Below are 72,089 nucleotides of genomic sequence, written 5' to 3'. Positions count from 1 at the left end.
AAGTTAATGTTGGCTCCAAGATCACACAATGTGTGACCTACATCCACTTCTTCTATTGAACAGGGAATGGTGAAACTATTAGGATCATCCATTTTTTAGGGATATTGTTTTTAACAAATGCAGTGTATTCTTGCGTCAGCATGACAATCTCCACTTCACTGAGTCTTCTCTCCTTTCATAAAATTTATGTTCGAAATTTGGCGTAACTCGACATCTGATCAATAGACTCCATTAGTGAAATATCAATATGTAGTTGTTTAAGCACGTCGAGGAAGCATCTAAATTATTTCTCATTATTCTTTTGCTTCAGTCTATGGGGAAAATGAGAAGTTGGATGCAACTTAGGTGTTGCATCTGAAGTTGAAGCATTCGTAGATGAAACTCTACATAGATTATCATTGAGTAACTCTCGCTTATTTTCCTCCCTGTGTTGAGTTGAGTTGTTCTGCATCGATTTGTTTTCTGTTGGTTTCTTTGCAGTTTGTTGGTCATTAGTTTTGGTTTGGTCAAATGGTGATGAATTGTTTATATCTGACCTATGAGTTGTTAGTGGTTTTACATTCCTCAGTGTCACTACTTTTTTCCTAAACTTTCTTGATTTTTAGGAACTTCCATATTACTCGACAATGTTCCTCTTGGTTGGTTCAACAGCTCTCTAGCTATCTGACCCATTTAAAGCTCTAAGCTGTGTGTTGATGATGCTTGTCTTTGAAACAAGACATCATGTTTTTGTATGTATTCTTTTAATAGAGCTTCCAGTAGGGGTGAGGAACTTGATGCTTGTTGCAACGGATTTTGCAATGGTTGATGTCTTTGGTGTCCTTGGTGGAACCCAGGTGGTCCACCTCTATTTGTTTGTTGTCCACTTTGCTGTTCTGACTGATGTTGCTAATTTCCACCCCATGAGAACTTGAGATGGTTTCTCCATCCAGAATTATAAGTGTTTGTGTAAGGATTATTCCTAATGAAACACATTGATTGTGGATTAAGCGGGCATCAAATGTATGTGGTTCCCCATAACCAATGCATGTTATTCACTTGATTGTTGTTCCCTACATTGAGCTTACTTAAAGCCATAGCTGCAATAGTTAGTTGTGGCAGCCATTCGAGCTTATAATGCAGTGACTACATCATTTTCAATTGTTCTTGAATTGTTTCCTTGTTTTCTTGATCATAAGCCATAGCTATTTTCCTCTCATCCTCTTGGTTCCTTGAAATTCTATTAAAAAAAAAATGGCCTTTGCTTCAGTATAAGTCTTGTCTAATAGGCCACTTGCTGCAACAACATTAGTTGTTGTCTGTGATGCTTCAGTTAGCCCATCATAGTGTTGAATCAACACCATCACACAGCGGAAGAAATTATGATCCATAAGCATTCTAGTTCATTAATTTTGGTTGAAAAGAAACATGTTAAAAACAGAGTATAAAGGGTTTCATGAACATATCTTGGCCGAACCAATGAAATCTCCATTTCCAGCTACAAAATCCTCTGAATCCTTGTGTAGACCACCACAAGATCTTCCCTACTATCCTCTTGGTGCTCTAAATTGAGTTGTGGGAATCAAAATAAGCTGGAATCAAAGTGAATATGGAGAAAGCTCACTGAACAGAACCCATTGAAGAACACCTTCTTCATCTGAATTTTTCAGCAAAAATTCAGTCGGTTCTCATGCCTTTCTTCACTCAATTCTCTTCAATATATTGCAAACCATCATGCAAAGAGATGTGCTGCATGGGATGCAGCTCATGCTTGGAGTAAAGCAAAGGAGAAGGTGGTGGGTTCTCAGTAAGCTACTTGAAGATGTTCCTTGAAAACCCCACTTTCAAATTTTGTATAATTTTCAATTTCCAAAATCTATTTTGATTTTAAAATATTTTATTTCTAGAATCAAATTTTATTAATTTTACAAATTAACTTCATAAATTAATTTTCTAATAAAATTAATAAATAATTATTTAAACAATTTAAATAATTCTAATTAATTTAATATCCAATATTAAATTAATTTTTACACAAATTCATCTTCATATATTTAAATCATATTTAAATATATTTTCTCCAATTCTTTTTTATTCTAATTTGAACGTTTCAAATTAACTTATCACGCTACTTTAGAGCTATCCATTTCCGAGCTAGTAGGAGGACCTCATGGGACCTACAGATCATGGGCTCCAACGATCCAAGATTAATCGGCTAGACTCATTAGAACGATCTAACCCTCATTCGTTAACTAATGGGTCACTCAACTAAAGCTCTTAGTTGAACTCCCCTCACTGTAGATATATTATGTCCACTTGATATAACCATGATTAGTAAGTTAACCCTTTACAGGTTGTTCATAATAACGGCTAGGTCAAATCTCTATTTTACCCCTCGAAATTACCTCTTATTCCTTAAGTCCCCACTGATCTCCTAATGAACAATTTTTTTGTGATCCAATCACAAAACCGAGTCCCTCTCATGCCAAATGAAAGGGGGGGATCCCTTGTTCAAGCCCTAGAATCAGCACTTAAGGGAACAACCTCTCTACTATCCCTAAAGCGGGTAGGAGTGAATTCCCTCTTGCACCCTATGTCTCCAGCTATCTATCTAGTCTCACCCCTGAAATGGCAATCACATTGAGCCGGCGCTGTTGAGCCAACTCTCACCTATGCAAATCTAAGGGAAATCCCAAATAAACAGGAGTTCATAGTTAGCTCAGGATTAAGGTCAAGTTACCTAGGTCATCGCTTTGAAATAGTCAGTCTTAAACAGTAAACAACGTTATAAAGTAAGAGTGACTCATTTTGTGGTTCGATCTTATACAAACTCTTTTGCACAAGGACACCCTCACTTCTCATGTCCAACATGCATGAATTAGGATCACTTCGTTTGTAGCACTTTATAACTCCTTGTAACAACTACAGAGCAGGCCGTATCCAATAGTGTTACCAGCATAAGGTACCCAACCTTATCCATGTACTATAGATCATTTTGATTATTTACTCGAACCTAATCCACCTTTATGTCTCCACATAAAGTTCAAGTACTCATCCAATAGTCAAGGAACTTTTAGGTTTATTGGATTTCCATTCAAGTAATAGATCTATTCAATAACACCTTTATTAAATTTTCAGAATAAGCTCCATTGTTTACATACCACGAGTTTTAGGACATAAAACCCAACACATAGAAGATCTCTATTTGTATGCAATCCGATAGACCATTATGTAGGAAATTTCTTACTAACCTCTTTATCTTACCCACACATCACTCAACGTTTCCCTGTCCCTCCATTGAAAATTAACAATATCTCATCTTCTTTTTGCATTCTCAGTGGGAAGGAAGTATTTTTTTCATAAATTTCTCACCATCTGCTCTTAGGTGGTGATCTCATCTGGTTCTAACGGGTAGGCCCATTGTCTTGCTTCATCTCTTAAAAAGAAGGTGAATAAAGGCAATTGGATCTCTTTTGCGGTGATATTCGAGATTACAAAGGTATTACATATTTCAATGAAACTTTTTAAATGAGCATGAGGGCTCTTCGCCTTATGCACCTCCAAATTGTCTAGCTGTATGGATCATTTGAAGCATTACTGACTTCATCTCGAATTTGGACCCCTCAAATGTTGGCTACATAATCCCCAATGAGAAATCATATAGATTAGGTGATGTGTACTCCCTTATAGACCTGTTCTTATTGTTTACAAGGAGTATGGGTTGGCCTACACCAATGCGTTATTGGCGTTATTGGCCGCATTGCTGCCTATAATTGGTACATTCTGATTGTTTTGCTAATCGTTCAATGTCATGTTTTTGTTCCTTTGTCTTCTTTTTCGAATCGTTTTGATTCTTCTATGAAAAGTCCTCTTAATCTCAGGGTCAAATAGAAGTTCTGGCAGAGTGTCTCGACTTATATACTGTTTTACAATGCTTCTTGGTCAAGCGTGCAATACACTTACGATCAAGTACCTGCAAAAATCAAAACACAAATTCAAACACAAGTTAGTTACTCAAATCCTCGACAACGGTGCCAAAAACTTGTTGTGTTCAGTATAGTTAAAGAAATTATAGCCTTATGGCGTGCCTTAATTAACAAATAAAATGAATAATCTAATTTTAATGCAATGTTTTTCCTATTAAAACCCAAGTATAAGTCAAAATAGAGTCTTGGTGAGTCCAGGGTCGAACATAGGGACTATCAACTAAGATGTGTTTGAGTTTAATGCCCGATTTTAATGCAATGAGATCTCAATTATGCATTGAGAATGTTTTATACAGCTAAACTAATAGGACTAAGTACAAGTGTGGTGAAAGTGTATGCTAGTGAATGGTGTAAGTGATAATGCGTCTGACGTTTATGGAAATGAAGATGGTGATGACAATTACAAATACAATGAAATAGTGTGCATAAAGTATGAAGAAAATATCAATGAATAAAAGCAATATTTGGAAAGATTTACTAACATTTTCTTAAGCAATGCATAAGTCATGTGTTCATATCATTAACTCATAAAATAAAGAACTCACATCTTGGTGTTTTTAAGTCACAATACCCTATTTTTAGGACGCATGCTTGAGTTAATTTGAGACAAAAGGTTGACTTTATCTCTAAAACTACTTCTTTCATTATTTAATGAGCTCCACAATCACTTACTCTCTCAAGCAGTTGATTATTTCTACTTAAATCAATCTTTCAATCTGTTTAAGCAATATAATATGCATGCATTAAATAAGATGAATTTAACTTATGCAAGACTTAGTAAAAATGGTAGTTTAACTTCGTCAACTCATTGAAGAATTAGTTGCTCATGATAAAGGAAAGAGACGACATGGATGGATTGAATATGGAAGAAATCATATTTATATTAAAGCGTGCGAGTTTTTCAATCTCAATAACTTAATACAAATAAGAGGATGAGAAAAATGTAACAAGGGGCCGAGAATGAAAATGTCAAGCCATCGATCATAATCTCTTGCTCCCTTTGGCTTCAATGGCGGTTGCAATGGAGGTGGTAGAGTTTTTCCTATTTTAGAGAGGAGGACTGAGTTCTCACTGAGAATTCCTCAAAGAAAAGCTTGAAAGGTGGACGATAATGGTAGAATTATGGAAGAATTTGGGCAGAGCATCAATCAATCTCTCGAAAGGAAGTCCATTTTTTTAGACAAACTTGAGATGGGCTACTTATAGAACGCAAAGCTTGTTTATTTACATGAATTTCATCTCAAGTTAATGCATTTTCTTCTTAATTTCCCTGATTATTCTAAATAAAAAGCTACAATAACTTGTATTTCTACAAGTTATCACACCCCCAAATTTAGAAAAATGCTTGTCTTCAAGCATGCATTTAAAGTCTTAGTGTATATTTCAACTCAAATTAATGCATTAGCTTGACCTCTCAATGTGTTTCCTATTTTTAGATTCATTATACCAATAGTTCGCCTTAAAGTTTTATTCACTTACCTACATAATATTTTCTAAAAGTGAATGCGGCAAGCTTATTCTTCAAAATTCTCTTACTCATTTTTGGACTTTCTCATTTCCCTTTTTAGCATTGCGTCCATAGTTCATAAGCATAAAATCTCTCTTTGTTACTTTTTATTTTACTAAGTACATATTATTTATGGGGCATGGGTCGATTCGGGTTACTCACCTTCGTTTTGGCTTGCCCCCATAGGTGTCATGCGAGCATCCAACTACGAGCAAGTTCCCTTCTTAACATAACTTTTGCCTTAGATTTTTCTTTAACTTGGGCAGTGGAGTTGCACATTTATTTATCTTATCTTTTTGCGTTGATCTTGGTTACCACCTTCGTTTGGGCTTGTCCCACGGGTGTCATATGAGCATCTAACTATGAGCATGTGCCAATCACAATTAAACATTTATCATACAGAATTTTCATATATTGACAGTGGAGTTTGTTATTTTCATCGCTTTTTTTTCAATCAAGTAACTTGGCCAGATATAACAGTGTGAGTAATTTTAGAAGACAACTTATGCACTTTTCAAAAGACTACTTGTGCACCGTGAATGACTCTATATTGGGGTTAGTTGCATCTGATGGTGCTAGGACACTATGTGAGGTAGAAGAACTTCCAAAGAATATGCGTCTCTGAAGCATAGGTGAATCACGATATTTCTCATGTGTTGTTGTCATGAATAGCTGTGGAGTGACTATTGACTGCAAGTAGACAGAATAGTGTGACAATAAAAGTTTGAAGGATATAACTAGAAAATTAATCATGATGGTAAAGCATTGTACGTACATCAATAGACTGGAATACATCTCGCAACAAGACAGTGGTTGAAACTGAGTGGGAGCAAGACCACCTAAGTAAGCGAGGGATTTATGCATAATTCAATTTCTTACCCGCTCGCTTTTCGAGTGTAGACAATGTTTCGTATGTCTAAACCTGCCAACTCAATACACAATTACACGATAGTGTGATATTCAATGTAAATATCAATTTGATAGGGCTATTATAGAGTACCTGCAAAGTATGGGGAAATCTGGTTAGATTGTACTTCACTACATACTATTGATTCTTCAACACGTTCTCTCTATACATGGAAACCTTATCTACCATGGCCCTTTTTAGTCCCCTCAATGTCCTTTCCCACACTACTGTCCTTCAATCAAAACTATTGAAATAGTCCAACTCCTCCATATCAAACAATCTCTTGTCGACTATTGACTTCCCTTTTTCTTTTCCCATCGTGGCTAACTTAGTGTATGAAGAAGCTGTGACTCAAATACCTCAGCTTATTATTTGTTTATAACTAACTTTGTGATGTAACGGTCAGTTGGTATGCATTATAAATACCTCTGATCAGTAAAACAAAAACAGAGTGTGGTCATCATTTCCTAGTTTTCTATAAACAACTAAAAGTTGTACGCAATCTTCTATAGTAAAAGAACTTAAATCTTCCCATGGATGTAGGCAATCTTGCCAAACCACGTAAACCTCTGTGTTTCTTCTTCCTTTCTTTATCTTTCTTGTTCATTCGACTGTTACTTTTCTACAAATCGCACGCCAAACAATCTCGTTTCAAATCGCATTGAATACAGAGTATCAAGTTGAATCATGCATCGATCTTAGCTATCGATTAGCTTCAAGTTGTTCGTTTTCACCTTCAAGTCACACCGAGTAAAGATCAAGATTCATCGAGTAAGATCGAGTTTCATTCAGTTCTCATCGAGTTCCATCAAGGATTAAACAGAGACTCGTCAGACAAAGAAGGAAATCTGTATCGAGCATCGAGTAGGAAGACATCGAGCATCAAGTACCGATCTTCGAGGATTTGGCATAATATTTCTTAGCCTTTTCTTCATCTTTCCAGTGTTGATCTTAAGTATTTGGGCCTAGTGAAGATTGAATAACCCAACAATTTGTGATATCAAAGCGTTTGAAGATCATCAAGGTCAACATTCTTGGAGCATCAAGATACTCAAGAAGTCTAGACTCGATACTCGATCAAATCAGAGATGACTGTTGCAAGGTATGAAATAGAGAAGTTCGATGGGAAGGGAGATTTTGGTCTGTGGAAGGCCAAAATCAAAGCGATTCTTGGACAATAAAGAGCTCACAAGGCTCTTTTAGACCCATTGACTCTACCACCTATATTGACAACTCAAGAAAAGGAAGACATGGAGCTTACAACTTATGAGACTCTAGTTTTTAATCTTAATGACAACATCTTGAGACAAGTGATTGATCAAGACACGACCTACAAGATGTGGGTCAAGCTGGAAGGTCTTTTTGCAACCAAGGATCTCCCTAACAAGATGTATCTAAGGGAGAAGTTCTTCACTTTCAAGATGGATTCTGCCAAGCCACTATTATATAATTTGGATGAGTTTAAGAGAATAGTTTCTGAGTTTAAGAGCCTTGGCGAGAAGATTGGCGATGAGAATGAAGTTTTTGTGTTATTAAACTCTCTATCCGAAGCCTATAAGGAGATGAAGAATGCCTTGAAATATGGCAGAAAGTTGGTGACATGAAATTAGCCGCCAAAAACTTGATGGCTAAAATCATGTGGGATGCAATATGTAATGCATGTTCTTAGTGTATGCGTTGATTATCATGTGTCGGTGGTCATGCATTGGAATGAATTATGCATTAATGAATGTATGTGATGACCATGCGTTCCTGTTACGAGTTTTCTTGCGCCCACACCAAGTATAACGCGAACGCAAGTTTCTCGGTTATCCAAGGTCGAACTCAGGGACTTGTAACTAGACGTATGCGGTAATGTGCATGTGGTGGTTGAATAAAAGAATGATGGAGGGGTTTTTATGCTAACATTACTCCTACTCCTAACTAACAAACAACGTAATGAGAAGTATGAATGAAAGGTAGAGATACGACAACTGTTGATGTAAGATAAATGGATAGGAAAATAGATAAAATGTGAAGATGTCTTCATCGCAGCCCTTAAGAGTGACCGCAAGGGCAACCTCAGCCAACACAAGCTATGCAATCATGATACACACACTAAAAGCCTAAATCTAGGACATATGCGGTGTGTATGCAAAAGTGTCGAGATGACTGCATACAACCACCATATCCTACTTCTTGGACGCATGCAATATCCTCTCCGTAGGGTGCATACGCTGTGTAATAGCAAACGGAGCTTATTCCTAAGTTCCCCATTCTTGCTTATGCGTTCCAATCCGCTCTCTTGAGTCTTAGATTTGGATTTTAGACTACTCTTCCAAGTATGCCTAAATGATGAATAATGCACTCATAAGACAAGGTAACCGCATGAACTTGGCTAACGCAAGATTATTCCTATCTTTAGTGAACAATAGCTTACATTGCTTGATGTGTCCAACCACTTACCCTCCCGGCAGTTAGTTGTTGCTGACTTTACTCATAGACAAGCGTTGCGTCCGCCTATAGACAGGCGTTGCTACAGCTTTGCACTAAGCAAATAAGGTTTTCTCACACACTCACACAACGCACACCACTCGGTGGTTTGCTACATGCTTCATATCTCTAATCCACATGACTAAGTATGTGATACTCTAGCAATCTCACTAAGTGATGCAATGAAAGTTAATGATGCTAAGTAAAGAAAGATGGAGATGGAATCGAAGGAAACACAAAAATGCATTGTACACACAATGTATTAATTTCTTAATCCCAAAATGTAATACAATACAATATAAGAAAAGAAGAGAAAATGAAATGAACAACTAGAAGCAATGTCTTGCTTCCAGCAGATGTGTGTCAAGCTACGATGGTGCCATGGATGGGCGGTGGAGCTGACTCTTTCGAGATCTAACTCCGACGAAGGTTCTGGTCGTCACTCGAAATGGATAAAGGAGATGAAGAACTCTCAAGCTTCTTTCTCACACATTAATCTGGATCATAGGGATCCGCCCTAAGGTGAAAAGACCTGGATGAATTGAAATTCTGCTCAGTGGCTTCTATTTATAGAGCTTGATCACCAACAGCATTAATGGACTGCTTTGATTCTGACATTTGCGGCATGTTAGTCCTTTTCTGAATTCTCTACTGCTAACAGCGTGGTAGGTGAAATGTCAACATCATCTTTTGGTTTTCCCAAGATATACGTTGATGCTTCCATTCCACCAACCTTGCAGTGATTCCACCATTATGCATTATCGTGTAGCCGCAATCTTAAAATGACCGCATTCGTTTGATTACCACAACTTCTACACGATGACCGCAATCGCTTGACGATCGCAACTCCTATGTGATGGACGCATGCAGCTGATTACCGCAACACCCATGTGTTAATTGTATGCATTCACCTTTGTGATGGAGAATTTCTCCGCATGCGGTCATCTATGCGGTAGCCCGGCGTCTGCTTGCGTCCACTTCCTACGTTAGCTGCAAAAATAGAACATTGAACGCATAATAACGCATAATAATGGGTTAGCCGAGATTCTTAATGTTGAACACTGCAAACTCATTTTCTCATGAATTCCTAACATAATCGCCGCATATTATGCTTAACAACCCTCATAATTCTAAATAAAAGGCCTAAGATGTCATGCATTTCTGCATGTCATCAGACCCCAAAACTTAGGATCATGCTTGTCCTCAAGAATGCGTTATACTCAAGAAATTCTAACTCACCTTCTTGCTTTCCTTTGCGATGACTAGCTTCTCAGAATATAATTTACTCATACCTCTAACCATCGCTGCAATGCTCTCCTCCACTTTGGCTGATTCTTTAAAAAGATCTTTTCTAAGTTTAAATCCTGTAAGTCTTTACTCAAAAACCTTTTATTCATTCACCGCAACTTTGTGTTTAGCTTTTGAGAATGTGTTCGTTCAAAACACTTCAAAAATTTGCAGTGACTTATTCGAATGCGGCTTGATCCTGGTTACGCTCTTGGTTTTAGCTTACCCCCACGTGTGTCATGCGGGCATCCAACTTCGGTTGCGTTACATATTCAACTCAACTCTTGTCTTGCTTGTTTTGGATTGCACCAAACAGAGGAGTTGCACTTATGCTTTGATCCTAGCAACTCACTTTCGTTTTGGCTTGCCCCCATGTGTGTCATGATGACATCCAACTACGGGTAAGTGCCTTTCACAACTTAACTCTTATCAACATGGGTTTCCCTATTGCGTTGACAGTGGAGTTATTATTCTTAAAATATTTTTTTTCACTTTTTTTTTTGCATTGAAATGACTGCAATGTAATGAATGCAATTCTCTCGAGACCACTGCCACCTCTAAACTTAGAGGTTGGCAGCGTTCTCACCGCAAAGCTAAAAATAAACTCACAGGAATGCGGTAACAAACGTTTGAACAAAGGTTTGCACATAATAAAACTTAATACTTTCAAAATTTGAAAAAGCTATGAAAAGTAAAGTGAGACATGCGATGCGGTGAATTACACGTACCATCATAGAAACATCGCAAGGGAGCTCAATCAGGAAAAGAGAATTTCAAAAGGATAATGCATGAAAGATAACAAGTAAGGACCTTAGGCAAAATACCACATGCGATCATGTGTTGGAATCCACGCGATCGAAGCCATGCGTTGAAGGATGGAGGGACTTCTTCCGTTGTAATGCACATCGAGGAGAATTATTTTTCGCACCTACAAGGAGCAAACACACCACACCCAAGGAAGCAGCCGTATATTCAAAATAACAATGAAAATAAAAATAAACTAAACTAAGAAAGCAAGGTAAAGATAGAGTGGAAGACGTCCCTGAAGAAATTAGAGTGTTGTCACTGCAAAGAGTCTCCCATGCAGGAGATTTCTCTTAACTGCTTGGGTCAAGAAGCTCGTCTTGACCATTGGAACTTCCGGCAATTGTTAGGCGCATGCGGTCGTCATGTGCTTAGAATTACCTTCAACTCATGTGACTGATTGCCCTTCTATCTTGGGGTCAATACTGGCTTTCGGCGCATCGCCTGCACTTATATATTGTTTGCAACTTGGTCACAAAACCTACATACTCCCAAGATAAAAAGGTTGCCTGCAGAGACACAAAACTCAACAAACAATTAGCTGCTAAGTCCCCGACAATGATGCCAAAAACTTAGTGACGTTAAATTAGCCGCCAAAAACTTGATGGCTAAAATCATGTGGGATGCAATATGCGATGCATGTTCTTAGTGTATGTGTTGATTATCATGCATTGGTGGTCATGCGTTGGAATGAATTATGCATTAACGAATGTATGCGATGACTGTGCGTTCCTGTCACAAGTTTTCTTACGCTCACGCCAAGTATAACGCGAACGCAAGTTTCTTGGGTGATTGATAACTTGTAGAAATACAAGTTATTTATATTGTTTTATTTAGATATTTCAGCCAAAAGAAAGGAAAGTTGCGTCAATTGTATAGAAATTAGCTAAAAAATGCAAGAATTATAAATTGTTGTCAATACACCTACTGACACCATTGCGATGGTAGAAAAGAATATTTCAAGTCTATTTTTCAGGAAATCAAGTCACCGCATGCGTTTATGACTCAAGATAAACTGAACAATGCATCTACGTCACATTGTGCCCATCATTCAGGAATGAATAAATGATCAACGCAATGACGGCGCATGCGACAATCGATCAAGAGCTAAGTGATCAATGCAAATTCAACCGCAAGCGATAATAAAAAACAACACCGCATGCAGGCAAACGATCGAAGATTTAAAGAGCAAAGCAAATACGGAGGATTTTGACGCATGTACAGCTGACTGTTGTGTATTTCTAACGGGTATTGATTGCATAACAGAAGGAATATTCACTCCACCATTTCAGGAACTGCCTTAACAATGAAGTGGGGACTACAATGCAAAGAGTCAAAGCTTAGCCTATAAATAGCTCTAGCCATTCCACTGAAAAGATATGCTTGAATACAGAGAAAAGTGTATATACTGATCTGAGAGAGAGACTGGTTGAGTGACTAATCAGAGTAGATCCGGGAAGAATTAAGAGACAAGGCCGAGAGGTAAGTCTCCGGACAAATAGTCCTTCCGATCCCCGCCGTTGAAGCTCTGTACGAAGGTCACTTCTACCGGAAGAGCAAGCCTAAGAGGGAAGCTCTTCTCTTCATCCACTCCACACGCCGGCAAGCAAACCCACCATTCAGTTCTGTGTCAAGACGTTGACACTCTTCTGTATTTGTTTCTATCTTTTTATCATCAATTGTATTCATCTTCTTAATCTCTATCATTCACACCATGTATCAGATGCTTAATTCTATAATTAAATGTTATGGTCATTCCCATCTCCATCTCTTTGCCTATTTCCGTACATCCATATTTCACTTTCTCCACGATGTTTTCTTAATCCGTTGGATAATTAGCAATAATTGATCAAGTAAATTAATTGGGTTAAGGAAATAATTAAGGTTAGTCAAATCATGCTAGATGACATCTTCACCTGTGAGAGTAGAAGTGAAGATGCCATTCTGCCTATCGAGAGAGGGTTGGAAGAATGCGTTCACTAAAGCGAGAAGTACTTCCAGAGATGGAAGCAACCTTGCGTTCACCACGTTCATCCCTGTTTCACCATAGAGATATGGGAATGCGGCCGATCACCAAGAGGTGTACGCCAAGGGAAAGCAGAACTTTAGTTGTATCTTTAACGCAATTAACAAACTTGCGATGTTTGTACTAATTATTCTTTCTCCTTCTGATTCATCCATTAAACCTTACCATCGCATACCACGATCCTTTGTATAAACTTCACAGTCAGTCTCGAACTCAGCATCATGTATATCATGTATCTTGTATCTTGCATCACGTTAGCTTAGGTTTATTTTTAACACACTTTATTTTATTAACGCAACTTTAGTTTATCTGCACAATTTTATTTTACCGTAATTTACTTTCCTGTACAAACACAATCTTTATTAATTGTAAATACCAGTCGCTTATATCACAAATGTAACACACTAACGACAACAATCCCTATGTTCAACTTCGGATCACTCCGAGAAACTTGCGTACTTGGTTTCAGTGCAAGGAAACTTGTGACAATGCATAGCATACTACAAGCATTTCAGTAATAATGCATACATCTGGAAGTAGTATCGCATTGTCACACCCCCTCCCTAGCCTTAGCCCCCAAGACTTGAAAGGGAGCGTGAAGGTACACCAGTAGTATTCCAAGACAACATTTAAATTTAACATTTTCCCCTTATCTATTAAAGATTTCCACATGTTTACAACACTCTATCTAAATTTCATACACATAGTTCAATTTCCTATATTCTTTATTACATGATCCGAGCCATGCCCTGAGAATTAACCAAGTCCTGGTGTGTTGGTGGTTAGTAGACTCCTTTCTAAACACTCCGCTTTGCTACCTGGAGGGGAGGGAATATAAGAAAACATTTGGAAGAGTGTGAGCTACTAAGCTCAGTGAGTGGTGCTTTTAAAATAATAATCACTTTGCAAAACATATTTTTGGGAAGTCAATCACATAATCACCATTCTAGTATAATTTATGCATGATCATGTGTACATTCATTCAATCATCATCCTCCAGTTCCATGCTATACGTGGCATGTTCATATCATGGACACATTATCAATCATAACAACTTTTTATGGAAACTTTCCTATAACCCACTTTTCCCGCCAATGTGCATATCGACAATTCTTTTTCCGCTAGTCATGCTTAGGTAACTTGACTATATTTCTTGCCGACTGAGGCCGACTATATTTTCCTGCCAAGTACCTTTTGTTAAGCATGCTAACTTATGTAGTCCGGGTATAATCTCAGTTTCCATAGAAATTTCACAAACAATATCATGGCAATCAACATAACATCATAAGCATGTATTTTGCACTTATATATGCATTTATCCATATATCAATGCATAAAACTAAGTAAACACTCACCGCAAGCAAGTTTTTCCACGACCTTGAGGATACCTTACTAAGAATTCCTCCATATCAATGGAAATTCCTCAATTAATACTTGTTATATCAATAAATAATGTCAAAATAGCCAAAATATCATTATATAATGAAAATACCAGCTTACTCTACTCTAATTTAGCTAAAATCCTCAAATTAGCCTCTTTAGAGGTTATTTGGATCGTGGTAGGTAGCTGGGCGTTTGGGTAGTAGGTAGGGTGGGTGTGCTGTGCTGCACAGGTGGTTGACACGTTAGGCGTGCGTTGCGCTGGGCATAATGCATCGCACAGGGAAGGCAGCTGCGCTGGGCTAGCACGCAGGATGCTTCGAGCGAGGCGCGCGGATGGACACAGCGCTGCAAGGCGTGCGCGCAAGGTGTAGGCTGGCTGTGCGTCCGGCTAACTCAATGCCTCACCAACGCAACCTTTATTTCTTTTGATCTCCAATCAATTTGGCAACCTAATAACTCAAATGTAACTCTCTAAATATGCTCTCAACATAAGATTTAGGTGATGGTATGAATAAATTCCTCTTGCCCAACCCCTCTATTTATAGCCATTCCAAACTCACCCCATGGTGACAACTCAACTCTCATTTGTCTCACTTTGGAGCTGCCAACACTTAGTCTACCCAGCCTAGCCTTGAGTTGTTCTCATCTCAGCTTGCCAGTCAAAATCTCCTTTTTTGCATGAAATCTCCTTTGTCCACCTCCTACTAGAACTTTGTGTGATCCTCCTTTTGCCATCTAAATCACTTAAATACTTAACATATTTCTCTACTTAAATTGTGTTAAGACTTATGCTCGTATACCATTGGCATCTTCCCTTGAAGTTTCCCATCAATTAGCCTTACCTTTTATCCTTAATGCATAGCAACTCACCCTTTCTTCATCAAAATCCTACTTAGCCATCGCATGAGTTGGCCATCACCAACGCATATGGTGGCTGCTCACCCTCAACGAATGGCTTGCTAGGTATGCTTGCTCAGCCTACTAAGCATGGATGCACGGTGTTGACCATCGACACATGTGCATGCTGCCTAGGCGCTTGCGTGCTTGGCCGCATAAGCATGCTCAGCCATGTGGGCATGCTTCGCCGCATGGGCGTGTGCTTGGCATAGTGCATCAATGCATGGCTGCTCGGCAGACTCGGCAGCGCTTCAATGCATAGGATGGCTTGCCTGCTTGCCCGTTCGACGCATAGGCAGAGCGCTCGGCATACACCATCGACGCATGGACTGCGCGCTTGGCGCATGGCCTATGTGCTTGGCTTGTGCGCCTATCATGTTCACTCGACGCATGCTTCTTGCCAATGTCCGCATGGCTCATGTATGCCTTTGTGTTGGTTGTATGCAACCCTTAGCCATTTTTCAAGTCTTCTTGCTTCCATCCTCCATGCATTCTGGCGTCCCATATGTTTTAAGCCCTTCATAGGCGTTTGGACCTTTGGTCACCTTTTTGGATAATTTTAATGCTTTCCACCCTTTGTTCCAATATCCTTACTTGGTATTTTTCTTCTCTATTTAATCTCCTACTTTAGATTTAGTGTTAGGGTCTTACACGTATAAAGTGTAAATAAGCATAACACAACATCCACACTCCATCTCCATCTTTCCAAGTCAACAAGTTTATGGCAACATGAGCTTGTATGATTCACATTCATATTTGTCCACATGCTTATTTAAAGATATACAATAAATTCAATGTTACAGTGATCCGAGGTCAAACTTAGGGACTTGTAGCTAGAAGTATGCGGTAATGTGCATGCGGCGGTTGAATAAAAGAATGATGGAGGGGTTTTTATGCTAACATTACTCCTACTCCTAACTAACAGACAACGTAATGAGGAGCATGAATGAAAGGTAGAGATACGACAACTGTTGACGTGAGATAAATGGATGGGAAAATAGATAAAATGTGAAGATGTCTTCATCGCAACCCTTAAGAGTGACCGCAAGGGCAATCTCAACCAACGCAAGCTATGCAATCATGCTACACACACTAAAAGCCTAAATCTAGGATGTATGTGGTGTGTATGCAAAAGGGTCGAGATGACCGCATACAACCACCATATCCTACTTCTTGGACGCATGCAATATCCTCTCCGTAGGGTGCATATACACTTTTGATCAAATTTGATGTTTGAATTTGAAACTTATTCAAATTGGATCCTTTCGATTTCTATACCGAACCTATACTTATGAAGTAGTTTTAACTTATTGATTGACACTAACCCTAGATCTTTGCTCTTGATAAATGAATCAATACTTTCTACTCGAGCTCCAGCTGTATTTGGTAGCGGGGAGTGAATGAACGAAAGAGCACACCTTATGAGCTATATTCTAAATATATTATATATTATTAGAAATAGAATCTAATTTTCACTTTTCACTATTAAAATAATAGCAAACAGAGCTTATTCCTAAGTTCCCCATTCTTGCTTATGCATTTCAATCCGTTCTCTCGAGTCTTAGATTTGGATTTTAGACTACTCTTCTAAGTATGCCTAAATGATGAATTATGCGCTCATAAGACAAGGTAACCACATGAACTTGGCTGACGCAAGATTATTCCTATCTCTAGTGAATAATAGCTTACATTGCTTGATGCGTCCAACCACTTATCCTCCCGGGCAGTTAGTTGTTATTGACTTTACTTATAGACAAGCGTTGCGTTCGCCAATAGACAAGCGTTGTTATAGCTTCACACTAAGCAAATAAGGTTTTCTCACACACTCACGCAATGCACACCTCTCGGTGGTTTGCTACATGCTTCATATCTCTAATCCACATGACTAAGTATGCGATATCCTAGCAATCTCACTAAGTGATGCAATGAAAGTTAATGATGTTAAGTAAAGAAAGATGGAGATGGAATCGAAGGAAACACAGAAATGCTTTGAACACACAATGTATTAATTTCTTAATCCCAAAATGTAATACAATACAATATAAGAAAAGAAGAGAAAATGAAATGACCAGCTGGAAGCAATGTCTTACTTCCATCAAATGTGTGTCAAGGCTACCGGTAGTGCCATGGATGGACGGTGGAGCTGACTCTCTCGAGATCTAACTCCGGCGAAGGCTCCGGTCGTCACTCGGAATTGATAAAAGAGATGAAGAACTCTCAAGCTTCTTTCTCACACATTAATTTTGATCACAGGGATCCGTCCTAAGGCGAAAAGACCTGGATGAATTGAAATTCTACTTAGTGGCTCCTATTTATAGAGCTTGATCGCTGACAGCATTAATGGAATGCTTTGATTCTGACATTTGCGGCACGTTAGTCCTTTTCTGAATTCTCTACTGCTAACGGCGTAGTAGGTGCAATGTCAACATCATCTTTTGGTTTTCCCAAGATATGAGTTGATGCTTCCATTCCACCAACCTTGCAGTGATTCCACTATTATGCGTTATCGTGTAGCCGGAATCTTGAAATGACTACATTCGCTTGATTACCACAACTTCTACACGATGACCACAATCGCAACTCCTATGCGATGGCCGCATGCGGCTGATTACCACAACACTCATGTGTTGATCATATGCTTTCGCCTTTGCGATGGAGAATTTTTCTGCATGCGGTCGTCTATGCGGTAGCCCGGCTTCCGCGTTTGCGTCTACTTCCTGCGTTAGCTACAAAAATAGACAATTGAACGCATAATAACGTATAATAATGGGTTAGCCGAGATTCTTAATGATGAACGCTGAAAACTCATTTTCTCATGAATTCCTAACATAATTGCTGCATATTATGCTTAACAACCCTTATAATTCTAAATAAAAGGCCTAAGATGACATGCATTTCTACATGTCATCAAGAGTCAGTTACCACTGATGCCATCATTTCAGCATTGAGAATTAGAGAGTTAGATCTTCAGTCAGAAAAAAAGAAGTAGCCTAGTGCAGAGGGGTTGTTTGTCAAGGGGAAGAACAAGCATAATCAGTCTAAAGGAAATAAAAATCAGCCAGGTGAAGAGCATAAACCTAAGACCAAGCTGAGATGTAACTACTGCAAGAAGAAAGGATACTTGATTAGAGATTGTTACAGCTTGAAATGGAAAAATCAGGAAAAAAAGAAGGATTAGAAGGGAAAACAACCAGAAGCTTCAGTGGTTGAAGGTTCCTACTTTTATTATGATGTCTTAGCCTCTACAAGAAATAAAACCAACCAAATCAGTACTCTTGGGAAGCATGACTAGGTACTTGACTCCGATTGTACCTATCATATGACACCCTTCAGACCTTGGTTTAATACTTACAAGGATGTGGATGGAAAATGTGTATACATGGGGAACAATGAAGCCTGCAAGATCAAAGGGGTTGGTTCAATATTCTTGAAGCTAAAGGATGGATCAATCAAGTTTCTAAAAATGTGAGACATGTACCTTTACTCAAGAGAAACTTGATATCTCTAGGTATGCTTGACTCCATTGGGTGCGAGTGCAGAGGAAAAGGTGGAGTCCTTGAGGTGATTAAGGATTCCAAGGTTGTGTTGGTTGGTGAAAAGGTCAATGACTTTTATATTGTAAGAGGAGTAGAGATGATGACAAGTGCCTACACGGTTTCAACAACAAGCTTAATAGAGGCTGACTTGTGGCACAAAAGACTATCCCATATCAGTGAAAAAGGGATGCAAACACTGTCCAAGCAAGGTATACTACCCAAAGGTATTAGTGAGCACCTTTCCTTTTATGAACACTGCATTCTAAGTAAAGCAACCAGACAAAGTTTCACAAAATCTCAGCATACCACCAAAGGAACATTGGATTATGTCCATTCTGACCTATGGGGACCATCTCCTACACCAAGCCTTAGTGACTCAAAGTATTTTCTAATATTTATAGATGACTTTTCTAGGAAAAGCTGCATATACTTTCTTAAAACTAAGGACCAAGTTTTTGGAAAGTTTAAGGAATGGAAAGCCAAGATAGAAAATCAAACATCTAAAAGGTTAAAATACTTTAGAACCGACAATGGGCTTAAGTTTTGCAATGAGTACTTTGACAATTTTTGTAGTGAGAATGGTATAACTAGGCATAGAATTATGAGGTATACACCTCAACAAAATGGGATTGCTGAGAGGTTAAACAGAACCATAATGGAAAGAGTTAGGTGTTTTCTTTCTAATGCTATCTTAGGTGAAAATTATTGGGCAGAAGCTACAACCTACACAGTGTATACCTTAAATAGGTGCCCTCACACATCTTTAGAGTGGACTAATCATCCTCCTAACTTAGATAACCTCAAAGTCTTTGAATGTGTAGGGTTTATTCATCAAAATAAGGGAAAGTTAAAAGCCAGAGCAGTCAAGTGCATGTTTGTAGGATTTACAGAGGATGTCAAAGGGTTTAAAATGTGGCATCCAGTTGAGAGGAAGTTCATAGTGAGCAGAGACATCACCTTTAGGGAAGATGAGATGTTTATGCAAAAGGAGAAAAAGCTTGAGGATGAAGGTGAGTCATCCAACACAGGATTTGAGGTGGAGTTACCCACTGAGCAATCAATAGAATCTAACCAACCTAGTGACACGGGAGAAATTGAGGAAGATGGAGAGGAATAAGAGGAGACAGTAAGTGAACAACCTGATTTAAGTCAGTATGTCTTAACTAGGGATAGACAGAGGAGAACCATTACCCCTCCAACTAGATATACTAAAATGAACTATATGAATCTGGATTTAAATGTTGTTGTAGCTTCTACTAACCAAGAACCAATAACCTTTGAGGAAGCAATAAGTTTTATTGATCCAAGGGATTGGATAGAAGCTATGAATGAGGAGATGCATTCTCTAAAAGTGAATGACACTTGGTCTTTAGTTCCTCTACCTAAGGGTTACAAACCAATTGCCTCTAAATGGGTTTTCAAACTTAAGGAAGAAGCATCATGTGATCAAAAGCCTAAGTATAAAGCAAGGTTGGTTGCAAAGGGGTTCACTCAAAGGGAAGGAATATACTATTCAGACATTTTCTCTCTAGTTGTCAAACAAACTTCCATAAGACTTCTTCTATCCTTAGTTGCTCAAAATAATTTAGAATTGTATCAACTAGATGTCAAAACTGCCTTCCTTCATGGACATCTAGAGGAGACAATCTATATGATGCAACCCAAAGGATTTGAAGTTAAAGGAAAAGAAAACCTCTATTGCTTACTCAACAAGTCTATCTATAGGTTAAAACAATCCCTTATGTGCTGATATAAGAGATTCAATGACTATATTTCTAGCATTAGATTCAAAAAAAGTTCATTTGACATATGTGTTTATGTAAATACAGGTTCTTACAAGGACAAGGTTTACCTACTCATATATGTAGATGATATGTTACTAGTAGGGTCCAAGGAAGATCTAACCCATGTTAAAAACTTCTTAAAAAGGGAGTTTGATATGAAGGACTTGGAAGAAACAAGTAAGGTCCTAGGAATTGAAATCCAAAGGAATAAGAAAGAGTGTATCTTAAGCATCAATTAGTCCAATTACTGTGAAAAAAAAATCCAAATAAAGTAAAATACAAAAGCCAAATAGATAAAAAAAACAGGTGTATACCAGAGGAGGAAAGTAGCGGAGGGAAAGAGATGACTGTGAGAAAGAGACGATGGAGGAGATGATAATAAGAATTGTGGAGCAGCAATAATAATCCTCCAACTGCTGACCATGCAAAAATTGAAATGTCCAAATTAACGACTTAATTACAAAGATTTTTATATTGCCAATGGCCTTAATTGGGGATTTGGCCTTTGGGAGTGAGCACTGCAGCAGTATTTATAAACACACACAAAATGGAAAATTCAACATGAATGATGCTAAACCCGTGAGCTTACCTATTGCTCAACACTTCAAGCTTTCCTCAGCTAACTCTCCTAAAGATTCTGACCAAGAACATCAGAAACAGATGGTTGTCATACCCTATAGTCAAGCAGTCGGAAGCCTAATGTATTTAATGATTTCTTTCATACCTAATCTCTCATATTTAGCTAGCCTAGTTAGTAGATATATGTCTAACCCAGGAAAGAGACACTGGGAGGCTACTAAACGGATCCTAAGGTACTTAGTTTGGTCTAAAACTCAAGATTAGTCTACCAAAAGTCAGTTGAACCAAACTTAGAACTTTATGGATATGTGGATGTTGACTATACTGGTGATTTGGATAAAAGGAGGTCCTGAACAAGTGACCTTTTCCTTTATGGCCCTAATCTAATCAACTGGAAAAGCAACACTACAACCTATAGTAGCCTTATCTACAACAGAAGCGAATATATGGCTTTAACAAAAGCAATCAGAGAGGCATTGTGGCTTAAGGGATTGCTGAAAGACATTGGGATAGATCAAACAGTGGTGAAACTCTATTGTGACAACCAAAGTGCTATCCATTTGTCTCGAAATCCACAATACCACACTAGAACTAAGCACATCGATATCAAGTATCATTTCATCAGAGATAAAATTGAGACAAGGGAGATAGAAATTCTAAAGGTTCATACTTTAGACAATGTAGCTGACATGTTAACAAAACCTGTTTCAAAGCTTAAATTGGTTAAATGTCGAACAGGTTGGTTTCGATCTTCCAGACACAGGGTAGACAAAATGGTCAAAATAAGGAAGATCAGAAGATTGCAAGACATTAGAGTCAAGGTAGAGAATTTGAAGAAGTTGTGACTCAAATACCTCAGCTTATTATTTGTTTATAACTAACTTTGTGATGTAACAGTCAGTCAGTATGCATTATAAATACCTTTGATTAGTAAAACAAAAACAGAGTGTGATCATCATTTCTTAGTTTTCTGTAAACAACTAAAAGTTGTATGCAATCTTTTATTGTAAAAGAACTTGAATTTTCCCGTGGACGTAGGCAATCATGCCGAACCACGTAAACCTCGGTGGTTTTTCTTCCTGTCTTTATCTTTCTTGTTCATTCGACTGTTACTTTTCTGCAAATCGCGCGCCATACAATCTCATTTCAAATCGCATCGGATACAGAGTATCGAGTTGAATTATGCATCGATATTCGCTATCGAGTAGCTTCGAGTTGTTCGTTTTCACCTTCGAGTCGCAACGAGTAAAGATCAAGATTCATCAGTAACTCATCGAGTAAGATCGAGTTTCATTCAGTTCTCATCGAGTTCCATCGAGGATTGAACAGAGACTCGTTAGACAAAGAAGGAAATTTGTATCGAGCATCGAGTAGGAAGACATCGAGCGTCGAGTATCCATCATCGAGGATTTGGTAGAATATTTCTTAGTTTTTTCTTCATCTTTCCAGTGTTGATCTTGAGTATTTGGGCCTAGTAAAAATTGAATAACCCAACAGTGTAGTAGATGAGTGACACCTTCAAAGCATCATCGTCATTCTTGACGTCAACTTTTGGTACTCATCCTTGAATTGATTAAGACATAAGTCCACCTCCGAATCAAAATACTTTGCTCGAAGTATAGACGGTACCTAGTTTTCAACATCCGTCTTTGGGATTGCCACGATCTAGTCACTAATAAGAATTATTCTTTCGACAATGTGACAATCGCACCACAAACGTCCAAGGTCAGCATATCCTCCTTTTCATCGATGACCTGTTGCATCAAAAGTTGATGAACCAAAGGATTGTTAAACACCAAAACTATACCAACAAATCACTCGAATACAATTCTCTTGAACATGTCAAACTAGGTTGGTGTAAGCTTCTTCTTCAGGATCTTGATTGCACTGCCAATATACGACAGATTGTGCAGGAAGATGATCACCAACAAGTACCTTTAGAACATGCTCCGTTTGAACACTGCAAGCCAACATAACATGGTCATTTACTCGTTGGAAAACAACGTCACATAACATACCAAACTACACATGCAATGGCCATAACAGGCGTATACTATCATATAACATGCAATAGTTTAGGATATTATCACATACACGCTCTCGTTGTCAAAAAAATTTCGGACTCTCGTTCATATTATGTTCGCGTTCTTGTCAGTAGCATACTCATGCTCTCGATCTCTCTTATACGTAATTTCTCCTTCATCCCATACGAACAACGATCTAGTTGTCATTCTCAGTCTACTTCCAACACAACATGTTCAATGGAAAATACACCAAATTACGACATACATCCAGGAGGCACATTTTTTCACACCTGAAAATGCCCTAATCTTCAGTTTTAACATCAAAATACAAGATAGGACCAACAAAGATTGACAACAATTGACATGCAAAAAATGTAGAGCCTAAGAGACTGAAGGTATGATAGACTTACAAAGTTTATTGGGACGAAGTATGGAGACAAATATGCTCAATTATGGGGGTTTCCAATTGAAATTTTAGAAATATGAAATTAATAAATGGAAATCTCGAAAAACGAGGGTTAAATTTTGAATGCAACAACAAGTCCGGAAGAAGGCAAAAACACATATGGAGAAGCAACAAGAAGAATGAAGGCGAGAATATGTGAAGTGAGACGAAGGAGAATTGAAAGTATAGGGAAAAAAATCAGAATATGGGTTGTTACGTGATATTTTAAAAGTTTTGAGGGTATTATGATAAACATACAGTTTTTTATCAAAGGATTGCACAGATTGGTAAACACAATCAAAGTTAGTCAATTTACTATTGAGCCTAATAATTTAACAGGTTCATAGACACCATCAAAAGTAGTCTATTTACCATTACAAGTCAATCATTTTACAATCAATGCAATTATGATTACACCTTAAATATCAAAAGGGAAAGTAAACAATGCCCAAAACCAATTAAATTAGATATGCAATTATAGTCCATTACAATTGATCTATCAATAGAATTTCATTACAATTATATCAACTTTTATTATGGATCGGTAAACATAACCTAAATATTTTCGATGATTTTTTTAGTACAATAAGAATGGGAAAAAAATAGAACTCAAGATTTTATGGTCACTAATACGTGAGTGTATTTGGTAGGATTTAAACATGTATTAGAAAAAAAAACATATATTTTTCGAATAATTTTGGGTTCCATGAGAGAGAAAAGATCTATTCGACACGTATAGAGTGGCCAACGGAATCTCATTCCTTCATATAAAAATATCTCAGGCAGACGAGCAAGAAATAATGCGTAGAATCGAAGGGGGAATGAACAAACAATCGCGTACAAAATGATTCAAATGCCGTGCATGAATCAAATCGTTTGCTATTGAATCTCATCGCAAGGTATGAATTTCGATTTCTGCTTTCAATATTTCCATTTTGCCTTTGTGTTTTTGGTTTAGGGTTTGTATCGAAATGCGTCGATGTTTGAAACCCTAGGGTTTGATGTTTGCTTTGCTTGTTTGTCTCTCTGCTGGGAGAACTTCCTGAGGAACTGGAAGAGAGGTTACACTTGACTTAGGGTTTCTCTCTTCAAGCTTTGAATCGGGTTTCTTGGTTTTTATTGGTTTGGTTCCGGTAGATATGTGTTGGGGTTTTGTAATATCAAGTTTTCCCCCATTTCTCATTTGATGTCGTTGTCTTCTTGTGGATGTGGTATTTGTTGTTTTGGTAGATTATAAAGCTTGGTGAGAACGTTGTGTTGATACATGAACACCGGTTTCTGAGGTTCGTACTATTATAAGCTGAATTTCGTGGCAATTGCTTTACTTTTTTGCAATCTTCTACTCTCTTCCGTTTGGTAATGATATGTTTGGTTTGATTGGATGATGAACAATATTTGCGCCTTTGTATCAAGTTTCCAGGATTTGATAATTTCTTTAAGTGGACTTGTTCATTGACTGTTTGTTGTGTGTGTTTCAGGTCACTCTGTTGGCTATTCTAATTTCATTTGAAGTCAGGTTCATTAACTGGATTTAATTTATAGCCTCATACGATGGAGAACAATGGTATGAAAGCAGAATTTCGTAAGCCATCTTCTGAAACAACTGGCAGAAAGTATAGGCGTCGATCTTCTGTGAGTGGGTCATCATCATCGGATGGTTAGTCTGATTTGGTTTCGGGGTTTTCCTTTTGGAGACAACTGTCGCGTGATGCTCAGTGATCTTAGTGTCATCAGTAGGTTCTTTAACTTTTCTTTATTTAGTATGTTTGTGCTTATCATAAGCGTTGTTTTGCAGAAAGTCCTAAACGAGACCGCAGTTCTAGTCCAAAGCTCTTGAAAGATGTTGCTTCAAAAGACTCTGAACGGAAACCAAGAAGGAAAGAGGATGAAAGGGATTTGAATAAGGATTCTAGAAATCATCATAGTCGAAGTTCTGATTCTTTTAGATATTCTGATCGGAAATCCTCTAGAAGTTCGCATGGTTACTCTAGGCATGATGATTATGCCAGACATGACAAATATGCAGATGAAGAAAGAGATTATGAGCGGTTATCCTCTCGTTCTAGTAGGGAGTCAAAGGGTGGTGCACATTATGATCATGCACGACGAGAGAGTGAACATTTCCATTCACGAGAATATTTCCGAGATGTAGAGAAAAGTTCTCGAGATAAATATGATGGTTCTGGACATAGAAGTAGGGATGGGGATTCATTATCTGAGAGACATGGTTTTGGGAATAGAAGGCACGTGAACTCTGAAGAAATTGAGAAACATAGGAATACAAGAGATCGAGATGAGAAGAGAGACAATACGAAGCATTCTGGAGACTACAAAAATGAACGGGTTCTCTCCCATGACAATCCTAAGGGAAATCGATATGACTTAATCTTAGGCAGGGATGAAAGTAAGCACCGTACAAAAGAAATTCATAAGAGTGACCGGAAGGACCTTGATGATGAAAAGTTCGCTAAAGAGGAGAGGAAACATGATGCCAGAGAAACTAACTGGGACAAGGGCCAAGGTAAAGAATCGAAGGGAAAATATGATGGTAAAGGTGTTTTTGTTGATGAAAATCAAGGATTGCCTGCTAAGAAACCTAAATTGTTTAGCTTGGGAAAAGAAGTTAATCATGAAGAGGATGGTAAGTGCTTTGTCATGTCCTATTTCAAGTTGTTGCCTGCTAATAATGTTAGCATCACGCACATTATTGTCCTTAACAGTTATGAAATTTGAATATGCAGCTGAAGAGAATCAATCTTCAACCTCTAAGCAAGAACAGGATGGAAAAATGAGTGTAGGACTAGGGCAATCTGGCGACTCTGATTTTGCTGCTGACTTTAGTGCTGCAAAAGTTGCTGCAATGAAAGCTGCTGAATTAGGTAAAATCTAATTTTTCATCTAAAAATTTAGGCTACCCTAAGATCAATATTCTCTCTCAAGTAGTTTGTTAGTTCATTATGAGTTAAGGCCTGACAAAAGTTATTGAATCTATTCTGAATCAGAACGCTGAGAGTTCTTGAAAATTTTTGTTGGCCTTTGCTCATAATTTTGATTTTGATTTTTTTTTCTTGGTTGTTGGAAGATAATTGACTGCATTCTGATATTTTCTAATAACAAGTTCTAAAAGAATATGGTTATGAAATATGCTTGGCTTCTTTAATATCCTTCAAGTTTTAGAGTATAACTCAACTGGTTAAGGAGTTTGCTTGGTTGAGAGGTTCATATTCCCCTTCTCCTTGTCGAACTAAAAAAAGAGAAGTTTACTGGAGCTATTTAGCATATGAGTTCTCCTACTTCCGTTCTTTTCTTTTCCCGGGTTTAGTTTAATTTGGTTATCTTCACTAGGGGTGGTGGTTGGGTTTTGTCGGTTTTGAGGCCAACCAAGAACCGAACCAAACCAAACCAAACCAATGGTTTTGCAAAAGAAGGGATCCAAACCAATGTCTAATAAAGAATAAAACCGATGGATTTGTTTTTATTTCGTTTGGTTCTTGGTTTTTGGTATTTTCTTCTCTTCCAAATTTTTATTTCTTTTTCCATACTTCTTTTGAATTGGTTCTTTTTGCTCATCTTAAATTAAAATTTGGTACATTTCTTCCTTTTTTTAAGATTATAATTTGATATTTTTGTTTTTTTCTTGCCACATTTTTAAATAAAAAACATACAAGCTCCATAATAACGAGTGTTTTTTCTAAACAACAAATATATATGCAGCATAATAATTAAAATACTAAAGGATACTTAATGTTAGAATTTATTTTTAAGGGTATATATTTATCCTCGGTTCAGTTCGGTTTGGTTTTGATTGGTTTTTCAAATCAAAAAACCGATCTGAACCAATACTTTTTGGTTTTCTTCAAGGTATGTCCAATTTTATACTAACAAACCAAACCAAACCATTGGATCGTTTTTCAGTTTTTTGTTACACTATTAATCTTCACAATTGTAGTTAGGTTTTCTTAGTTCAGTAACCGAAAATGGAACAAGATTCTGTTTTGAAGATTACCTTTCATTTTAATTCTGATTAATGACGTGGATTATATAGAATAACAATAGTTCAGATTTGAATGATTGATATCCTTATACCTTGAATATTTTAAAATTGGTAGTTCTTCCCATTAACAGTTAATAAGAACCTTGTTGGAGTGGGTTATATGACCACCGATCAAAAGAAGAAGTTGCTATGGGGGAGCAAAAAGAGCACTGCCGTAGAGGAGGTATGTGCGATCATCTACTAAATCATCTCTTCATTTTGTTTGGCATGAAATAGTTGTGCATTTGATTCACAATTGGATTACCTTGAAGAACCGAGCTGCTCTAGCCGTTTGATGAATAATATCCTTTTCCTTGTTATTCATAATGCTTTTCCATTGGTTACAGTCTGGACACCACTGGGATACGGCATTGTTTACTGATCGCGAACGGCAAGAAAAATTCAATAAACTCATGGTAAACTCTCCCCCCTCCCCACCCCTCCCTTTCCCTTCTATTCAATATATCCCTGAATGTTAGTTAGCAACCTTTCATTGCTTAGTCATGACTTAGTCCGTTAGAGTTTCTTCATCACCTACTAACACATTTTTAGAGTCTGAGGTTGCCTTGGTGCCTATGGCCAATTGTAGGGTGTGAAGGGCGAGCGGAAGATGGAGCCCCGACCGACCAACCAAGATGGCAACGAACTTCTCCGGGCCGAAAAGCAAAAGGAACTCCAGATGGATTTAGAAAAACAATACACTGCTGGACTTCGAAGAAGAGATGGTCGAACTGTTGGATTAGGTCTTTAAGCGTGTTTATCATCCGGCTGTGGTTATTTCTGTGGTTTGATGAAATTGTTATGAGAATCTTTTCTTTATGTTGCTGCACAAGAGTTGTGTTGAATGTGCTTTCCACAACCTTCAACAGTATGTTCCTCCCCTCTCTGCCTCACTTAAAAACCATAGGACTGTGGCCTTGTGCATTTACGAAGGTGAGAAAATCATCAGGTTGTCTCCAGTCCCTGAATTTACTGGCCAGTTTCATATCTGAGTTCCAATTTCTAGTTTCTACGTCTTTGCAGGAAGTGATGGATACCTTCGAATTCTTAGTCAAATTTTAAAAACTTGTTCAAATTTTAAAAACAAAAACAAGATTGTTAAAACTACAGTTTTCTTTCTTTTTCTTATTTAATTTGTTTAGTTTTCAAAACTTGTTATGTATTTTGAGAACATTCTTAGAAAATATTTAACAAAGCAAATAAATTTATAAGTTAAATTTTCTAGATTAAAAAAAAAAAAAAGTTGAATGGTTATAAAAGGAATTTTTATCTGTTTGAACTTAATAGTTGAAATGGTTTTTGAATGATAAGATTTATAAAAACTGGGTTAGGTTATAAATTTGATTCTTGGCAATGTTGGCCTTAAATCTTTGAACGTTCCAATTGTATTCTGAATTTTATGAGAATATTTTTATATTTTGATATTTTGATTCTATTAAGCTCTGGCTATGAGTACCCTTTTTTTTTTTTTTTTATGTTGGGAGGGGTATGATACCGTTTCTCTCCAAATGTTGAAAATGGTTAGTTGATTGGCCGAGGTACTATGACGATTTGTTAATTTTAATTTCACCTATGAATCAAAATTATGCCATTAAAGCATCCTAATGTGGGAGTTTTAACAATTTAGGAATCAAGAGTTTATCTTCCAACCTTAGCTTTCTATAACTTGAAAGATCTTGCAAATAAAAAGGGAAAAAAACATCAAAATTCGCTATCCTTTTCTTTTAGAAACAATTTTGATTTAAAAAATTGTTAGTGATAGGCTTATCAAATTAACAATAAGTTTATATATTGATTGATACTGTTTCATAAAATTTAAATAAAAAATGGTTAGTTAATGACGAATTCTTTTCTACTATATCGTCGATCTTATGATCTTATATTTATAATTAAATTTCATTTGGAAAAAAAAAAAAGAAAGAAAAAAGAAAAAACCTCACATAGGTTGGCTGACTACAGAATATGCACTAAATTCATATAAACGTGATTTAAAAAATGGTAGTAAACTATTTCTGTAAAAAGAACAAAGAAAAAAAACAAAAAAACAAAAAAACAAAAAAACAAAAAAACAAAACACAAAACTGGTCACGAAATTAAGGGGGGTATACTAAACAAATGGAACTAATGAAATTCAGAAACCAATTTATGCCACACATTTACATCGGCCAAGCATCTGCCTTTCCTAAAACATTCTTATCTTCACTATGATGCTTTTCAATGAACAAGGAAAGGCTTTTGTTGGTGGATCAAAAAGATCTCTGCAAGACATTTTCCCAGAGAAATAACTGGGCAACAATTCCTCACCTTCTTTCTTCATCAGCTGTGTAGACAGGTATTTGCCATATTTTTGTGTTCTTCTTTGGGTCGTCGGTGAGGCTTAGATCCGTATCGTCTTCTTTGAATGTTCTGATGAATGTCTTAGCACCCGCCATAATGAGCCGTTCGATCATGAACAACTGATAATTGTTCTTAACCACAGGATCCAGAATACTACTATAGTTCAAGGAATAAGCCAACTTGTACCTGCAAAATCGGGGTATCACGAGTCAATATTGAAGCACAAAGCGCACAATACCTGGTTCTTTGTTCTTGGTTAAAAGGGAATCCTTAAGGGGATATGCAACTAAATGAGAGACGGTTTGATGATTTATATTATAGCTATCAGAACACAAGAAGATCCTTTGAGTAAAGTCTTTCTACTACTAAATGGCAAAGAACCAATACTTCATCTCGTACTCTAGTGAACTAAAAAGGTGAGTGAGATGGGCTCACCGATCAGAGAGGGGCGAGAAAAATCCAGGAGTTCTCTCATTTGAAGCAATAAAAAGTGTCCGCCCTGCCGGAACCCACTTTGCTATTCTCTTTAGCATAAACTCGGGCCGTGTATCCCTGTCGAGATGTGGATGTAAGCTTCTATCAACACCAAACCTGTCCTTTCTGGTCTTTATTTTATCTCCGCGACGAACATGGATGGCATCATAATCACCAAGTAGCGCTTTAATCTATTGATCAGATATTCTTTTCAGCATTATCAATAAAATGAGAGATTTTTCATTGATGAAGTGCACCAAGAAATTATTAAACGACACAAAGTTCGAGGAATAAGATTTCAGGAGACACAGTTACTTATAGAACTATTCCAAAAAGAAAAATTACCTGTAATCTAACGCACAGTATAACAAATCAATAAACCAAACAGAAACAGAGAACTGGAAGCAAACTTCGTCTCTAACCAATGCACGTCTAGCAAATTACTCTTTTCGAATTTATCTAACGCTGCTAAGAGGTTAAACGAACACCTGTAATCTTAACCTGGCTTTATGAAGCATATGAGGATCCCTAATCAATGGCGTGCCTTCCATTCAGTTTCCAAGAAGACACCAAAACCATAAAATTTCAAAACCATAAAACTTCAGGTACTTCCAATTTTCTACAAACCTAACCACATATAATGATTACAACTGGCTTACTTCTGCAAATGGTTGTATACAGCCCTTTCTTTCTCATTCTCTGACTTTCACCATTGTGCAACCATGGCCTGATGGCAGAACTTCAAAGTTCATCAAAGACAGAAAAAAGAAAGACTTCCCAAGTACTTTGGATGGTGGATTAAATTGAATTCCTAGGAATGGAAAGTCTTAAACTGAGGTCATCCTAGGAGTGGCCCCATTTTAGTTTTTTTTTCCAAAAAATTATGCCTACTTCCCTCAATTTTAATAGTGTATTAAATACTATTTTTGCAAATGCATATGAATTTGTAGACCAAATTCTAAAAAGAAAACAAGTTTTTTAAAAATACTTCTTTTGGTTTTTAAAATTTGGTTTAGATTTCGAAAGCATCTTAAAGAAGTGGAAGACAAAGCAAAGAAACACACAAGTGTAAACAGTATTTATAAGCTAAGACTTAAAAAACATAAGAAAAACAAATTGATTATCAAGAGTATCAACAACTAATTGATTATCATAAAACCGTTGTTGCCTTCTGCAGAGAGGTTTCTTGGTAAACAGTAAGGGTGGGCCATGAGTAACAAAACAGAGTGGCACCCCTTGTTATCCCAGTTATTGCGAAAAAATTAATAATAATAATAACAATAATAAAATAAAATAATTAATGAGACTTTAGTTAGAGTTTGCTATACTTGTCAAAGAGTATCTAAAGTAAAGTATTTGCATTTGACCCAGAGTTCAATAATTATATTTTCTAAGGTGGCAATTTTATGCTAAGAAGCATCCGTGAAGTCTGAATAAACCGAATACCTAATCTTGTATCACTGAGCTTAAGCATCTACTACAACTATGAAAAACAAACCCAGAAATATGGAAATGCAATGAAACTATGTTTCATAAGCAATGAGGTAACAGCTTGCAACTTTGTTAGGTCCTATGTCATGATTTACAAGAGTGCAAGCGCAAAAGAAAGAACCTTAATATGATTTCAGAACAATACCTTCTCGGCTGCATCCCTCATGTTTTCTGCTGCCATAGAAGGAAGAAATTTATAGGGCAACAATATGGCACTGCGGTTGTTTCTGTCCTTGCATTCCATAAACCTAATGAGTTATCATGCCATTAACACCCAAAGAATTCATAACTTGGGATCTTAAATTGAAACATCTGTCATACTAAGGTTGCAAGGAAAGGCATAAAAAAAAGCATTATAAAGATAAGCCTAATTGAGCTTTTACCGATTTACCATACAATGATGCTTGAATCTATCTAAACACACAATACACTCAAAAGTGGTAAAGGGAATGTTATATCCCCAAGCTTGATTTACCATGAAAGAGGGCTGGCAGTTCGATTTATTAGCAGAAGATCGGAGTAGCGGCTGTTGTCTCTTAGTTCAAGACGACTAACTTGCTCAACGTGGGCAACTGCTCTAGCTCCTAATTTCATACCAGTTGACAGCACCTGATACCATAATTTTGAGTTGTCTAAAATCACTGGTACAGTGTCAGATATAAGGTCCATATCGTACAAAGAGTCCATGGCACAAGAGTTTGCTTCCCAACTGCAATGCAGAGAACAAATTCAGGTTCTACTTTTTTCTCTAGAAAATTCACAAATATAAATGAAAGAACAGTGAATTTTTTATGTAATGAAATTTGCATCTTAGTTTGAAGCCCAAAGAGAACCAAATTAGTACAGCTTCAACTACCCTCAAGTATATGCTTATTAGAAAACGTGACGTTTAATAGGTACAATATTTATATGATAAGCAATATGGATCAACACAGTTGCAAGAGAGAGTGCATACAAGAAAAACGTTATTGGAAAAGAAAAGAGGGAAAAAACACCTTTCCTCTGAGCTTGCATTGGTGGACTGATGAAGAAGCCCTTTCTTATTATGTATAGGGTTGATACACATTCTAGAGGGCATTACAAATATTCTGCACCAAAAAAAAAAAAAAGTAGTTAATTGCCTAGGTAGGCTATGCAAAAGCAATCTACCAATAAATTATGCTGCAGTTAAAGAGCACTGGACCAATCCATTACCATTACAAAGATAAATTGAGACAAAACTAAATAGCACCTCATAGCAATAACATAGAACTAAAATCAAACAAGGGGCAAACAGAAGTTTCAAAATATGATAATTCTCCTTTTAATGATAGAACTACAACAATGCTGATGAGTTACTGCTCACCCAATTCCAAATCCCTTTCATACAGAAACCTTATCATGTCAATCCAACAAACTAAACAAGGAGAAAACAACTTCAAGTAAGGATTAAACCCCAGAATTCAGAAGAACTTCAAGAAAGATTACCTTTGGAGGAACATGGCTTCCTCAAGGGCACACCTCAAGCTGGATTCCTGGTGACCCAAACCCTCACAAGATTCGCAGTGCTTGCCCGGGCAGTCGATTCTGTTGCCCCAGTACAAGAACTTGTCATTTACACTAAAAACATGCCGATTACGTCTCTGTTTCTGGGTCAGATTCTTGAATCTGAAGATTTTCTGAATTGAATTCGAGGATGAAAAAGAAGAAGCCCCATTGGTAGAAACCAGTGAGGAAAAGAGGAAAAGAAAGGCAATGGCGGCTAGGGCAACGAAGAAGAAGATGAGTGGGGATCTGGGTTTGGGTTTTGGCTTCTGGGTTCTGGGAAATGCCATGGAATTTGCAGAGTGGAAGAGAAATTGAAATGTACAGCGGAAGAGTGATTGAAATTCGATTCACTCGAACAAGGAAATGTTATAGAAATCGATCGCGTCCGCTGAAGGACAAGAACTTGGATCGAGCATTATTAGTAGCAGTGAGTACTGAGAATTGTGGATTAATCATATACGGCATTGTTGATTGACATATAACTTTGAATCGAAGAAATTTTGATGCAAAAGATGTTTGTGGTTTTGCCTCTCACCTAACCACCATGTGTCCAATCATCAAGCTTGGTGTTTTGAGTCCTAATTATTTTGTTATTTAAACTATCATTTGTTGGGATTAAAAAAAAAATGGATCTAATTTTGAGTTTAGTTTTCTTTTTATTAAATTTCGATGGTTTGTTAATTTGAGCATAATTTAAGTGGATAAGACATTATCACAGTTGTGAAGTAAACTCGAACAAAATAGTATCGACTAAAATCAAATTATGTTTCGAGTAATATTTGAGTGTAATCTCTCTATATTAACCTTCAATCACAAAGGACAAAAAATATTAAAAGATTTTTTTTTTGAAAAAAATTGCCACATGACAACTAATGATTTCACACTTGAATGATTTGAACGAAGATGGGTGCATGCACCCAGGTATTTTTTTTTACATCTAAGTTTATAACCTAAAATTAATGATACTATTAATTAAAATGTTAAACTTTAAGGAAACGCTCAATTAGAGTTCCATTTCAAAATGATTAATGTACATTTTTCATTGGTGTATAAGACTTATTTAAATGTAAAAATGTAAAGATTAATGTATGTGAGAGAAATACTTCATAAACATCTTGCATTCTTCTATTAATGCTCTTTTTTGGTGTAAACATATCACTTAAAGATGTCAACTTAAAATTATCTTGTTGTAAATTGGAACTATCTTTTGTATTCACTTTGATAGGACTTTGATGGGCCGAAGATTGTCGAGGCCCTCAATCGATCAAATGAATTTATAATATAGATCAATACAACCTCTACTATTGAGTAGTATTAGTAGTAAGACCAAACCGTCCCGCAGGAAAATGTAAAGGTAAGTTCGCACAAGTTGAATTCCTAGATTGAACGGTAAATGAGTTTGGTGTGTTTTGAGAAGTAAGCACAAGAAAATAAAATGCGATAGGTAAAGTGCAACAAAAGTAAAATCGGCTTAGCCTATATTTAAAGATATCCTCAATAGCTTGCTTGATCATTGAATTCATACAAGTTAATTCCTATCTTTGCCTATGCTTAGTTGCCACATTCACTAGTGCTAAAAAGAAGTCCACAACAACTAATTAACCAATATTTTTAGATGTAGTGCATGCCAAATACATTAGTTACCAATTAAAGAAAACACTATGACAAGTCACTTGATATGATCTTCATCTAGTTAAATAAACAATGCTTAATAGACAAAATGACACACAATCCATAACTTTGACTTAACTTTATTAAAAAGCAATTAAGAGCATTAATGCGGATTATAAATCTCAATCTATAACAATCAATTGAAGAAATAATCTTAAGATGAAAATTTATAAACAAAGTAGAAAGTCTCACAAGATTATAATTGAAGAAAATTTCTAACCTAAATTAGAAAACTCACCTTAGCCATCTAGTTTAAGCTCAAAGTTGGATTATTACAAGCCAAAATATAAAAGAACAAGTTAAATAGAGAAGAAAAGGGAAACAATTATACAGAGAAGAAAAGGTTCGAGCTTGGAGCTAAATGACCTAAAAATGAAAAAAAAAATGGTATTTACAGTTTATCGATAGCGCTACGACGCTAGGTCAAACTGTTGGGGATTGTACCCTAAATCTTGTGGTTTATAATGTATAAATAAAATTCATTTATTTAATAAAATAAGGAGTTATTTTATTTGACATTTAGAATTATGTAACTTGATCCAATAAACAAGATCTGAGGTTATTTAATGTAACTTAAACATGTATGTGGTTAACATATAGGTGAATTATGTTTAAGTAATAATCTAAATGGTCTGTAGTATGATAAGATTGGATGACTTATCCTGGTAACAGTATGGATACGACCCACTTTGTAATTGTTATTATTATTGTAAGGTGTTACAAACGATTTGATCCTAATCATTCATATAGAGATATGTGAGTGGGGGTATCCTATACAAAGAGTTTGTATAAGACTAGACTGTGTATCACACCCCTTTCCAGGTTACCATCCTAATCTAGAGAAAGGTACGAAGATACCAACCCTCGATAATATTTAGCATCCAACTAACCAGCTCCATCTGTATGTGAAACTATATAGTTCCACAAAGATCATTCAATTTATTTGACTTTCGTTCACCATATTGATTTTATGACATTAAATGCATTTCATATCTTTCTCCATCTCCTGTTTTGCCAAATCTCAGTTCAAACACATTATTTGAAAGTATATATACATAAAAATCATCAACAAAGTTTATGCACATCAGAACACCTTTACAACCACACAACCAAACCATTACTCTATGTCCCATGTTCTCAAAATTCATATACATATAGGTCTTGGTATGTAGTCTATTTATAACAAGACTCCAAAATATGTAAACCTACAATGCTGCAAGATACTCTCGTCGTGTGACTATGGACAACTCAGCTTGATTCCGGAACTTGATCGCTACTTGGGGGAGGGGGAGGGGGGAACATAAAATATTGAAAGCATGAGCTAAAGCCCAGTAAATGGTAATTTAATATGAACATAAATTTTCTCTTTCTAAAACGTCAATGAGTTTTGTCAAGTAATTCAGTAAGTCATTTGCAAAGTAAAAAAGATTTAGTATCATTTCAAACACGTGCTAATAAAATATTGGCATGATTATATCTCATATAAAGCGAATTATAAAACATTCATGAGTTACCAGAAAATCACACCAACTTTGTACCCAAATACTCGTTTACAACGGTGGGTTACTCTCGACAAGGATATATGGTTGTCTTAGACATACCACACATCGAATGTCCCCCGTGGTGGTAAACTAAATAACAAGGTCATACGTGCACACAAAGTTGCCTCAAGGTTAAATATACATATACACCATAGGCTCAGATTCATCTAGACTTCCCGGTATACTTTGGCGATATCTAACCTCGGTAGCCCCTTGATCGCCTGGGTGGCACTACAGGCGCAGGTTCCTCTGGACTTCCTGGTATAATTTGGCCACATCTAGCCACATCTGAACTCGAAAGCCCCTTGATTGCCTAACCAGTGCTACTGAAACACATTCAAGTAGCATGTGTTTCAGTAGCATGAAAAAAATAACCATCTCTCAGGTACAAGAATTAGTAGTTTGAAACCACTTTTATAAACCATTCAATATCACTCATTCCACCATCACGAGGTTTTCTTACAAAACCGTACAATTCATAGAAAAGTAAAATTAGGTTCCAAACTACATTTTCATAAATCCAGTTCATATAAAACTAGTGATAACTCAAGAATCATTATTCAAGCATTTCTAAAATAATAGTCAAGTAAACATATCATGCCAATGCATTTCACAAATTATAACATACTATTATACGAATATATTTTTCAAATCAAAATACTTAAAATAAAACCATTCACAGTCACAGACATGAATTCCTTGGCTTATAGGCCTTCTCGATCTCAATCTGACTTGAAATAAGATCCCATGGTTACTAGAATCTCATGATAGGTTAAAATAACTCTAAACAACCCTTAATCATTCCACAAGACCGATTAAACACAAATTGAGCCCTAAACTTTCACATTTTGAACCTTAAGCACATTTTCTTAAAATATCCAAATAACCCAAAAATTACTTTAAAATCCAAAATTATTAATTTTAGGGTTAAAATATCAAGAAAATCTTAATTGGGCTTAAAAAATGCTCATCAACACCAGAAATGATCGTGGTAAAGCCAATGGGCAGCAAAAATAGGTGTGGGCGAGGCTAGGTAGGCATGGGCGTGAGACGTGCGTTAAGGGTGCTGGCACAACAAGAAGCGCACGCGTAAGTGTGGGCTAATGGGCAGAAGACGAAGATATGAGTGAGCGTTGATGTGTTATTTTATGTGGTGAAAATATGGAATGAAATGCGATGATGAAATTGCATTGAGCAACAAGTTTTCTCATTGGAATCCAAGTATAAACCCCACTGAGTTTCCTGGTAAGTCCAGGGTTGAACTTAGGGACTTGGGAAAACGGTATGCGATGATAATTTTTCAAAAGACTTTGCGGTAACTGGTAACTCAAATAATTGTTTGGTTTGTTGTTTACGATAATAAAATTAAACAAATGCGACGGAGTTTCGAAAAAAGTTGATAATACGGAAAATGCGATGAGTATGCGGTGAATGGGTTGAGAAGAGATTCGGCTAACACTCCCTAGGATGCGTTTATGTTATGCGACCATGCAACACACATACAATAGTAAACCATCTCTCGACGCGAATGCTACGACTTCTAATGCTAGAACGTATGCGATATATACGATAAGTCTATAGGACCTACATATAAGCCTCTATTCTTATTTATGCAATGACAAAATGACACACACACAAATAAGGCGACCACATAATATCATACCTATCTCTAGGGTGCATGCGATGCAGGTTGGCAAACAGAGTTTATCTCTAAGTCTCTATCTCTTGCTTATGCAGATCTAATCTTACTCTCTCGAGTCTAGATTCTAACCTAGCTTTTTTGAGTCTTTAGATTCTTTCTTTAGACTCCCTCTCGAGTAGCTCTAAAGGAGTGTTGGGCACAACATGAAACAAGATAATCGCATGCGATGAAGATCCTAGGTTATGTTAGCTTAGTTCTTCTCAACCCATTCGATAAGTTTAGCTACTCATGTGTGCTAAGAGAGTGAACAGATGTAGAATAAGAACTTTCATTGTATAAATATAAAGTTGAAATACAAAATAACAATGCAAGGAGAGAATGAAGAGCCTGGTAGCAATCTCTTGCTTCCCAAGCTTTTACACTGCATTTTCTACTCTTGTTCAAAAGATGCCCTAAACCCTAAACCCTAAACCCTAAACCCTATTTGTCTAGTCTATCCAAACAACGTAATGAGAACCTTGTTCATCTTTAAATTTAGGGGTGGGGAAGGTCTAAGCAGATAAGATCAGAATATGCAGTATTTAAGAAAATGCGTTCATTTTCATTACAAAAATAAAAAATTAAAAGATTAAAAAAATTTTAAAAAAAATTTCCATACAAAGCTCCAATGTCAGCGCAAGGGAAATCCTTAGAAATATTCCAAACCTGATAAGAGTTTAGTTGTGAAAGGAGCCTACTCATAGTTGGATGTTCGTATGACACCCGTAGGAGCAAGCCAAAACGAAGGTGGGTTTCCAAGAACAACGCAATATGGAATAAGAAAAATAAATGCAAGAGACAACTCCTCTCAAATTCATGAGTTAAAATTGAAATTGACACACAACAGTAGTTGGATGTTCGCACACCCGTGGGGATAAGCCAAAACGAAGAGTGTAACCATGATCAACCATCTCTAACAAATAATGCAAAGTTTTGCTCACCGTATATAGATATGTCGAGTTATTTTGACAAAGAAGAGGTAAACATTCTATTGTGAAAAATGAGAAAAGCATTTTTGAGCAGAATTTTGTTATATAGAAGAATAAAATAGGGATTTGTTAAGAATTAGCAAGGAGAGAAAAGAAGTTGCGATGTCAAGTAATGTGCCTAAGTGTAACATTCGGAGCAACCAATCGATGCAAAATATAGGATAGGAATTAAGCTTTATTGCCTAAGTAGAAGATATGCTTGAGGACAAGCATATATCTAAATTTGGGGGTGTGATAACTTGTAGAAATACAAGTTATTTATACTGCCTTATCTAGATATTGCAGCCAAAAGAGAATAAATATGCGCCAATTGTATGAAAATTAGCTCAAAATTACAATAATTATAAATTATCGCAATTACACCCACTAACATCTTTAAGATGGAAGAAAAGGAGATTTTACTCTGTTTTGCAGGGAACCGAGTCACCGCTTGTGCTCAAGGCTCAAGAAGAACTGATCAACGCATCTCTGTCACAATGCGCCCGTCAACCAACAATGAAGAGATGATTAACACAATGATGGCGCAATGCGATAGTTGATCCAGAGCTGACTTTGAACCGCATGCGGTAATAAAAACAACATCACATGCGAACTCATGATCGAAAGATGCAGCTGAGCAACGCAAAAGTGGAGGATTGAGACACGTGTACAACTAACAATTGTGTAGAATTGATGGTCTGATTGCATAATAGAAGGAATAATATCTCTCCATCTTCGAAATTTCTATAACAACAAGTGGGGAGCACAAGGCCGGAGTCAAAGATCTTCACCTATAAATACCCCATAGATTTCAGGAAAAAATATGCTATTGGATACGGGGCTAATTGCTGCTAAAGTGTTGAAAGGAAAGGCTGAATTGAGTGTTTAACTGAAGAAATCCGGGAAGAAGACGAGACAAGGCCGAGAGGTGAGTCTCAGTTCTATTCTGCCAAATACCCGCCAAGAAGCTCTGTGTTGAGAACCCTGTTATCGGTTGAGCAAGCCTGAGAGGGAAGCTCATCCATCCATCTGATCCATCCAATCCGACAAGCAGATCTCCACCCGAATCAGTGCCAAGACGTTGGCGCTTGTTTGTATCTGTTCTATCTCTTTTCATCATTGTATTTCACTTCCTTTATCTATTCATTTACACCATGTATCAAACGCTTGATAGATATATTAAATGTTTCGATTGCTTTCATACCCCATTTTTTATCTACTTTCGTTCCTCCGTTAATCACTTTCTCCATGATGTCTTCCCAATCCCTTGGTAGTTAATATGAATTATACTTAACTTGTGTTAAAGAGGTAAATGCGTTAAGCTAAGGCATGCTAGGCGACATCTTCATCTCTGAGAGCAGAAGTGAAAATGTCATTCTGATCTATCAAGAGAAGGTTAGAAGAATGCGTTAATTAAAGTGAGTAGTACTTCCAGACATGGAAAAAACCTTGCGTTCATTACGTTCGTCTCTGTTTCACCACAGACATATGGGAGTTCGGTCGATCACTGAAAGGTGTACGCCAAGAGAAAAATGGAACCGTACTTATGGCTTCAACGCAATTAAGAAACTTACGCTATTTATATTAGTTATCTTTCTCTTTCTGTGTTGTACATAAGACTTGCCGCCGCATTCTATGTTCTTTGTATAACCTTCATAGCCAGCTTAGACCCCAGCATCTTGTATCATGAAGCCTGTATCTTGTATCATCTAGCTTAGGTTTACTGTACTTATTTTACTATCGCATTTTTTACTGCTTTCCTTTACTTTATCGTAATTTTTATATACTTGCACAAACTATACTTTTATTAAATTGAAAAACTTGGTCGCATGTATCATAAACATACCACAATAACCTCAAACAGTCCCTGTGTTCGACCTCGGATCACACTGAGAAACTTGCGGTGGAATTACACTTGGTTCCAATGTAAGAAAACTTGTGACAATACATGGCATACTACGAGAACATTCATAATTAACGCATATCTAGTAGTAGTATCGCATCATTTCAAGCATAGCATAGCATATCTTTTTAGCATCAAATAACATCTTCACTTCTGCTCTCATAGGTGAAGATGCCGTTGAGCATGCGTTAGCTAAACTCGGCTAATTTCTTCAACAAGAATTAACTTACTCGCTTAATCCTTTCCCTTTACCCTGGGGAATTAGTTACACATGGTGAAGGAAATGGATGATGAATGTATGGTGGAGAACAGGGAAATGAGGATGAATATAATAATGATATTAAAATCTAGAGATAAGCATTTGTTACAGATAATGAATGAAAGATTAGAGATGAACATAGTTAATGAATAGAAAGTGAGAACAAATAAGGAAAGCGTGTCAATGTATTGACACGGATCCCGATCAGAGACGATTTGCTTGCCGGCGTGTAGGAGGAATGTTGTAGAGAACTTTCTTCTCAGGCTTGTTTTCCAAGTAGAAGTGATCTTTGCACAGAGCTTCTCTTTGGGAATGGGAATGAATTTCTTGCTCCAGAGACTTCCCTTTTGGTCTTGTCTCGTCTTTCTCCACGAATTTTCTCTAAGTTGTCTCTTCAGACCAGTCTGCTTTCTTTGAAATTGATGTAGCTATTTATAGACCTTGGCACCTCTTGCGTCAGTGGTCCCACTTTGAAAAGCTGCTTTTTCCTGCAATGGCTTAGTGGGTTCGCTCTACTTCATATTCAATTTGTTAGATCGTACAACAGAAAAGCTGTACAATTTCAGAAGTCCTTGTGAATGCGTCACTCTTTTCATCTATGATCGATCGCCGCATGCGGTGAAATTGCGTTGATCTTTTTATCGATTGTCGCATGCGGTGTAAATGCGTTGATCTTTCTTTGTCCTCGAGCGGTTGTCGCATGCGGTGACCTGTTTCCTGTAAAACAAATACTTGGACATTCCATTTTGCCATCGCAATGGGGTTAGCGAGTGTGCTTATGACACTTTACAACTTTTGCGTTTCTAAGCCAATTTCTCTACGGTCGATGCAACTTTTTCCTTCTTTTTGCCGCATAATTTAAATAAAATGATATAAATAACTTGTATTTCTACAAGTTATCAGAGAGTCAGATTGGATCGCATAAGCAAGAATAGAGGCGTAGGAATAAGTTCTGTTTGCTTATTACACAACGCATGCACCCTATAGATAGGATATGATAGTATATGGTCACATCGATGCATTCAGAAGTAGGATACGGTGGTATGCGATCACCTTGTTTATGTATGGGAGCACGTGAACAAGAATAGAGACTTAGACATAAGTCCTATCGACACTATCGCATATGCATCGCATGTGTCTTAGTCAATTGTGTATAGCATAATCGCAAAACTTGCGTTGGCTAGGATTACCCTTGCGATCAAGCTTATTGATGCGGTGAAGTCATCCCCTCCACCATTTTATCTATATTTCCATACATATTATTATGTGTTAACAGTTGCCGTGTCTCTAACTTTCATAGTTATACTTCCATTGCTTAATCTGTTTAGTTAGGAGTAGGAGTAGCGCATAGCCCTTAAACTTCAATATTCGTTTATTCTTCGCCGCAACACATTACTACATGACATTTAATACAAGTCCCTAAGTTTGACCTTGGATCACCCCGAGAAACTTGCGATCTCGTTATACTTGGCGAGAGAGCAAGAAAACTTGTGGCAGGAATGCATGGTCATTGCACAGATTCTTAGATGCATATTGCACATCCCTTAGCTCAATGCATGACCAGCGACACATGGAGAACGAATAATGAACGCATATTTATCTACTTCATTTTCCACGCATCAGCATACAATTTTTTTTTTATCTCGTAATGTTTGCAATACTGTTCTAAAATGCTTGACATATTCCTTTTTACTCTTAGAGTAAATCATTGTATCATCAATAAATACAATAACAAACTGGTCTAGAAAAGGGTGAAATATCCTATTCATCAAGTCCATGAATATCATACGTGCATTAGTCAATCCAAACGACATTATTAAGAACTCATAATGCCCATATCTTGTCCTGAATGTGGTCTTTGGAATATCCGACTCTTTAATTTTCAACTGATGGTACCTTGATTGTAAATCAATCTTGGAGAACACTGAGGCATCCTTTAGTTGGTCAAATAAGTCATCAATTCGTGGCAAAGGATACTTATTACGTATTGTTACCTTATTTAGCTGTCGGTAATCAATATATAACTTAGTGTACCATTCTTCTTTTTCACAAATAGTACTGGTGCACCCACGAAGAAACATTGGGTCAGATAACTCTTATCCACTAGTTCTTGCAACTAAGTTTTCACCTCTTTCAGTTTTGTTGGTGCCATTCCGTATGGTGCTTAAGAGATCAGATTTGTTCTAGGTACTAAATCAATGGCAAACTCTATCTCACTATCAGATGGTAATCTTGACAGATCATTTGGGAATTCCTATACCGCTGGTATATCCTCTAATCTTAACTTCTTATTAACCTATTTATCTATCACATGAGCGAGATAAGCAGTGCAACCATTCCTTAGCATCTTACTTGCTTTCAACATAGAGATTACATAGGTGGAAAAGATTCATCTGTCACCTCTAAAATTCACTTAAGCTTTTCCAGGTTGTTTAAACACTACCTCCTTTCGATGACAATCTAAAGAGACATGATACTTTGACAATAAATTCATCCCTAAAATTACATCAAACTCCTGGATATCTAGGGGTATTAAATCAGCAGACAAATCACTTCCATTAACTCATACTATACATTTTCTATATACATCTTTGGACACAAATGTTACACCCAATGGTATACTACTTTTCCGGCAGACATTCTAACTTTTTATTAACACCCTTAGCAAACAAACAAGACATAAAAGAAAATTTAGCACCAGGATCAATCAATACATGAGTAGGTTTATAAAAAATAAATAACGTACCAGTCACAACATTAGGTGTTTCATCAACATCCTATCGGGTCATTGTAAAAATCTTCCCTTGAGCCCGAGGACGATCCATTGGTGTCTTCTGCTTAGCAATGGCACAAGTGGCTGATCCATTGTCTGAAAATTGGTCCTTTGATTATTATTTCCCTCTCATTGTAATTGAGGACAATCTTTGTGGAAGTGTCCAAATTATCCACAATTAAAACATATATTACTCTTCCTAAAGCACGGACCCCAATGACTCCTGCCATACTCTGCATATAAAGGTCTCTTCTCAACTCCTACTAAAACACCACTAGATGATTCAACCTATGAACCTTCTGTGGACCCTATTGGTCATCTTGAACTATTCAAAGTCTAAATCCCCTCATCTTCCTCATCTAAAGTTGGAAGAATCACAATATCTTCGTTTAAAGCTTCATTTGTTCGAAATCCCAAGAGTAAACCTCCTATTGGATCTATCATGCAGTTGGCTTGAAGAGGTAGTTGCACGAACATTCCTTGCAACTTTTTTCTCTATTTTCTTCTCAGATAGACTCTTCTCGACCCTCATTACTAACTGGAAAAGTTATTCCATTCAGCATTGGCAGTAACTGGTGTATGAATCTCCTCCTCAAACCATCTTTAAATCTTTTACATTTGTCCCTCTCAACTTCAATTATTGAAACAACATAATTGGACAATTTAGTATATTTTTTCTCATATTTTTCCACCGTCATCATTACCTATACTAACCTAAAAAATTCATTCCGTTTCATATCACGGAATGACCTTGGATAAAACTTGTCATAGAAGAATCTTCTAAATTCCTCCCAACTAATCACTATGTCTTCGTGGCATAACTGAGTCATATACCACTAGTCATCTGCCCCTCTTTGTAGTAAGAAAGTGATAAGTCCCACCTTCCTATCATTTAGGCATCTCATTACTCCAAAAAAACTTTTCTATCATTTCCATCCATTTCTCTACATCCGCAGGATCAGCTGTCCCTAGAAATGTTGTGGCTCTCAGGGCCTTCAAACATTCTACCCAAAGTTCTCTTAAGGATTATCTTGCATGGACCTCACATTGACAACAAGTTCTTGAGTCAATTTAGTCATCATTTGTTTCCCAAATGTAATTACGAATGTAATTTATAATTAATACTACATATAAGGATTTAATATAGGATACATTATAGTTAATTATGAATATGATTCATAATTAATAAGAGAGATAAATTTTTGAATGAGATTCAAATTAATAATTTTTGAATGAGATTCAAATCAATATAATGTATATTGGTACACTACAATATATAATTAAATAAAATATGATTTATAATTAATACTATATAATATATGAGAGTAATATATTTGAATAAGATTCAAATATTAATTATATGAATGTGATTCATATAAATAATATAAATTACAATTAATATGAATGAGATTCATATTAAAACTATAGGTTATGTGAGAGGATATTCAAATGAAAATTTAAATATACAATTAATTTAATTATATTAAATAAAATTTAATATAATTAATTTAATAAGAGAGTTATTCAACATTAACTGGAGGAGAATTGTAACTTCCCCTACATCATCAATCTCTTCACGATGTTATTTTGTAATGGTTACGGATTTGGCTCTCAGAAGAATACAAAATAGTTTTTTCTCTCAAGTTGAATGCCATAGAAAATTCCCCTCCTCTCTAAAAATCCAAAGGATCCCACAATCCTTTACTCCTTTCCTGAGAATAGTAAGGAAGTCCTGATGGTGGTGTCCCCTGTATGTGATCCATCAATGTTCATGGGAAGAACATGTAGTTCGTTGATTTGAAGGAACATTATTTGGTTCATCTTCCATTTCAGGGAGAGGATGTACAAAAAGATTTGTCTTCAAGGGTAAGATTCTTGTTTTTTTTTTCCTTTCTCTCCAAAAGTATGCTTTAATTAAAGTGTTTATTCTATTTTCTTCTTTGCATTTTGTTGGTTTCAAAAATTGATTGTCAAATGCACGACGTTCACATGCCTTCACGAGGAATTCAATTCCTTCATAAGCTTCCTGGTACCCTATAGTGATGCCGTGCAATAGGGCTGAAAAATCATGTAGCGTTTTGACGCTATGGCTTTTGCAAGCCTCGACTTTTTATAGCAAAGGCTAGCGTTGTGCAGTGTTGAGGCACTGGTCCTTAAGGGTGTTTTCATTATTTTCCTCCTCCTTTAACCTAATTGATTCGTTAGGGCTCCAAATAGTCCGTTGTTGCTTGATCCTACAATATCATAGAATAAATACATTAAATCATAACGACCCGAAATTAAATTGAGTAGGATAGCACATTTCAGGTGCTATTAGACTCTTTTGTTCATCATATGGATTATCTCATTATGTACATTAGAGAAGAATAATTTTTATCTAGGCCATTTTAGATTGACTTTAAATGAAATCAAGTGAAGATAGTTATAAATCACCAATTAAGGGTCTAAATTGATTCAATGTGTTTAATTGATATAATCATTAGTTTGAGGTTTTAATGATAAATACAAGTTTTGCTTTATAGTAAAAATTGTTTTTTCTTTTTCTTTTTTTAGTACAAGAATTGTAGGGATGGGGGTTCATACCAAAACTTCTAAGGCGGAAAGTTACACCAACTACCGTTGAGTTAAGCTCTTTTTTTTCTTTTTTTTTTTCCCCTTATAAATATATGTATTTTATTTGGAAAAAAATTCAAAATGTTACACTTTTGTTTCTTTATATCTTAGTTTTCATATTTCACTAATGCTTAGAATTTTTATTCAACAACATATCAAGGTAGAAGATTTAAACTTCCAACCTTTTGACTAAGAGCATATTTCTAAATCAATTGAATTATTGCTAAAGTTAGCAATTTTATTTATTGTTAACTTCGAGCTAAGTTAATTTAATGAAAAAAATCATTATCTTTATCATGTGGGATTCTTTTCTTTAAATATTCTCTCTTAAGGGAAAAATTTATAGTACTACATAGTATGATAATTTTTTCATACAACCTTCATTTATGATTTACCATTAAAGAAACATTTGAGAGATTCATCGGCAGAAATTGGTGGTGGTCGATGTTGGGCAGTATTCATTGTTGACAACCATGGTAGAAGTGAAGATGGAGAGATTTGTGAGGGGCTAGTGTAAGAATATTTAGGTCCTTATAAATTATGAAAATTTGATAGAGTTCCTATTGAACAATCAAAAAACATTTTTTTTCTTAAAAGTTAATTTCAAGTATTTCATTCAAATGATTTTTTGTGTCAAGCTCATTTTCCAACAAGTCATTTTGAGTGGTCGCAAACTCGCAAAAAATACTATACATTTTGATAAAATGATTTGTTTTCAAAATTAAACACTTGAAAAATGATTTCAAATACACTCTTAAAGTAAGCAAAAAAAAAAAAAAACACTTAATAATAGAGTTTGAAATCTATAGGTTAAATGGAAGCTAAACTCAAAATTCAGTGGTAAAATTTAATTTTTTGAAACTTTTAAGGATAAAATAAAACTAAATTTAGAATTAATGATAAAAGTATAATATTTTAAAACCTAGCAACCAAATTGAAATTAAACTCAAACCTCATACATCTAAATGATATATCTCCCCTAATTTGATTCCTATAAGCATGTGACATTCCCATCAACATTTGTTTGCATATCCAAATATTCAATTTTGACAATAAGATTTTATCTATTTCTTAGTTTTTACTTCACCACTTGCGTGATAAGAATCTCAAAGGGAGTATAACTCGATGATAATTGATATACACTTCTTTTTCTTTGAAATCGATCAAATGTTTAAATCTTCATATTCCACTTGTTGCACCAAAAAAATTATAAGACAATGATCAAATTGTTAATCTTTAAAATGATAATAAGTACCTTAATGCACTAAGTTATGCAAGGCTCGAATTGACTTTTAGTTGTTAGATTTCAACGTCACACCAATGGGTTTAATAGCCATAAGTGAATTAATTAATATCCTTGATTAATATTACCTTTGAAAATCGTCAATGCATCAATTCTTACATATGTGTGTAAACTTAAAATAATAGATTAACAAAATGGATTATTGGAATTGAAGCATAGATAATTTTCAAAGAAAATTCTAACTTAATTCTATATTGATTTGCTTATGAATGTTGGGTTTAATTGATAAAATTATAAGTCTCATACAATGTTTATCAAAATGGAATGTAATAAATTATATAAATTGATATACTTACGAAAATCTAAAGTTTAAATTAGTATAGTTATTAATATAATGATAGGTTTTAATGATACAACTTCCATGACGTTTAGGAGTATGAGTTATTTTTTTAAAAAACTATTTAAGTAGTCAGGTTGGTTTGACTAGAAAGTTTCTTTTTTGAGTTCAATAACAATTGAAAAATGGTTTATTTTATTATGATATTATAATAATAAATAGATGTCCATTGCTTAATGTCCCAAAGCCATGTGTCACCCTTTATGTTGTCCACGTGCCTTGTAATTATTCATGTTTGGTGTTCATGTAAATCCACATCCTACTTGCCACTTTGCCTATAAATAGTGGCATTTAGTGGATCTTAAAATCACACATACATTGGTTAGAATTTCACTTCAAAATTCCACTAGTTTTCATATTATCCAATTTTATAACTTTAGTTATTTTATGTGTTAGTTATTTTATTTTATTTTATATTTTTATATTTAATATTAATATATTATATTTTCTTTATATCCGTGTTCCCGTTGTGCACTTCAAATTCACAACATGTTATCAATATGAGCTTCTATCATTTTTCCCACTAAAGATAGGTTCTAAAGGTATGTTGGTTTTTCTCTCTTCATTATAATTAATAGATTTAATGTTATTTTGCATATTCAATATCTATTAAATTTCTAACATAAGTACAATATTTCATGATAGTGCTGCCATGAAAAATCTCACAAAATTAGAATTTGTCGCCTTTGATATTAAAGACAATAATTATTTGTTATGGGTACTTGATGCCGAAATCTACCTGGATGCTATGAATCTTGGGGAGATTATTAAATAACGAAATACGACATCTAATCAAGATAAAGTAAAAGCTATGATTTTCCTTCGCCATCATCTCCACGAGGGATTGAAAATGGAGTATCTTACAATAAAAAATCCCCGTATCTTAAAAATTTAAAAGAGATGTATGATCATAAAAAAATAGTTATTCTTCATAAAGCTCGTTATGAGTGGATGCACTTGAGGCTACAAGATTTCAAATCAGTAAGTGATTACACTCCACATTATTTAAAATTAGTTTGAAATTGTTATTATGCGGATAGAAAATTACTGATGTCGATATGTTAGAGAAGCCATTTTCTACATTTCATGTCTCGAATATGCTCCTGGAGCAGCATTATCGAGAGAAATGTTTTAAACAGTATTCTGAATTAATTTCATGTCTTCTCGTGGCCGAACAAAATAACGAGTTATTGATGAAAAATCATGAATCTTGACCAACTAAAACGACACCATTCTCTGAAGTGAATGATGTGAATTTTAATAATAATCGTGGTTGAGGTCATGGTCGCGGTCAAGATCATGACCATGAAAAAGGAAGAAATAATTATTATTTTCGTGGTGATCGTTTTAATCATTCAAATTTCAAAAGAACCACATAAAATGATGATCACAAAGGAAAAACTCCACAAGATAAGAGTTCAAAAAGTGTTGAAAATAAATGCTTCCGATGTGAAATGACTAGGCATTGGTCACGTACCTATCGTATGTCAAAACACTTAGTTGACCTCTATCAAGCCTCCCTGAAGGAAAAAGAGAAAAATGTAGAAGTAAATTTTGCATACCAGGATAATGACATATTTGATTCATCTCATATGAAAAATTTGGATGTGGTGGACAATGACATATTTGATTCATTTCATATGACAAATTTGGATGTGGTGGACTTTTTTGAATCTCTTGAAGAGAAGATTGGCGTAGTTGATGGAACATCAAGTATTTCTTTTGATTTTGAGAATATCCAGACTTAATGTTATTGTTTTCTTTTATCTATCTTCATGTTTTTGTTTTAGTAACTTTTGTACATTTTAACGGTTGTTTTTCGTATTGTAATTATTTTCTTTTAATGAAGAAAAATGGATCATTTTAATATGTTGAGTGTTTAAAAAATAAACAAAGAAGATCTATGTCTGGCAGATAGTGCAACTACACGCACAATACTTGCAAATAAAAAATACTTTTCCAAATTGATAATGTTGAAAGCAAAAGTAGATACAATATCAGGTTCTGCAAACTTGATTGAAAGTTTTGGAAAAGCAAATATTATTTTTCTTAAATGAACAAAATTTACAATTGACAATGCATTATTCTCTAGTCAATCAAAGAGAAATCTTCTAACTTTTAAAGATATACGTTGTAATGGCTATCATATTGAGACTGATAGTAAGAATAATGTGGAATATCTATATATCATATCCACTGTCTCAAATGAAAAACGTATACTGGAAGAGTTGTCTTCTTTATCTTCTGGATTGTGTTATACTCATATACGAGTAATTGAAACATATGCAACAATGAACCTAAAGTTAATGAATCCAGACATATTTACAATTTGGCATGACCGATTAAGTCATTCAGGATCAATAATGATGAAGAGAATTATTGAGAATTCAAATGGATACCCATTGAAGAACCAGAAGATTCTTCAATCTAATGAATTATCTTGTGATGTTTGCTCTCAAGGAAAATTGATAATTAGACCATCACCAGCTAAGGTGGGGACTGGATCACCTGCATTTTTAGAATGAATTCATGGTGATATATGTGGACCCATTGACGCATTAAGTGGACCATTTAAATATTTTATGGTATTAATAGATGCATCCAGCAAATGGTAATACATGTGCTTATTATCAAGTCGAAATCTTGATTAAGTTAAGAGCACAATTTCTTGATTATACAATTAAGACCATTCGTCTTGATAATGCTGGTGAATTTACATCCCAAGCTTTTGATTATTGTATGTCAATTGGGATAAGTGTTGAACATCCCATAGCTTTTGTTCATACACAAAATGGTTTAGCAGAATTATTTATAAAATGTTTGAAATTAATTGCAAAACCATTACTTATGAGAGCTAGATTTCCTTCATTTGTATGGGGACATGCTATTTTGCATGTAGTGTCACTTGTACGCATTAGGTCAATATCATAAGTACTGGCCATTACAATTAGCTTATGGTCATGAGTCAAATATTTCCCATCTGAGAATTTTTGGATGTGCAGTATATGTTCTAATTGCTCCTCCACAATGCACTAAGATGGGTCCTCAAAGAAGATTAGGAATATATGTTGGATATGATTCCCTATCAATTATTAAATATCTTGAGCCCCTGACGGGTAATGTATTTATTGCACGATTTGTTAATTGTCATTTTAGTGAGACAAATTTTCCAACATTAGGGGAGGAAATAAGAAGTTGAAAAAAAGAAATTACATGGAATGCATTGTTATTGTCTCATTTAGATCTTCGTACAGATCAATGTGAACTTGAAGTTCAACAAATAATTCATTTGCAAAATATAGAAAGTCAATTACTAGATGCATTTATAGATGCAAATACAATGACTAAGTCACATATACCAGCTGCAAATGTTCCATAAAAAAATGATATCCCAACACAACAAGTTGTCACTAATGAGTCTAGAACACGCCAGAAACGTGGTAGACCAGTGGGTTCCAAAGATAAAAATCCTTGAAAACAAAAAATAATTAATAGTGAAAAAGACTTGGTTGAGGATGTAAATACCCATAAAGAAATCCTCAACATGACTAGTGAGGAAGGTGAAATACCTAAAGATAATAATGAGATTTCAATAAATTATGTTATGACAGGAAAAAGATGGAATTGAACTAATGTAATTATTGACAACATTTTTGCGTATAATATTGCTCTTGATATTATACCTGAAAATGAAGACCCTAAACCAAAATCTGTTGAAGAATGTCGACGTAGAAAAGATTGGCTTAAGTAGAAAGAAGCAATCAAGGTAGAATTAAACTCACTTTCAAAACGTCAGGTTTTTGGACCTGTAGTCCGAACACTAGAAGGCGTTAAACCTGTGAGATACAAATGGGTATTTTTGAGGAAAAGAAATGAAAATAATAAGGTCACAAGAAATAAAGCAAGATTAGTTACACAGGGTTTTTTACAAAGACCTGGTATTTGATTTTAAGGAGACATATTCTTCGGTGGTTGATGCAATTACATTAAGATATTTAATTGGCTTGATTGTGTATAAAAGTCTAGATATGCATCTTATGGATGTAGTCACAACATATTTATATGGATCTCTTGATAATGATATGTATATGAGAATCCTAGAAGGATTTAAGGTACTTGAAATATATACATCAAATTCCCGGGAATGGTACTCAATAAAGTTATAGAGATCACTATATGGATTGAAACATTCAGGACGGATGTGGTACAATCACCTGGATAGATATTTATTGAAAGAAAGATATCAAAATAATCCAATATGTCCATATGTTTTTATAAAGAAATCACAATAAAGGATTTGCTATTATAACTGTATATGTTGATGACTTGAATATAATTGGAACTCTTGAAGAGCTTTCAAAGGCAATAGAATATCTTAAGAAAGAATTTGAGATGAAAGATCTCGGAAAAACAAAATTTTGCCTTGGTATACAAATTGAGCATTTAGCAGATGAAATAATTCATCGGTCAACTTATACAGGAAAAATTTTGCAAATATTTTATATGGACAAAGCACATCCATTAAATATTCCAATAGAAATCCGTTCATTGGATATAAAGAAAGATATATTTCAATCTCGAGAAGATAATGAAAAACTTCTTAGTCCTAAAGTACCATATCTTAATGTAATTGGTGCACTTATGTATCTTGCTAATAATACAAGACCATATATTCCATTTTTAGTAAATATATTAGCTAGATGTAGTTCTTCTCCTACAAAAATACATTGGAACAAAATTAAGCTCATACTCCGTTATCTCTGAGGAACAATCGATATGGGTTTTTTTATTCAAATAAATCAAATTTTGATCTAGTTAATTATACAGATTCTGGATAGTTATCTGATCCACACAAAGCTAGATCTCAAATAGGTTATCTGTTCACATGTGGAGGAACTGTTATATCATGGCGATCGGTGAAACAGACTATGATGACCACTTCCTCAAATCATGCTGAAATTCTTGCAATTCACGAGGTTAGTCGAGAATGTGTGTATGGCTAAGGTCAATGACTCAGCACATTCGTGAACCATGTGACTTGTCTTCTAATAAAAATCTTCCAACAATATTATATGAAGGTAACACAACTTGTATAGCTCAAATCAAAGGAGGATATATTAAAGAAAATAGAACAGAACATATTTCACCGAAGCTTTTCTACACTCATGATCTTGAAGAAAATGACAACATCACTGTACAACAAATTTGTTTGAATGATAACCTGGCAGACTTATTTACAAAGACATTAAATAAAAGACATTAGAAACCACAATTTTTGAAAAAATGGTACACAACATTGGAGTGCGGCGACTCAGAGATCTTAAGTGATGTTTTCGTGAGGGGAGTAAATATATTGTATTCTTCTAGGAGTATGTATTATATAAAATATGTACTATTTTTCCTTCACTAAGTTTTTTTCCTTTGGGTTTTTCCTAGTAAGGTTTTAACAAAACATATTTCATATATATATTTATGGGCATCTAAGAGGGAGTATTATGAATATTATAATAATAAATAGATGTCTATTGTTTAGTGTCTCAAAGCTATATGTCACCCTTCATGTTGTCCATATGTTTTGTAATTATTCATATTTGATGTCCATATAAGTCCCACATTCTACTTGCCACTTTGCCTATAAATAGTGACATTTGGTTGATCTTAAAATCACACGTACATTGGTGAGAATTTCACTAGTTTTCATATTATCCAATTTTATAATTTTAGTTATTTTATGTTTTAGCTATTTTATTTTATATATTTAATATTCTTATATAAATATGTTATTATATTATATTTTCTCTATATCTGTGTTCCCATTGTGTTTCTCAAATTCACAACATATTTCTGTTTCTAAAAAAGTTTACTTAATGCTTAGTGACAACATAGAATTGATTAGTCTTATATAATGTATCTATGCTTTTTTTTTTCTGCTAGTTTTTTTTAGTACATGCATTGCACGCGGAATTTCAATTTTATTTGATCATATCAAATTTAAGTTTTTTTAATAATAAAAATATTGAATACAAATTCAATTATGATCTATCTCAAATTAGTTCTAATATTCTATTGTTTTTTTATCTTGCAATGAAACACCATCAATTATAGAATAATAATAGCAAGTGAGAAACATAAGGCTTTTACCTTATCTATAAATGGTTTTTCAGAGGTAAAATTCATATCTTTTTTCACTATAATAAACACTGAAAAAACAACATTAAGGACAAAAGTGACCCTAACGCAACTTGTGTGTTTGCGACTAAGAAATATGTGGTTAAAATCCTCTGTTTTATATTCATCAAGAAAAGAGAAAAACATTAAGATTTTTGTGTCAAATGAATGAAAAATAAGTGTTTTTTTTAAATAATAATAATAATAATCCAAACATTTATAATTATAATGTAAATGTCAAAAACAATATGTTGTTTGCGTGTTAATTTACGTGATTATTTTTTAAAAAATAGTTAGTATTCTTTTATTAAACTATAGGACATATTATTATCACTTTAAATTCTTTAGTTAGATATTTTTAAAAGCGTTTAAATTAAATGTATGACTAAAAAGTTATTATTAATGTTCATGTTAATGCGAGTATACGAGTATGTGAAATATTTTTTTTTGTTTAATATAATGTAATTAGTGTTGGAACATAATATAGTTCGATGAAATTTAAATTTTGAATAAATGTACTTCTTATTGTTTAAATTTTAAATATATTTTTTTTTAAGAAAATGGTAAATATTTTATACGAAAATTTGAAATTAAGAAAGATAAACTAAAAAGTAATATATTTAAAATAATACATTGAATGAGATTGAAACAAAAAAGGTAAGCTGCTTTTTCTTCTTCTGTAAGCTTCTTCTTCTTCTTCTTCTTCTTATTATTATTATTATTATATATATATACACGTTTAAATTAGAAATTAATAAGAGAACATTTGTGTCTAAAGACAAAATTGCCATCAAAGTATAATTGAAAATCCTTTTAAACAAAGGGTATATTTGATACAAAAAGTTTCTCTCTGTCCTGCCTTTTATTTATATATATATATATATATTCAAATAACTCGACAATCCGAGCAATCCGGACTATCCAACCCAAAATGTAAGGGTTGGGTTGGGTTAGGTTGAATTTTTCTATTTTTATTGAGCTGAGTTGGGTTGTGGGTTGGCTAAAAAAAATTGAATTGATCCAACCCAACCCGATTTTTATATATATTCGTCTGTGTTTAAAGTTTGATTTTGATTAATATTTGAATTTTTAATATTTTTCTTTTAAAATTATTATGATATTTGTCTTTGTTTAAAGTTTACAATAAATATCATAGATATTTGATATTTAACATCTTAATTTTATGTGATTTTAGTTATTAGTCTGTATATAAATTTACATATTTTTCATTAAAAATAAAAAAAATAAGTTATAACCCGACAACCCAGTCCAACCCAACCCGAATTTTAAGGGTTGAGTTGAGTTGGGTTAGAAACTTTATTTGGGTCATTTAAGTTGCTAATCAAATCAACCCGAATTTTCGGGTTGGTCTAAAAAATACCCTCAACCCAATCCAACTCAACCCATGTACACCCGATGAATGGTGACCGATTCAATTTGAAATAAGTTTTTGCCTTATTTCTTGTTAATTGTTTGGTTGTAGGTCACTCTATCGCGAGAAGAAATGAGAATGTAGGTCCAAATGATCTCTTCCTAAGGTTTTTTTTTTTTTTTTAAAAAAAAAAAAAAAGAAAAGAAAAAGGTAAGAGCAAAGGGGAAGGTAAAAAAAAAAAGTGTGGTTAAAGGAGAGACAAAAGATAAATGGTATAAAATTAAAAAAAATGGTATGAATCTCACATAATCAAGAAATGGGAATATGGATAATAAAAACTTATGGTGAAGCCCTTGATTAATTATGTTTGGAGGTTTTGAAAAACATTATCAATCGTGAGCCCTACAATTTTTCATTCACATTTTCTATTTACGATAGCGAGAATGTAACATGTTACAGTATAATAGTTAAAGAGGAAGTAAAGAAGCATACACAATTCACATTTTCATGCTCATATTGTATATCCTCACTCAGATAGTACTTGCCCAAAATACAAGAACTATTTTTTTGAAAAAGAAAATTAGTATAACATCTTTTTTTTTAAAAACGACAACGGGAAACAAAAAGATCGAAGACAGAAGGGAATAAAATAGGAGAGTAGAATTCGCCCAAGAAGGGTGATCTTCTAGTTACACATCAAAATGTCACCGAAACCCATAACACCATCCAAAATGGCAGCATCAGAATTCAACTAATAATAGCCAAGTGGAGGAGTAGACCAATGAGAAACCTCCTGAAGGACCATTTATGAATGGCGTTATACAACAAACTAAACATTTTATGGTCTGATCTTATACAAACTCCTTTGTATAAAATATCCCCGCTCACATGTCTAATACATGAATGATCAGGATCAAATCATTTGTAGCACTTTACAACATTTGTAACACCTACAAAGCAGGCCATACTCGCAGTGTCACCATGATAAGGTACCCAGCCTTATCCATATACTACATACCATTTAGGTTATCACTTAAACATGATCCACTTGTATGTCTCCACATACATGTTTAAGTTACAACGAGAACCATGAATGTTAGTTTATTGATTTATGGTTAATGCAACTAAAATATCATATATTTCATAGACAAGGTGAATAAAATATCATATATTATTAATCACAAAAATGTTTGTTCATACAAAATTTACAAACTATAGGACCCTATAAGATTTAGGGCATCAACCCCAACACTATTTACAAAGGCCCTCACAGCTAAGGTGTTTGAGGGTCACCTGTAGAGTATGAGTCTATGGGAGAGACCACATTTAGACTAGGACAAGTGGGAGATTTCTATTGGGCGGTTTGTGCCCTAGTTTATTATTTTGTATACTTTGTATCTTAGTATGACTTTTACATTGTACACCCAATTAGCTTTAGGTCAAATGGGAGATTGTTGGGGTTGATGCCCTAAATCTTGTAGGGTCCTATAGGTTGTAATTGTAATGTACAAAAATTTTATTTTTGTAATAAAATATTTGATATTTTATTTCAAAATTAGTTGCATTAACCACAAACCAATAAACTAACATCCAAGGTTATCTTGTAGCTCAAACACGTATGTAGAGACATACGAGTGGATCATGTTCAAGTGATAATCTAAATGGTCTGTATTAGATGGATAAGGCTGGATACCTTATCCTGATGACACTATGAGTATGGCCCACATTGTAGGTGTTACAATTGTTGTAAAGTGCTACAAATGATTTGATCCTGATCATTCATGTGGAGACATGTGAGCGGAGATATTCTATATAAAGAAGTTTGTATAAGACCAACCCACAAAATGTTTAGTATCATTATATATTATTGTTCATAATAGAGACTTACATTTCACCAGAATGACCACAGGTAACATGATCTGAATCCTAAGTGAATTGTGAACTCCTGCCTGTGAGGGCAGTCCTTTGATTTGTATGGTTGAGAGTGGTCAGATCGCCGACTCAATAAGCCTACCATTTTGGAGATTTGTCTAATTGGGGAGCTGGGAACAGAGCTGCACAAGCAGGAATTCACTCCTTCCCCGAGGTCGGGGTAAGTAGATAAATTGCTCCCTTAAGGGCTAATTTTGGGGCTTAAACAATTTGGCGCCATACCCTCTCTTGGCCAGAGAGGGGTTTGGTCATAGTTAGAATATGATTTATTTTTCATTAGAGGGATCAGTAGTACTCAAGGAGTCAGATGTAACTACAGGGCAAAACGGTAACTTTGGCCCAACTGTACTTACGAGCAATTTATGAAGGATTATTATACTGTTGATTGGTTATATCCAATTGACACATAAATATATTTGTAGTGCGAAGAGTGCAGCTGTCAGTCTTTAATGGAGTCCCCGACAGTTAGCGGATGGTGAATATTTTAATTAAAAAGTTTAATTAATTATTCACGTACCGTTGGAGCTTCAAGCTACAGGTCCATGAGGACCCCTCAGTAGCTCAATAGGATTTAATTAGAATAAGTTTTTGGATTAATTTAAATTTTTCAAATTAATTGAGGGAATTAATTATATATGATATAATTAATTAATTTTTTTTTATTATATTTGATATAGTTTCTATAATGTATTTGATACACTATATTATTTATGAGAGAAAATAAATATTTGATTATGATTCAAATATTAATTTTATGCATTGGATTCATATTGTTAAATTTCATGTAAATGTGATTTATATTAAATGTCATTTGTAAGAGAAAAGAAACTATAGATTATATTATATATGATACAATATTAAAACTATAGGTTATATGTTTTATTTGATATAATATATAATTTAATATATATCATATGATAAGTAAGTTATCATATTAATATATATAGTAAATTAAATTAAATAAATAAATTTTATTAATTTAAAATCAATTTAAATTAATTAAGGGAGGGGTTGTAACTCCCTCCCCTCCCCCCTCTTTTCTCTCCACTTTATATTAGTGGGATACGGTTCCTAAATCTTCTTCTTTTTCTTGGAAAAAAGACATAAAAGGGTTTGATGTTCTCAGAAGAAGAAATTCCCCTTCTCTTTCTCTCTTCTCTCAATCATTTTTCCTTCCCTCACAAAAATCCAAAATCACCAGAGCCCACACCTCCTGGATTCTCACGAAAGAATACTAAGGTTCCCAAGTGTTAGTATCCATTTGACCCATTTGGATTTCATTCGTGGTTTACACAGATGAGAAGAATTCGTGAAAAAAGTCTTCAAAGGTAAGGGTTTTATGAAACCCTAATTAATTCTTCTGTAATTACTTATTAGCATGCTATATAGTTTTTAATTAATTGCATGATCTATATGTTTTTTTATAAATTTATCAATTCTGAAAAATTGGATTTGGGACGATCCATCGCTTCCACTTAAGAACCTTCATTGAGATCCTTCAACTTAAACATGTATGTGGTGACATACAGATGGATCATGTTTAAGTAATAACTTGAATGGTCTGTAGTAGATGGACAAGGTTGGATATCTTATCCTAATAATACTGCAAATACGACCCACTTTATAATTGTTACAATTGTTGTAAAGTGTTACAAATGATCTGATCTTCATCATTCATGTGGAGGCATATGAGTGGGGGCATCTTACACAAAGAGTTTGTATAAGATTGGACCACAAAATGATTAGTCTCCTTTTATAACACCATTACACCATTACTAGAAGAGACTTACATTTCACCAGGATGACCTAAGTGACTTGACCTTAATCCTGAGTGAGTTGTGAAATCCTTGCTATGAGGGCGATCCTTTTGTTGGCTTTTTGGCCCTTAATCTCAAATTAATTAATTTTAATTAATTAATTAATTAATCAATGTTTTGATGATAATAAACTCAATTTTTAATTATTGAAAATCTTAGTGTTTTAATATGTCCATAGCATAGAGCTCAGAACAACGATTCAACACCTCTTGAATCACTCAAATCGGAGCTAAAACGAAGACGATATGACCGAAATAAGTCTATAGAGAAAATACCGTGGTGGATGACGTGACATAACCAAACCATTTGCATGTAGACATGTGGCAGCATATTGGTTGAATGGTGGATTATTAAGAGATTAACATATGATGGACTTTTAATTTTTGGATTGATTTAAAATAAAAAAAGGAAATTTAAAAGAAATTTAAAAGGAAAATAAATTTAATATTATTTTATGTTTGTGTCTAACGGCTAGTTTTTTATACATGGTATGTTTTTTATTTTTGGATCGACTTTAAAAAGAATGAATTTAAAAGGAAAATAAATTTAATATTATTTTATGTTTGTGTCTAATGGCTAGTTTTTTACACATGGTATGTTTTTTTATTTTTTGGATTAATTTTAAAAGAAAATGAATTTCAAAAGAAAAGGAATTTAATATTATATTTTGTTTGTATCTAACGACTAGTTTAGTTTAAAATCTATACCATTGATTTTTCTTGTCTAAAATTCAATGGTCCAAATTAATTGTGATTTCCAAAAATTTTTCTATCTCTATATAAACCATCTTCCTCTCCAAATTTTACATTTTATAATCCTCCAAAACTCAAAAGTTCCATTGTTTCTCTCTCTAAGTTCCCAATTTTTTTCTTTTCATCTTATTCTTGAGAGAGTGTTGTTGTATTGTGAGGATAGACTTGTTGAGTGCTTAAGCTTGTAAATCCACTCTAGTGAGAGTTGTATTGTGTTCTTCAAAAATTCCAACATTTGTAACGGTTTGATCCTAAACTGTGGAAAGGATCGGGTTTGCTCTTAAACCCGTAAAAGGAGGGGTGGTGTGACGGTTGGGCTCTAATCCGTGGAAAGAGTCGGAAAGATTTTATTCAAATTCCCAAGAGGCGCTTGGGGAGTGGAGTAGGCGAGTTTGATCGCACCACTATAAAAATTTCGGTGTCTTCTTCTCTAACTCTTTCCTTTTTATTTTTGTAATTAATTTAAGCAATTTATTGTATGTTTTAGTTTGTTCTTATTTATTTGCTAAAATTTGATAGAATTAAATTATCACATTTTTTTTCATCTTATTTATAAAAAAAAGTGTATTGATTAGTTTAATTGGATTTTTAGAAAAAAAAAAAGTTTAATTAAACCCTATTCACCCCCCTCCCTCCCCCCTTTTAGGGTTTTCATATCGATCAAACACTTTTGATCTGCATGGATGAGAGTGGCCAGTTTCGTTGACTCAATATGTCTACTATTGTGGGGATTCGTCCAAGTGGAGAGTTGGGAACAAGTTACACAAGAAGAAATTCACTCCTTCCCGTTGACTTTGGGTCTTAAACAGTGAGGTACCTCACTCTCTCACTGGCCAAATAGGAGGTCTAGTTATAATGGGACTATAACTAATTGTTCATTAGAAGGATCTGTGTTACTTAAGAAGTCAGATGTAACTGCAGGGATAAAACAGTAATTTTTATTCAATTGTACTTACAAGCAATTTGTGAAGAATCAACACATTGTTGATTGGTTATATCCAATGGATGCAAAAATATATCTATTGTGCAAAGAGTGCAGTTGTCAGTCTTTAATGAAGTGATCGACGGTTAACGAATGGGGATTAATTTAATTAAAGCATTTAATTAATTAATCTCGTATCATTGAAGCTTTTAATCTATAGGTCCATAAGATTCCTTTGTTAGTTCAAGAAGAACTAATGGGAATTAACTAATTTTGGATTTATTTAAATTCTTCAAATTAATTAAAGGGAATTAATTGTATGAGATGCAATTAATATAATGTGTGTAATACATTATAATATAAAATTTAATGAGAGAAATAAATATTTGAATATGATTCAAATTTTAATTATATGAATATGATTCATATAAAATCTATAGGTTAAAATTAATGTGAATATGATTTATATTAATACTATAGGTTATATTATATGTGATATAATAAACTATAGGTTATATATTATATAGGATATAATATATGGTTGTACTTAATTATATTAATGTAATATAATTAAATTAAAATTAAAATAGGAAATAACTCTCTTTCATGATGAATGTGGGGAGTTATTTGATAACTCCCTCACGCATCTCTCATATGGGTTGATTGACAGAGGAATTATTGAAGGATTCAAACGAGAAATTGAATCTGCAAAAAAATTTCTCTCAATCTTCATCTTTTTCCTCTGTTATTTTCTCTCAAGAACTCTTTTTTCCCTTTCACCAAAATTAAACAACAAGCCCACGAAACTCTGCTTGATTTTCACCTAGAGAATAACAAAGTAACCATTGTGGTGTTGTCCTCATTGTCATGTTCGAGACCTTGCTATGAATCAATGTTCATGAGAAAGAGATTTTGTTCGTGATCTTGCTATCGAAGAGGAATTCGTGAAAGAAATAGTTCTTAATAGTTCTTCAAAGGTAAGTCTATCTTCATCCCTTTCCTCTCTGTAATTTTTCTATAGAAAAACATGCTTAGATATAAAATGTTTATCCATATTCTCATCCTCTCTATTTTAGGAATAGCCTGAGCCACAACTTTGATAAACACTTCTTTTCAACATTTGAAAACAAACTACCCTTCCAACCCTAGAAAGCTTTTAACACTTTATTCTTAATATAAGATAATGATACCCAATATTCTTGGATAAGGACGAGTGGACCATTTTGACCTTCAGATGACTTGATATAGAATTTTCCATGATTTGACCATTTTGACCTTCGAATGACCTAATATAGTTGTCTTTTTAGAAGTAAGAATCAATGGTTGAAGATAAAAGCAGATTTATTGTAGTTGATAACTTGACCAGATGCCTTTTCATACACATCAAGAATCTACACAATCTCCTGAGATGTAGAGATCATAGCCTTAAAAAAAATAAGATTTTTATTTGCAAAAAAGAGGTGAGAAATAACTAGCGATGTTCATTTAACCCGCGGGGTGGCCCCGCCCCAAATGGGTGGGGAATCCCCGATTAGACGGGGAATGAGGGAGAGAGTGGAGAAGATTTTTTTTTTTTTTTTTTTGTTGATGTAACATCAATTTGTAATATATATATATATGGTATTATATATATAATAACACATATCCATCATACATACTATATGAGATTTGTATGTTTTTAATATTTAAAATTTTTTCACTTTTATGACCATGAATGTTATAATGTTTAAGTTGAAGCTAGACTTGTAATATTTAAAATTTAGTAATTATGAGATTAAATTTTACGTATATCTTTGCACATAAAATATTATTGTCTTTATTAGAAAAGAAAATTTTATAATTTTTTCTTTGAAAATAATGTATTGAAAATGACCCATTTGACTAATAAATTTCGTTAAGGTTGATTATAAATAGTTTAAAAGTGGTTAAAAATAATAAATAATAAAAATAAGAAGTGGGGAATTTTTCCCCACAGGGGACTCAATCCCTGCGAATTCCCTGCTGCGATGCCTGTGGGGAATTTCGCAGGGTGGGGATGGGGACAGGGAAGGCCTCCCCATCCTCGCCTCACCCGTTGGACATCTCTAGAAATAACTGAGGTAGTTCGAGAAACTCTAAGACCAATTATCAAATTATTAGACTCAGTCTGATGAAGAAGACTAGTCAAATCTCCCATAGAAAGAAGAAAAAGATAAAAGATCACACTCTCTTAAACCTCTAAAAGGCTTGTAAGTTTTGATAGGTTCTAAAGGAATTGAATTCCTCAGCGAAAGCGCGCGAATGTATATGCTAATGAATTTTATTTTAGAAAACTTGAAAATTAGAGAAATTACATAATAGGATAAACATACATTCATAAGCATGCTATTAAGGAAAGAGAAAAGCTTACCCTTCAAGACCATCTTCAGTGCTTTCCTCTGCACGAACTCCTTGAAGACTTTCTTTAGAATTTCTTCTTTGCAATCTCATAAGCAACCACTAATAAGGTATTGGATTTTATGCCCTAAAACTCGTAGATAGTAAATGTAATATTTGACCGATCATTAATAAAGTGTTATTAATGTTTATAACAATAAATAGTTATTGCTTATCTTGTATTTATCTTGTCAACAGTGGAGACATAAGAGGATCAGTGTTCAAGATACAACCTAAAGGGTCTATAGTATATGGACAATGTTGGATACCTTATCCTGGTGACACTATGGATACGACCTACTTCATATTTGATACAAATGCAATGATCCAATGCATTCGTGTATGGGACATACGAGTGGGGGTATCCTATATAACGAGTTTGCATAAGACCAGACCATGAAATAGTAACCTTTAAATGTAACTCCATTGACTAGTTAGGTTTCTATTTCACTAGGATGACCTAGGCAACTTAGACTCAATCTTGAGTGGATTATGGACTCCTATTCATGAGGGATCGTCCTTTAATTTGTATGAGTGAGAGGGACTAGTTCGCCTACTTAATAAGCCTACCATTTTGGGGATAAGACCAAATGGGGAGTTGGAAACATAATTTCATGAGATGGAATTCACTCATTTTTGACTTTAAAGTAAGTAGATGAGTGTTCCCTTAAGTAGTGTCTTCGGAACTTGAACAAAGAGTCTTATCCTCTCACTAGCCCGAGAGAGGTTTCTGTTTAATGGTTGGACTATAAACATGTTGTTCGTTAGAGGAGCATTGGTACTTAAGAATACAGAGGTAACCCAAGGCTAAAATAGTAATTTGACCCAGCTGGTGTTACGAACACTCGTGAATGACTAACTTGCTGTTATTGATCGATATCTGTGGACACAAAAATATATCTGTAGTGAGAAGAGTGCAACTGTGGGTCCATAGTGGAGTGTACCCACAGTTAACGAATATTGATTAACTTGGTTAATGAGTTTAGCCAATTAATCTCATATCATTGAAGCTTCTGATCTATAGGTCCATTAGGTCCCACTAGTAGCTCATAAAGGGTATTGAGATAATAAAAGTAATTTCAAATGTTCAAATTTACTAAGGGAAAGAATATAATGTATGATGATACATTATAAATAATTAAACTTTATAACATAAATTTATTTTGAATTTGATTCAAAATTAATTTATGGGAGAATTAAATATTTAAAAGAGATCAAATATTAAATTTAATATGAATAGAATTCATATTAAAATTATATGTTAAAACTAATGCGCATTAGATGCACATTAAAACTATAGGTAATATGAGAGAAAAATAATTGAATGTAATTCAATTACAAGGTTAAATTAAATATGTGATATTTAATTTAATGATTATTAATTGGAGAATTAATTAATTTAGTTTAATCAAATTTGATTTAATAAAATTAATTGAATTAAAACTATAGGTTATGAGAGCGGGATGTATTAGAATATGATTCTAATGCACATTTAATTACATATGAGATATTTAATTATTATTAGTTAATTTGATTAATTAATAATTATTTGATTTATTTTAATAAATTAAATTTTGATTTAATCTATTTTTAAGTTAAATGAAATTATTATTATCTAATTAAATAAATTAAATTAAATTAAATTTATTAATTAAATCAATAATGAATTTAATAAAAAAAATAGTTATAACAAACTTCCCAATGTGGGGAATTATATGTGAGTGGGAAAGATCTTCTCCTAACTTCCTTCTCTAGCTCTCTTAGTATCACTTAATTTTTTTCTCTCTTTGGCTCTGGTCTTTGACATTTTTTTTCTCTGTAGAAAACTCCCTCCTCTCTCTCAAAATAGCTCTCTCAGTATCACATAATTTTTTCTCTCTGGCTCTGGTCTTTGAGATTTTTTCTATATAGAAATTGTTGGGATTGTTGAGTTTTATGTCCTAAAAACTCGCAATTTGTAAAATGATAAACATTTTCTATAATCAATATACTTGTTATTGATCTCATAAATTGTATGAAAGTCTAAATCCAGTAAACTAAGACCCATGACTGTTGTATGAGTACTTGAACTTTATGTGGAGATATAAGAGTAGATCAGGTTCGAGTAAATAGTCAAAATGATCTATTGTACATGAATGAGGTTGGGTACCTTATTCTCGTAACACCATTGGATGCAGCCTACTCTTTAGTTGTTATAAAGAGTTGTAAAGTGCTACATACAATGTGATCCTAATTCGTACATGTTATGACATGAGGAGTGGGGGCATCCTATGCAATGAGTTTGCATAAGATCAGGACCGAGAAATAAGTCACTCTTACTTTATAACGCTGTTTACTGTTTAAGACTGACTATTTCACCTAGATGACCTAGGTAACTCGATCTTAATCCTGAGCTAACTATGAACTCCTGTTTATTCAGGATTGCCCTTAGATTTGCATAGTTGAGGGTTGGCTCAACAGTGCCGGCTCAATAAAACTCCCATTTCAGGGATAAGACCGGGTAGATAGCTGGGGACATAGGGTGCAAGACGGAGTTCATGCCTACCCGATTTAGGGATAGGAGAAAGGTTGTTCTCTCAAGTACTGAATCCAGGTCTTGAACAAGGGGTCCCACCCTCTCACTCAGCCGAGAGAGTTTGGTTTAGTGATTGGATCACAAACAAGTTGTTCATTAGAGGATTAGTAGGGACTTGAGGAATAAGACGTAATCTCGGAGGTAAAACAAATATTTGACCTAGCCGTTATTACGAACAATCTATGAAGGGTTGACTTGTTGATTATAATTAAATCATGTGGACATAATATATCTATAGTGAGGGGAGTGCAACTATGGGCTTTAGTGGAGTGACCCATTAGTTAACGAATGGAGATTAATCTGGTATAATTAGTTTAGTCAATTAATCTCGGATCGTTGGAGCCCATGATCTATAGGTCCGCGAGGTCCCCCTATTAGCTCGTAACAGACTAGCTCTAGAATAACGTGATAAGTTAATTTGAAACGTTCAAATTAGAATTAAGGGAACTAGTAATTATATGAGATATAATTACATGTTTAATTTAAGAATTAAACAGAATAGGAGAATTTTTATATTTAAATATGATTTAAATATATAAAAATGGATATGTTAAAATTAATTTAATATTTGATATTAAATTAATTAAGTTTTATTTAATAATTAATTTATGAATTTAATTAAAATTTTCATTTTTTAAAACCAAAATAGATTTTATAAAATCAAATTTTGATTTTTGATATAAAATTGAAAAGGAAAAAACAAAACACACAAATGGAAAAATTGGTTTTTCCATTATCCATCTTTCAAGTAGCTCACACAAAATGCATTCAATCTTTGCCTTGTCTTCTCCAAGCATGAGCTCCAACTCATGCAAGTCTCTCCTTTTCATGTTGATCTACAATATATGAAGAGATTGGAGTGAAAATCGGGCATGCAATCTACAGAGAATTTTAGTGAAAATTCGGGTTGAAGAAAGAGTTCTTCAACAAGATTATAGCAGTGAACATTTCTCCTTCATCCTTTGATTCAAGCTTGTTTTGAGTCCCACAACTCAATTTAGAGCATTAAGAGAATAGTAGGGGAAGATCTTGAGGTGGTCTACAATAATATTTGGAGAAGATAGCAGCTGGAGAAGGAGCTTTAAAGAAGTTCTACAAGAGGTATGTCTTAAAACTCACTTGTTTTTCTACAAGAGCATGCTTAATATTTTGTCAAAATTAGTGAATTTGAATGCTTAGATGATCCTTGTTCTTTCGTTGTTGCTGATACAATCCTACAATTGGTATCAGATCATCAAATAAGTATTCAATTCGGTTTAATTTTGGTTTGGTGGGTGTTTTATATAAGAAATATGAAACTGGTGTACTGATATGATTTTTTGAGTTTTAGCTGTTTAATTCTCTTTAATTTCTCATTTAAATTTGTAATTGGCTCTTGTTTGATGAGCATTTACGTGTTAGCAAGAGTCGAAATTAAGATGTAATTGAAGAAACAAGTGAAGGAGGCCGAGCTACTGTTCCAGTTTTTTAGCTTCTACTCAAAATCATTGTTGAGGTTCAGTAGCTAAGTGATCAGTTGATTGATGCCCTAAAGTCTCGTGTCCTGTAGTTTGTAAACATATTGTATGAACAATTGTGTTGTATAATATATGATATTTACTTCACATCTTGTATTTTGCTCAGTAACTTGTTTTATTCGCTTTATCACAAACCAATAAACATAAAATCCTTGGTTGTCTGTATGTGACTCAAGCATGTATATGGTGACATATAAGTGAATCATGTCTTGAGTGATAACCAAAAGTCTGTAGTATATGAATATAGGAGGGAAACCTTATCCTGGTAAAGCTACGAATGTGGCCCGCTTTGTGGAATGGTCACAAATGTTGTGGCTTGTCACAGATGGTCTGATCTTGATCGTTCATGTTGGGGACATGTGAGCGGGGGCGTCCTATACAAGGAGTTTGTATAAGACCTGACCATAAAGTGTTAACGTCTCTTTATATAACACCGTTCATAACAGAGACTTCACTTCACTAGAATGACCATAGGTAACATAACCTCAATCCTGAGTGAGTTGGGAACTCCTGCCATTGAGGGCGGTCCTTTGATTTGTATGGGTGCGAGTGGCCAGATCGCCGATTTAAACCTACCATTTTTGGGATTTGTCTGATTTGGGAGCTGGGAACTCAGCTACACAAGATGAAATTCACTCCTTCCCCGAAGCAGGGGTAAGTAGAAAAATAGATCCCTTAAGGGATGATTCCGGGGCTTGAACGATGTGGCGTTACACATCTTCTCTTGGCTCGAGAGGTGTTCACACATAGTTGGACTATGTTGTATTGTTTATTAGAGGAATCAGTGGTACTTAAGAAGTGAGATATAACTATAGGGACAAAACGGTAATTTGGCCTAGTTGTAATTACGAGCGTCATCGTACTTATGATTGGTTATATCCGATGGACACAGAAATATATCTGTGGTAAGAAGAGTTCAGCTGTTGGTCTTTAGTGGAATGCCTGACAATTAACGGATGGTGGATCTCGTGGTTAAAGAGTTTAGTCAGCTATTCATGAATCATTGAAGCTTCGAGCCACAGGTCCATTAGGTCCCCTGGGTAGTTTGGGTAAAGTCGAGAATCAGTGTTTGGGTTAATTTGAAATGTTCAAATTGACAAGAGGAAGTTCGATTATATATGATATAATTGGCCTGGTTAATTATATATGATTTAATTGGTTAAATGTATGAGATACATTATTTTGGAGGAAATTAGATATAAATATGATTTATATCAAGTAGAGGAGAAAATACTATAGTAGATATGTGATATCAAACTATAGGATAAAAATATAATATGATTTTTATTATTAATTAATTGGTTAATTATATGATAATTAACCCCAAAATCACGTTCCGACGTAGGTTAGTGGGAATGCGTCGGTTATTGTAACTGATGAATTAAAATGAAATTGGTTTTCATTTTGAATCGATCGTAAGAAAAAGATAGAGGACCACGCTGGTGAATTGTAAACAATCGCTTAAGTAAATCGACAATAATTGCTTTGCATCTAAACTATCATCCACCTCGCACCTAAACGATCGCACACTAAGTCCTAAACGATTAGATAGCTTCCCTAAACGATCGTATAGTGTGCCATGTTAGCTAAACGATCATATACCTTTTCCTAAACGATCGTTCAGTAAAATCTACACGATCGTGTAGTTTCTTCTAAACGATAAGCATCGTGCTATACGATAGCGTCTTTTTCCCTCCCACTTGCTTATTTCCTACACAAACTGTTCGTCTTCCATCCTCTACCAAATTCACCAAAGACCATGCTTTGGGTTCTCACTCCGAGAATACCTGGGGCTCTTTTCTGGTGGTGTTGTCCCCGAGGCGTTCGTGTTCGTGCGGTTGTTTAGGCATTGGTTGATTAGGTAGAGGTTTCCGCTGCATTGAGTTTCGAAGTTTGAAGAACGTCTTCAACTGGTATGGCAACTCTCTCCCTCGTTTATTTTTGTTCAAAGCATGCCTTTAATTGACTGTTCATTTGCATAACTGTATGTTTGAATGTATATTGTGTATTTCGGTCACTGTGAAATTCGAGCGATCCAAATGCGCTTATAGAACTCTTCGGTAAGAGATCCTTCACGATCATCTAGCTCCAAGCGCTACACAATGTGAAGAAAAGTTAGATGATCATATAGCAATAGGTGCTGGTTGTTGTGATGTTGAATGCTAGACGATCGTGTACTTGCGGGAGCTAGACGATGCGTTCAATTTTCTATACGATAGCACTAAGCGATCGTTTAGTTTTGGTGTGGGAACTAAACGATACATTGAATTTACTATACGATGGTACTACACGATTATTTAGCTATGATGCGCGCTAAGCGATGCAATGAAGTGCTACACGATAGTGCTGAGCGATCGTTTAGATGTGGAGCTAAGTGATCGTGTAGACGAAGTGCTAAGCGATGCGTTGAAGTTTCTATGCGATGGAACTATACGATCACTTACCTACGAAATGCTAAGCAACACGATGATCTTCTATACGATGGAGCTAAGCAATCGTTTAGCTACAGCGGATACTAAGCGATGACATGAAGTGCTAGACGATGGTGTTAAGCGATCGTTTAGTTCTCTATGATAGAACTAAACGATAGTTATGCGATAGCTAAGCGATGGAGTTGAGCGATCATGTAGTTCTATACAATAGAACTAAGCGATCTTTTAGCTTCGGCAGTCACTAGGCAATCGTGTAGTTTTATGCGATAAAGTTAATGATAGTTTAGTTGAGGCAAACATTAAGTGATCGTGTAGTTCTTCACAACACAAGGCAATGGGGCTAGACGATTGCCTTCAGTGCTACACAATCGGCCTTTGCAAGAATTTGGGGTTGGACCGAGAGCAGCCGGTTCAATCGGTTTTCTCAAGGTCCAATCCGGTTAAGCCTTAACTTAAGGTCCAATCCGGTTAAGCCTCAAAGTGTTTTGGCTGGTCTGATTCAGACTTTAATGGTTCGGTTTAGAGTTATCCAGTCCGATTCAAGGTGCTTGGGTTCGGTTTGGAGCAGTTCGAGCGGTTCAAAGACGATTTTGAAATTGATTTGTAATAGTTAGGCTTCTGTTTGCTTGTGTTTGCCAAAACTAAAATCATATCAATCTGTGTTTAATTATTTATACATTTGATGTATGTCATAATTGAATAAATCTTGTATGTGCATATAGTATGCCATTTAGATTTAAAATCCCACCATAGGAAGCATGTTACATGCATTGAAAGTATGTTATAATTGTTATAATATATAGTATGCATGTTAGAGTTTCTTGTATTTAATTTAAATGTTATATTAAATGTTGAATGCATTATGTATGAATGTTTATCATGTTTAAAGTTTTATAAGCTGTTATAAAATTGGGTTAGACATTTAAAATCCATAATCAACACCTGCATGCTCACGTAGGTTGACCACCTGTTTTAATTGTTAAAACTTATAAAACCTAGGTTATAGACTCAACCGGTATATAATCCTATTTAAGGCTGGGGGTACTTAAGTTGACGATTTATGGAACACCTCCTACCTGAGGATTATGGCCGAATTATTGAGCATTGGTAACCAGTTTTATGAGCATACTTGAGTGATATGAGATAATAAAATGGTTTATCACCTAGACATCGTAGGTTAAAATCCAATTATAAGAGTTATACTTGGACAAACTACATAGACTTAGGGTTGTTTTATTAACCGAAAAGAACCTAAGTATAAATCTACCCAAATAGAACACTTCAGTAGCAGTTTAATAACTTCTATATGATAGAGTTATTAGAAAAATTTAGTACGAGATTAATAACATATACGATACGTTATTTTTAGCTCTCACGTCTCTAAGAGTTCACAATCCAAATTTAAGCGGTACTTCGTGTCACCCTGGGAGTGACCTCCCTACGAAGAGTATTTTTTTTTTAGCTTAAATCTAGATTCGATGAATAAGAGGAAGTTGTTCAAAGATAAGTCTATTATACGATAAATAGATTTCAACTACCACGTCTCCATATAGTTTATACCGTGAGATTCATATGACGCTTCGTGTCACCCTGGGAGTGACCTCCCTACAGAAAGTGTTTTGTATGAGTCAATATCAAGGTAAACGGAGGAAATAGTTCA

At 34.9% G+C, this 72,089-nt stretch overlaps 2 protein-coding genes across 10 annotated transcripts; one reads left to right on the top strand and one right to left on the bottom strand.

The window, feature by feature from the left end:
* Positions 1-24,296: 24,296 nt before the first annotated feature.
* On the top strand, positions 24,297-28,753 carry LOC120073095 (pre-mRNA-splicing factor). Of its 9 annotated transcripts, none has more exons than XM_090311807.1 (8): positions 24,299-24,515; positions 24,847-24,899; positions 25,095-25,273; positions 25,412-26,257; positions 26,358-26,495; positions 27,742-27,833; positions 27,997-28,065; positions 28,239-28,608. In XM_090311807.1, exons 3-8 carry the CDS (start codon positions 25,168-25,170, stop codon positions 28,398-28,400), a joined length of 1,413 nt encoding a protein of 470 aa, XP_090167933.1. In that variant the 5' UTR covers positions 24,299-24,515; positions 24,847-24,899; positions 25,095-25,167; the 3' UTR covers positions 28,401-28,608. The 9 variants fall into 9 exon arrangements, 8 of the variants coding, with proteins under 8 accessions (XP_090167932.1, XP_090167933.1, XP_090167930.1 ...); XM_039025711.2 differs by having other exon boundaries at positions 24,327-24,515; positions 28,202-28,753; XM_039025709.2 differs by having other exon boundaries at positions 24,359-24,515; positions 26,337-26,495; positions 28,202-28,753.
* A 978-nt stretch (positions 28,754-29,731) lies between these two features.
* Positions 29,732-34,046, bottom strand: LOC120073097 (uncharacterized). The gene is made up of 6 exons (XM_039025713.2): positions 33,419-34,046; positions 32,947-33,039; positions 32,427-32,660; positions 32,097-32,199; positions 30,422-30,651; positions 29,732-30,172 (listed from the first exon to the last, which is right to left on the bottom strand). The coding sequence occupies exons 1-6, from the start codon at positions 33,763-33,765 to the stop codon at positions 29,950-29,952; spliced, it is 1,230 nt and encodes a 409-aa protein (XP_038881641.1). The 5' UTR covers positions 33,766-34,046; the 3' UTR covers positions 29,732-29,949.
* Between the last annotated feature and the right edge of the window lie 38,043 nt (positions 34,047-72,089).

This window comes from Benincasa hispida, chromosome 3, assembly GCF_027475165.1.
Source record: "Benincasa hispida cultivar pf3 chromosome 3, pf3_genome.v1.1, whole genome shotgun sequence".
Taxonomy (NCBI): domain Eukaryota; kingdom Viridiplantae; phylum Streptophyta; class Magnoliopsida; order Cucurbitales; family Cucurbitaceae; genus Benincasa; species Benincasa hispida.
This window is presented reverse-complemented; position numbering and strand designations above follow the sequence as displayed.

Bases quoted from the DNA above. Each gene is read 5' to 3' on its own strand.
- LOC120073095 (XM_039025710.2), top strand. From the start codon at position 25,168: ATGGAGAACAATGGTATGAAAGCAGAATTTCGTAAGCCATCTTCTGAA. The intron at 27,834-27,996 runs GTATGTGCGATC...CATTGGTTACAG, and splicing joins AGAGCACTGCCGTAGAGGAG to TCTGGACACCACTGGGATAC. The intron at 28,066-28,201 runs GTAAACTCTCCC...ACACATTTTTAG, and splicing joins AAAAATTCAATAAACTCATG to AGTCTGAGGTTGCCTTGGTG.
- LOC120073097 (XM_039025713.2), bottom strand. From the start codon at position 33,765: ATGGCATTTCCCAGAACCCAGAAGCCAAAACCCAAACCCAGATCCCCA. The intron at 32,661-32,946 runs GTGTTTTTTCCC...TCTGCATTGCAG, and splicing joins AATGCAAGCTCAGAGGAAAG to TTGGGAAGCAAACTCTTGTG. The intron at 30,652-32,096 runs GTATTGTTCTGA...TCTGATCAATAG, and splicing joins TGAGGGATGCAGCCGAGAAG to ATTAAAGCGCTACTTGGTGA.